General features: G+C 32.4%; 1 protein-coding gene and 1 long non-coding RNA gene across 2 annotated transcripts in view; one reads left to right on the top strand and one right to left on the bottom strand.

Moving 5' to 3' along the window:
- The window catches only part of LOC132952902 (uncharacterized), a 2256-nt gene extending 1032 nt beyond the window's left edge, over window positions 1–1224 (top strand). Inside the window, exon 3 of the long non-coding RNA XR_009665533.1 lies at window positions 1–1224. This exon is cut by the window's left edge and continues 191 nt beyond it. This is a non-coding gene — a long non-coding RNA (uncharacterized LOC132952902).
- A 21893-nt stretch (window positions 1225–23117) lies between these two features.
- On the bottom strand, window positions 23118–68980 carry LOC132952396 (T-cell leukemia homeobox protein 3-like). The gene is given in 4 exon segments (XM_061024689.1): window positions 23118–26159; window positions 26161–26392; window positions 35372–35609; window positions 67813–68980. Coding segments are annotated over 4 exon segments (1233 nt in total). The 5' UTR covers window positions 68447–68980; the 3' UTR covers window positions 23118–26030.
- Between the last annotated feature and the right edge of the window lie 3109 nt (window positions 68981–72089).

Below are 72089 nucleotides of genomic sequence, written 5' to 3'. Positions count from 1 at the left end.
GGGAAGTCAAATTAATATTAATTCAATAACTTCAAATAATAATATTTTGATTGGGGAAATTGACAACTATGAATCCGGCAATGTATTTCAAAATGATATTCCTAATCAATGTTCTGAAGAATTTCAACATTTTGAAAATCATAATAATGATAACATTATTATATTCAACAGTGCAACAAATAATGATGGAGTAACTTCGATAACTAACATTGCTGATCAAACACCTGAGTTTACTAATATTATTGAAAATAATATTCTACATCATAATTCTAATTCTGATCAAATTGAAAATGAAGTTGTACTTCTTAAAAGTAAAAAAAGGAAAAGTTTTGGTTCACTAAAAGAAGCATAAAAAAAAAAGAGAAATATGGGCCAGTCGTATCATACAGCTAATAAAAAAAAATTAATAAATGCTAAAGAAATACAATTAGCTTGTGGAAATATCTGAAGACTAAAATGCTCATTGTCTATAAGTGAAATAAGTAGACAACAACTATTCAATTCTTACTGGCAGTTAGGAAATGTAGATAGACAAAGAGATTTTTTATCTAAATGCATTGAACCTGGCAATGTACCTAAATATAGGTATCCTCATACAGTAACTAGAGACTTAAATTATTCATATAACTTTTGTATAAATAATATTAAACATAGAGTCTGTAAATTATTTTTCAAAAATACACTTGCTATTAGTGATAGACCAATTCGAACAGTTATTTCAAGACTAAACAACTATGGATTTATTAAGGAAGATAAACGTGGAAAACATAAAAACCATAAAAAAAACTTGACTTTGCAATTAAACAAAGTGTTTAAGACCACATAAACTCTATACCTCGTATTGAAAGCCATTATTTAAGAGCACAAACAACTAGTAAGAGTATATTGAAGGTGGAAAATCTTTGGCTGACTTACATAGAGATTATTCATCTCTCAGGAAAGAAGAACAATATCCTCAAGAAAAAATAGCTAATTTAACCATGTACTCAAGAATTTTTAATACAGAGTTTAATATTTCTTTTTTTGTTCCCAAAAAAAAAACCAATGTTCTCATTGTGAATCATACAAAAATGCGGATGACGTTGAAAAAGTACTTTAAGATGAAAATTATCAGCTACATTTGTCAGAAAAAAATCTAAGTAGAACAGAAAAAGAAAATGATAAACAGTTGGCTGGCTTTAAATGATATAATTAGAAGTAACATATTATTAGCATGCTATGACCTTCAGGCTGTACTTCCAACCCCTAGAGGTGAAGTATCTTTATTTTATTATAAATCTAAATTATCCACTTACAATTTTACTATATCTGATATTGCGAGAAAACAATCATTTTGTTATGTTTGGAATGAAGGTGAAGCAAAAAAAGGAGTTAATGAAATTGGAACATCTATAATAAAATTCTTAAAATCTGAATGTAACAATGGAAAAACTGAAGTAATTTTTTACTCGGATAACTGTGCTGGGCAAAACAAAAATAAATTTATAACATCATTATACTTGTACGCCACTACAAATATGGATATTAATTTGATTACTCACAAGTTTTTAGTAGTTGGACATACTCAAAATGAAGGAGACACAGCACATTCTGTCATAGAGAAACAAATTAAAAAATCCTTAAAATCTGGGCCTATTTACTTGCCAACACAATATGTATCATTAATTCAAACTGCCAAAAAATCAGGAAACCCATTTAAGGTTAAAGAATTAGGGTATTCTGATTTTTATGATATAAAAAACATTACAGAATATAATAAGAAAAATTTTTCTATAAATTATGATGGAGAAAAAGTAATTTGGAATGATATCAAAGTGTTGAGAGTAGAAAAAGCACAACCAAATACAATTGTATACAAAACCAGTTATTCGGATACAGAATTCAAAAAAATTAATTTATACCATAGTGGAACTCGTGGCAGAAACCCATCACTTGCTAATTACACATTAAAACAAGCTTATACACAAAAAAACAAAATTTCAGTCAATAAGAAACGGGATCTGATGTCACTGTGTGACGATAACTACATACCAAACATATACCATGATTTTTATAATAGCTTACAGTCTTAACTTTATTTCTTAATAATCATTCTTTAACCAGAAAATTAAATTGTCTTATTGCAAGTTGCCTTCTTTATATTATAATAGGTATGTTATTATTTTTATTTGATTCTATTATGAGTTTATAAATGTTTATTTTATTTAATGATACTGTTTAAATAAAACAATATGTTAACTGTATTACTGTTGTTAATTTATTTTTTAATTACCTAACATAAATGCATGGTTAAGTTTTAAAAATGGCCTTATTGTAATTAATATAATTTCTAATTTTAATTTACATGTTTATGTACTACTCAAAAGAGACATATATGGAAAAAAATGATTATTTCAGTCATAGTGACACAAGTCAAAATGTTTTCAAACATTTGTTGATAACATCAATAATAATACATCCAAACTATCATCCACTAAGTATTATTAAAAACAATGTTGTTAACATTATTCTATAAAAACATCATAAAAAACTAATACAAATATGAATTGTTATGTCTTTTGTAAACCTTAAATAATTGATTACCAACGGTTGTGTTTTTTGAGTTGTGTCACTATTCTTTCAGCAGTGCGAAATGTTCTAATTTCATTTTTCAATTTGTTGATAATATATGAAACGAATTCTTTGCTTGGAAAGCAATGTTTTAGAAAATTCAGAAAATGCAGTTTATATTTAAATATTATAAATAATAATTTCTGATGCATTGATGCTGAAGAGTGAGGGGGTGGACAATCAGCCGAACCGAAATCTAACATCTTAAACACTTAATATAAACAATTTTTCACACACGCGTCATGGTATGAAAATAAAAAAAATATTTATAATTCATATTTATACCGATTTTCTACCGAAAAAATAAATTACTTTAATCTCAATATTATTTATTAGTTAACGATATCTTTGCTCAGAATCGTTTTTCGTTTGTTCGTTTTGTATTTTAATAATTTATACGTGGATATATTATTATTACTAATAATTAAAGTAGTTGTGTTTGTTTTATTTCATTAATTTATTTAGTACTATACCAATAAATTATATATTAATTAATAATTTTTAAAACATTGTGTTCAAAAAAATAAAAAAAAAATGTGATTTTAATTAGAGTCTTGTAATGTACCTACCTATATTTAAAAAATAAATAAATATAATAATAACTGTTGAACTTTTAGGGACATAATAGGTAACACATTCGTGTATATAGTATTACACTATTTATATAGGTATATTTATATACCTATACGAGTATATGAGTAGGTATATTATTCATAAGTGCGCACACGTCAGGATAGGCAGTTGACCATTCCGTGAATATACTTTTATGTGTACATGGTTATACATCCCTAATCCCTATGATATAGAATATAGATATTAGGTGAACAATAGTTACCTATAACTTATAACGTTGTATTTGGAAAAAAAATTACCAGTTATTAATTAAAATTGTATCATATTACTATTATCAGTTATAAGTCATAACATATATTTCTATAAATTAAACCAAAATATTTAAATATTTATATTAAGTACCCTGTATAGAGGTATGCACCTATTAATTATAAATATTCTACAAACAGGGACTGGGAAAACGACAACGACGTTTATGTCTCGCGTATTTTATACATTTCTAGTCCGGAACTAAAATATGCGCCTACAACACTTGGATAGCACATTTTTCGTGAAATTAAATATTTGTTTTAAGTCTTAAAAGTAAATTTAAGCCCCAAAAGAATATAAAAACAAACTTACTTTAATTATCGACTCCTTCGGCGGAATCCGTGACGTGTGTGAACTGCGACGCCCATGAGCAAACGCTCCAGAATACAGCCAGAACTTAGAATATTGTGATTTATGAAAAATAAAATTATACGAAACGCAGTAAGTTTTTTGCTCATATCTTCTTTGCTTATTGAAATTTTAGAATTTTTAATCGACTGTGTCTTCTGCAATGACTTTGAGATTTGCCATAGATTAAATAAATAAATGATAGATATTATACTAGGTACGTCAATATGATGAATCCATGGATATAATATAATTCAACTTTTTATATCAAAGAGTTCTATGTTAAGGTCCAATTTGTTCATTGAAATTTGATATGACAATAAACCAAAATAGTTTATAATTTTGAATTTGAATTATAATAATATGATATAGGTATTATTTAAATTATTATTTTCGTTTATCAATTTAATTAAACGTAATAGTAAATTCATCAAATACTATAATACCAACTATATTTTTACAATGATGTGTGTTTCTTTTTTTAATATTTTTATTTATTTTTACTTGTGGTCTGTGTAAACGATAAGTATTCGTAATAAAGATTCAATTTTCATATATAATATTATATTATAGACACTCAGTTTGTAATCATATGTTTATTTTTAGTTTAATTTAATTGTAGGTATTTAGTAAATAATAATAGGTATACGAAATTGTGTTTTCGAATAGCAATTTATTGTTTGTATTAATACCTACACCATAATAGGGAACTAAAATTTTGTAAATGATGTACAAATGTATTTTTGGTGTTTTAAGGCTGCTGATCAATTTATGAGAATCCTTGCATTAAATTGTTAGGAATATTTGATATGAATAATTATTTTATTACATATAGGTTTATTACATATTGGTAAGTCGATCAGAAACTATATTTACACTGAATGTTAATAGTAAAAAGCTATTAAAAAATCTATTATTTGTATTTATTTGTTAATAATAATTAAGACTTAAATATTAGCAGTAATCTTGTTCCTTTCACAAAATGTTTTTTAATTATTTTTAATTTAATTTACATTTATCCCAAAGTGATCTCTGAATAATCATTCAATTTTGAATTTAATAGTTACATTCTCGGTTACATTAATTGGATTATAAATTAAAATAAACTACAGTTTCCAGCTTCTACTACAACATTATTTTATATTTTATTTTATGTTTTTAATTTTTTAAACGCAGTCTGCACCTTGTGTTGGTGATTTTACACGTAATATAATAAAATTGATACTAGTGATGAGTAGGTAAGCACCTTATTGTTTAATCAAATTATTTACACGATTATTAACTAAAAAAATATCTATGAAGTATAAACATCCGCGTTTCCATTAACTATAAATTCATAATTGTATGAGCTATACATGTTACATATATTTTTCGAAAAAACTATTTAAAAAAACAAGAATAATTCCTATTTGATGTCACACGGGTTGATCTAGCAACTGACTGCTACGACAACTGTGCAATTTTTTTTAAGCATAATACGTTTTGAAGACGTTCAGAAAAGAGTTTGTTTTAAGATTGTCTGTCTTGATAACAACTAATTTAATTTAGAGTGTATTGTTATATTATATTATAATGAAATTGATAATTATAGTAAAATATATAATTGCAAGACATTTAATACCTATATCTATAGCTATCTAGGGTATAAACTACACTAAAAAAGGTGTAAGTATACTAATAAAATATATGAGGTGTATAATGTATTTATGTATATAAAAATATAAAATATAAAGATTAATAACATTATATTGTTTTAAATACTTCGCGCAAACCTAAGGTGATACCCGGCGTATAGTATAACATGCAAAAAGGTGCGTATTAAACTTGGCGTGGTGAAACGAAGACGGTCTCGCGTATTTTATACATTGCGCTATTGGGATTAAACTTATAAATGCTTCTACGTCACGTAGTTAACAGATTGTCCGTGGCAATAAATATTTAATTTAAGTCTAAAAAGTAAATGTAATATAGTAGGTAATAATATGAAAACAAACTTACTCGTAAACATCTACTCTTCCGGTGAAACGTATAGCTAGAGTGCCGCCATCGCCGAAGAAACAGCTATCTTCATCCATCTTTATCTAATCATCTCACTCCGATGAGCTGAAACTTGAAAGTATCGAAATATTTTATGAAAAAAACGAAATTTGCGAGTTTGTGTTACAACTTATCCGGTTTAACGAACTGTCCGTTTATACCTATTTGTGGCCTATTATTTTTTTGTTCACTGAAATCAAAATATACAATATATTATATTTATAATACAATAGTATTGCTGAAATTAATAGAATTGTTAACCGTCGCCGACGAATTTCGACAATTGACGATTGCCATAGATATCATAAAATATATTATTTACTATGATAAATCCAAAGAACTTATATATTATTATATAAGTACTCAGTATACCTATACGGTATATTTATAAATCGTATGTTTTTTTACAGAAATCTTTGTGATCTGCAATGCACCAATTCTGGTTTTCTATTTCAATTATAGTTCGCATGCCAAATTTAACTATACAAACTGGTCCGCAAGTTTATAGACATTCTAATACATTCTCCCGCCAGTGCCAATAGACAAAGTGTTTGAGAAGTTATATTTTTTTGGTACCTAATTAATTTACAATATGAATTATTATAAGTTACCTATGTAGGTACTTGTCCAAAATTCGACTACCTGCAAATCATTGGTTTTATGGTATAGCCTTACGAAGTTCACGATTTTCGGTGTTTTACGCACCCGTACAACGCTTAAAGTTTACCGAGCTTAAGTATTACAAATTAATTTTTTTTTTAATCTGAGTAAATCAACGTTTTAAAATTGATGATGCAAAAATAATTCTGACACCCACCACCATGGTGGTTTTACATAACAAGTCGAGGGATGTTTTTGATTTTAATTGTTCGAGCAAGCGCAGTGTGGTACACCGGGTACATATGAAAATACCAAAAATTTCAATTAGTTATAATATATATAACTTAAAAATAAGACTGACCGCCAAGTTCAGACTTCCCTGTCGTTTTCAGTTAAAAACTAATGATTTCCAGCAATTATTTTTTGCAATATCGTTCTTAATTCGTTGTTACTTGTAATATATACATATGCCTATTTTAAAAATATTATTCGTGGGTAATTGAAACGTCTAAAATATATTATCATATACAAATACGATAATAAACAAGTAATAATAATTCAACTTAAAGGGCTATGGTATTAATAATATATAATAATATCAATATAAATATGTTATACAATATCCTAGGCTGACAAATCGTCTCGACTTAAAATCGTTTTTCATATACTATGATATTATATCATTGAATCAAATTTAACACTATCCATAACAGTCACCCACTTGTAACCTACTGTTCAGCACTCAGCAGAGACACTTCCAATTTTTTTTTTTAGATTCTGAGGGTAGCGATGTATATATCGATTTTACAATGATGTGTGTTTTTTTTTTATTTTTTTTTTTTGTGTCTGTCATCACCTTTTAGGACAGTAAAAGTGCTTGAATTTTCTTTAACAGAAACTTTTCTGATAGGAAAGTGAATTTAGTTGGTACTATGGGGGGTCAAAATTAAAATTTTCCCAGTAGTTTTCAAAAGCGACGTAAAAAACAAAGGAAAAACGGGAACGTTTTCGAGAAAATCGATTTTGGTTTTTGGTGCAACTCTAAAACAAATGACCGTAGGTACATTAAATTTTGACTGAATGCTTATATTATCATTTTCTATACACCATAACATTTTCCAAATATTTTGACTTATTTTGAGCTGTTTACGGACATTTTCAGTTTCCATTTTATTTTAGTTTTTTTTTCTATAAATATCAATAAAATGTTATTTGTTGGTTAAAAAAGCTTGAAAATTTAATAGAAGGTTCCTAGGTTATTGTTTCAAAGCCAGATGAAAAAAATTAAAAATCCTTAGTCACGGTTTTTATTTATAAGCATTTAAAGTTCAAATATTGACAAAATACGGAAAAATCACGAAAATTATCAAATTATTTATTGAGTTGAGAATTCATAAAAATTTTTCTTTTTCAATCTAAGATTCGAAAATGTAATACAAGATTATCCATAAGTTTACCTACCTATATCAAAAAAAAAAATGTCTACAAGAAAGTCAAATTAAATTTTTATGAACGTTTGAAATTCATATTTTTACAACATTTGATATTCACTCGATTTCTCATGTAACGATTTTCTTATTTTGTTGTAATTAAAAAACGTATGACTGTAGATACTTGAAAATTTCACTGAATATTTATAGGTATTAGCATTTTCTATACACGATAAAATTTTGAAAATAATTTGATTCTTTTTGAGCTGTTTCCGGACATAGTCAGTTTTCAATTATTTTAGTTTTTTTTTCTATAAATATCAATAAAATTTTATTTGTTGGGTAAAAAAGCGTGAAAATTTAATATAAGACTGCTGATATATCGTTCTAATAGCAGTTAAAAAATATTAAAAATACATAGGCTCAATTTTTGACAACATTTATCAAATTTATAATTTAATAATTATTTTGTAGTTATATATTTATAAAATGTTCAACTTTTGTAGCTAAGGATTAAAAATTTAAAACAAGGTTCCACGTAAATAGGTTATATATAAATTACTTTATTCACTATAATATCATCAAATATACTTGGTAATATCATAGACTGACGGACCGTTTTCGCTCAGAATCGTTTTTCTTATACAATGATATTAGATCATTGAATTCAAATTTAACACCATCCATTACAGTGACCCACTTGTAACCTACTGTACAGCAGAGTGACATCCACTTACCCACCTTTTTTTAATTGACCTCCCTTTTTATTTAATTCCTGATAAACGAGTTTTGGATAAGTACCTACCTACATAATAGGTACCTGTCCTACCTATATTAATTAAAAACTATTTTTAACACGACGTATTTACTTATTATTTTTGTCTTTTAGTTTATCTAATTTTGTATGATTAAAGTATGTTTCCTTTATACCCAAATAATTTTTAAGTACCTACCTACAAATAATATAGAACTCAATTTTATTTTAACCATAAATACTTTTATTAATACAGTGTTGACTTTGTAGATGGGTAGTAATAAATTAACTGTACATTCAGGATTACATGCATTCAGGCGAATAATTATAAGATTGCAATGATAGATGTAAGATGTATTGTTGGTTCATCAATACGATGCTGGGTGGACTTGAGGACTTCCCATGTTCAGCGACCGGCGTCGACCCGTTTTGTGGCACAGCGGAAACTTCGTACAGCTGACTGTTTGACAAAGACACTGTAATATTATTTATTATTTATTTATTTATATTTATTAATATGACAAATATTTAAAATTTCAAAAAAGGGGGACCATCGTGTTAATATCCCTCACTTTGTTTTTTGGATAGCGCTAGGAGTTTTTGTGCAAAAACTTCGGGACCTGGTGCACATTTCTGCACAAACGATGCACAAACGTTTGGCACCTTAAAAATTTCAATTTTCCAAAAAGAGGGTGTCTCGTTTCAATGCCCCCCCTCTTTGTTTTTTGGATAGCGCTGGGAGTTTATGTGCACAAACGTCGGGACCTGGTGCACATTTCTGCACAAACGATACACAAACGTTTGGCACCTTAAAAATTTCAATTTTCCAAAAAGGGGTTGTATCATTTCAATGCCCCCCCCACTTTATTTTTTGGATAGCGCTGGGAGTTTTTGTGCACAAATGTCGGGACCTGGTGCACATTTCCGCACAAACGATGCACAAACGTTTGGAACATTCAAAAATCCAAATATTCAATGTGGGGGGGCTACCGTTTCAATGGCCCCCCCATTTTGTTTTAGGGATAGAGCTTTCAGTTTTTGTGCACAAAAGATTGGACTTGGTGCACATTTCTACACAAACGATGCACAAACGTTTGATGTGGTCAGAAGTTCAAATTTCGAAAGTGGGGGGGCCATTGAAATGGACCTGTTTTACTGTATACTATAATATAAATGGAGTGATTTGCGATGCATGCCCTCACTCTATTTGTTATCCTTTGGTGCATAAATTGAAATGTCGACTTTTTTAGATATAGACTATATACCTAGGTGGATGAATAGATTTTTAGATTTGTTTATGAGAAATGACTATACTTCTATTTTTCAGGATACGAGCAATTCTGAGTTACTAAACATATTGAACTGAGGATAACACACTTAGGATGTGGAATCTTCACGTTTTGTGCCACGAAACTTACTGTCGTTGAGCTGTTACAGCCGCTAAAATAGTATAAAATATTGAAGTTAGTTTCTTCTGGACATTCTGGATTTTATATTATGACATCATAAAAGATGGCTTAACTTAACTTCTTTTGTTTATTTGATTAAAAAAGGTTCTATTAAGGATGTATTTATAGATTATAAGGAGAAAAATGTACTGTGGTAATCAAAACTATTATATAATGCGGCAAGGCATACAAGAATACTATAAAAAAATAATTGATATAATTGATATACATATTACAAATACTGTCTATTAATTATTATTCTAGTTAAACCCAGTAGGTACTACGACAGGTACCTATCAATTTGATTGAAGAAGTAAAAAGATCAAAATCGATAACGTAATTTTTTTAAGTACCTACCTAATAACAGCTTTGCATGTGAAAATAAATAATCATTGTAAAATAAGTAGTATAAGTATATAATATTATATACAATTTCGTTTATCGTCATTGGCCATCTGTCTGAGGCATTATTGAGATGTTATCGGTCTGTCAACATGTTTATCCTTTATAGCTAAACATTTTCAAATATACATAATTGACTCATTTGAATCATTGACGTTCTATTGTCCATACGTACACTGGCCGAAAAATGAATATTTATTCATATTAATATATGATACAACTACTTCCTATACATCAGTTTTATATTTTATATTTATATATATAGCAGTAGGTTATCAATGTTTGTAAATTTAATAAATATATATTTTATTGATTTACAGGGAAAAGTATACATTTAGTAAATACTTAGGTAGAATTTATTTATCGTGTTAACTTTCGCATGTTTTCTCATTATTTAATTATACATATAATTATACACCTACTCATTTTTGCTTTGTAATTCATTCGGATAGGAGACATTGGAGATGTTTGTGTAGAATTTACATCTTTCATTTTAACTGCCAACGGTCCACCTACCACCAGTAGTCAAGTCCCAATCAGAAGACAAAAAAATGTGGATTTTATTATTGCTAAATGAGCTATGAGCTACTCCATAATATTTTTACATAATATAGCTATTAATTACCTATAAGTATTATGTTCATCCACAATAACACTGTCTTAATGAAAACAAAATTGTTGTAATACATAGCTAATAATATCATGTCTAATAATGAGTGGGTGAGTGATTGAGTGAGGGTTTTCTGTGTGTGCGTGTGAGGAAAAGAGAGAGAGAGAGAGAGTGAGACTGTATGTGTGTGTATTCAAGAAGGCATTCCGATAGCACGCAAACAATTTGGTCGAAATAGTAAATAAAAGCTACGATGTAATTCGAACAGCTTAAAATATATAATACGATGTGCGCAATTGGACGAGTCGTTGATTCGATTATCTATTGCGTCGTTGGTCTGTTCTCTGTAATATGCTTCTAATTGCAGCTTCTGCTGCGGTCGGTTTGCACAATACGGTTTCGCGGATAAAATCGATACAACGCCGCAGAAGATAATATATCGGTCGTCACAAATTCCATCTGAACATATATATAATATATATATTAGCTGTTACGTTTGGCGCGTTAAACTATCGTGACAGAGCCAATTATCAATCGTATATAATATATATTATGTGTGTGTGTGTGTGTGTGTGTGTGTGTGTGTGTGTGTGTGTGTGTGTGTGTGTGTGTGTTATTATGGTATAGCCGAACGTCAGTATGATATTGCCGATTTCCTTTCAACGAAACTCGCGTGGCGATCGCCGCTGTCATTATTGCTATTATATATAATCGAGTTAAAGACGCGCGTTTAATTACATTTAACCAACTGTTCGATTATATCGGATAAAATGTATATTGCGAAGTGATCGCGATTCAAGAACCAAGTCGGAACACTGTTGATTAGGAATTATGCAAGCCGTAGTGGTTTGTAATTTTTATATTATACAAACAGATCATTACACTTAATTTTTCTCGACAACGCGTATTATCATGTCAACACCATTTTATTTAATTATATTATTTATGCAAGCGTATTATAAGAAAGCAGTATAACAATATTTACGGCAAGAATTTTGTCTTTTTATGTTAATATCATCGTAACGACTCACGACTCGCTAGTACATCATAACTCATAAGGCAGTGGCGTCATTTGGTGTGTGTGGGGGGGGGGGGGGAAAGGTGGGCTTCTCTCTGTTTGTAAAAGTAGCTCGGTTGTATTCCGTTCAAACATTTTTTAAGTTACTTATTTGGGCTGGCAAAAGATTGCCCCCCCTCAATTAAAAACTGAAATGACGCCACTGTCATAAGATAAAAGGAACTGATAACTGTTAAGTTAACCGACTGATACCGAAAATGTTAAAATCCGTACAAGTAGAGATCCTAAAGGTCCGTTACCAATTGATACTTAGGATATCCTAAGTATCAACAGTATTATAGATTGCTATAGCGTCACGCGTAGTATACCTATAAGCTACTTACAAATATTTTATATTAAAAACAGCGACTGGTCATTATATTTGGGCCCACTCCAATAAGCCACAAAGTCAGACAATAGGTACGCCCATCAACACAAGTCGATCCTATTATAATATTATATTATTATCATGAAACGTATTGTTTACGCGTGCTCAACACGCGTTTATTATTACTGTTGTCATTTTTTTTCCATACAATTAGAAATATTCCCCCCTGACTTTTAGAGTAAGTATATGATAATATGTACATAATATATAGGCGAGATAACGTCTCTAAAATATCATTTGATAAGTACATAATATTATGGAAATATGTGATGATATTTTATTGTAATAATACGTACCTATACCCATTACCCATAATAATATACGAAAAGTTTAGAGCACCAACATAGTTGACATGAATTAACACTTTTGGTAATTTTGGAATAGAAAGATAAACGGTATTTCAACGAAATTAAAATAATATAGTAATCGTAGCTCGATATCATCCCATATTATTAACGTTAATTAACGTAATTAAATAAACGATTTCATACGAAATGTAAATTTTTACATATTATGTAATAATCTACATAAATTCGTATTTAAGAGTTTCTTCCCAATCCATCACTCTCCACATTATATAATCTTCTGCACCAGGGACCAAAGTATGTATCCAATTCCACACTTCAAAATATCTTTAAAATAGAACTAGTAAATCAATTAGCTACAAAACGTTATAAAAAATGTCACTCTGAATTACAGACTCACTCTAACCCTTTAATTGCTGAACTTGAATCCAACTCCACTACCTAGAAATTCCACACGCCATCTTAAGAGAAAATTATATTAAGATTAATTGAATGATAAATGGTTAACCAACCACTTGTAATTTACACAAAAAAAAAATTAAAAATTAAAAAATAACGATTTATGAATTTAATAGTAAATTAAAATCTGTTAATTTGATGCCTGATAGTTTTATATTAAAATTATTAAAAAGTTTTTTTTCGTCTGTTTCGATCTAGAAATCACGGTTATTATAATATGGTGCACCGTTAAAAAAATGTAATTTAAAACTTAAATACAATATTGTAGTTTAGGAGTGAAACAAAATGATTATGTGATTGCTTGTGTATAATATTATAATCATCACTCATAAGTAGGTAATTGGTATTATTATTATTTTTTATTTATCTTAAGCATCGGAAACTATGGCCATTAGTCTTTCGTAGGGGCTACGGTTGGTTGTGGAACAGGTGTATGTGTGTTGAGGATTTGTCACTAAAAACCCGGGCGGTCACCCATCCGGAAGCTAGTCTCGCCGGACGATTCTTGACCTCAAATTAGTGACTGTGGCCAACCACCGCCCCACATGAGGCCGGGTAGTTATTATAAAACTAAATTAAGATAGCAGACTAAATAACTATACAATAATAAGTAGGTACATAAAGTGTATGACATTGTGTAGGTTTTCCCTGTATAGTGTTTTCCGGTTTTTTTTTTTGCTATTGGCTTACGAGAAAACTGTAAGGTCACTCTGTATAAGTACACCCGCGTGTTTAATCGAATTTTCAAGTCACTCAACTGTTCGCAGCGGCCCTGTGGGGTAGTATTAAACGATGAATAAAACTTAGAATATAGTGTTTTTCAATTAGTGACGTTTTCAACGTACTTTGAAAGTGTCAAACGGTTAATATTGAATCACGACGCGTTGAGTGATTTACCGATATCGTATACATTTATATAATATACTGTACCTAACTAACTAAATTAAATAGTACCCGACATCACACCGATCACCTACTTTATACATAATAATATATTTACGGTTTGTAAAATATATTTTATTATTATTACATAGGTAATGTACACTTATATTAAATATTTCGATGATTCCGTTAATATTTTTTTTTTGGTTGGCGGATGAGAAAAGTGCCCTAGGCTTACAAAAGTCATAACATTTTAAAGGGCGGCAAATGTTTAATATGTATGTTCAATAGGGGTGCAAAATATTATTTCCCTGGGGCTGCCAATGAATTTTGGCATGGCACTAGAACTTGTAGAACTTAAAGTGTTAACTACATCGACTACTATCAAAAAATAGGTTAAATTTGTTTTTACCCCAAAGTTCTTAAGAAGCTTTATTATCAACGCATAGCGCCCACCATAAAAGAATCCTAGATCCACCACTGAGTAGGTATATTATCATCTAGACAAGACGTATAATAATAATCAACAGACTATTGTTTATAACCCAATGCGAGTAGGTTAAATATTTTCCAAACTATATGTACTCGGATGCGGTGTGATAATTTTGTTTCAGTGTTGATGACGACTACCTATATAATATTATAGGTATAACTCGTGCTAAATTGTTTGCACAATGATGGGCGGCATCTGGTACCATAAACATACGATTAAAAAAATATAAATGAAAATAATAATATTACAATATATTTAGGAACAAATCCAGCAGACTCTCCACGAAACTTCTTCGATCAATATATTATAATATATTATATAGGTAGGAATATTATAATACTGTATTATTTATGTGCAAATAATTATAGGTATGCAAATAAACCCATGCTTAGCATGCTAGCAGCGTTGGTGTTTGGTGCCGGATATATTTGCGCAGATTTGAGTACAAGTACACAGTTACCTACAGCAGTTCTGTGGCTCCTGAAATTTCGTTAAAAATCATCTTGAATGACAAATTTCGAGGTAGACGCATTCGTAAAAACTAATCATATTATATGAGTGATAAAAACGTAGACCAGCATATTATTATCGATATAGTCGCTCGGTGTTCGAAAATCGCCCGGCAATAGCCGAACTGCCAAAGTATGCCTATACTATATTATAATATTTCGCACGATTAAATTGTACAATAAAAGCAAAAGGGTACATTTCGAGACACAATACATACATACATGTTCGTGAACTGTGCGCAGTAGGTACATAATACAATATTATTATCGGCGAAGTTAGACGCGTCTCGTATTCCGACTACGTGTACAATGCTGCTGCGGGGGTGTAATTCCATTGAGATAACAAATATACAACAATACGGTTACGTTGTAGTATCGTACATACTATTATGCTACGAAAACAACGGGTGCGGCGACACGACAGCAGCTGTATATATAGGTATAAGGTGGTAAAACGATTTAATAGCGGCCGTGTTCGTACTTAGCTGCTGATCGTATATATTCGTACGCATAGCTGGTATATTATATATTATTTTTTTTTTTGATTCTCTGCGATTCCCGTCCCGCACTCAATTTAATGCTAGCGGTATATAAACGAAAACAACAATACATCAGTAGTAAAATAACTCAATAATTATAATATTATTATAAACGGGTTACCGGCATGTGCAATAATAACCTAATCTATTATGTATTATTACCACCGCTGTTGAGGCCCGTCTGGAGTATTCTACACATAGGTATAATACTGCAGTGTATATCTGCGCGAGGATTTGAATGTTATACATTTTTATTTTCATCGTAAGACTCAGTTTTGAGGTCGATTTTTTGCGTTCAATGTAATTATATTATATTATTGAACAATACGAACAGCCGCAGCTCTAGTAATACTATTATGCATAGTGCATATTATATTATACGTGTATATAAACAATAAATATATTTTAAAATTGTATACCGAAATTGAATTAGGCATAGGTATAATGATTTGACTTCCTAAATATGTATTCTATACATCGGACGAGTTCAGAGAATGTTAAATAAAATATAAATCGCCATAACTATGAATATGAGTAAAATGTGACGATGATGGCGAAAGATTTTGGATTTTTTAAAATGTCTACTTGCATGCAGTTACCACGGAATAGTAAGTAATCACCAGAAAATATACGAAAATACTCCACAGAGTCGTCCATAAAAAAATCTGTGGGGATCGCGCATTTACTGTTAATAATAATAAATAACAATATAATAGGTAGTCACCACTAATAATTTCATAACGAAAAATTTGGTTGTATAAAACTATAAGCTATAAAAGTATATGCACATTGTACACACTCTATCGCTTCGTCCAAAATTTAACACGTAGCATAAAAATCGCAGTGTTCGGCCGAACGCTGTGGTTATATTTTTCATATTATACCGCATAATATAATATGTTACCATGCGTTACCACGTATAGTTTGTCAAATTTGTCGACGTGAGGTTACTGCGTAGTGGTCATCAACCTTTACTACCGATAAAATGTTTAAAATAAGCTCTAACTCGCCAGTTCTAAACGTAACGTCTACTGAAGAGATTTGACCGAACAACACAACAGTCAACCAATCGTAGACGCGACACGATATATACCGCAGACATACCGCAGTGTAAAGGCGCCTCAATAGTGACTCGGGTAATCAACCGCGGCTACAACCTGTGGATAACCGAACTTGGTTACTGATTTGTTTTCCTTTTCATTCCCCTCGAATTCTGATATAGGTGCCGCGCCATCGTAAACGTCGTAACTCGTAAGTACTTATATATATACCGACACCGAGAGTCGCCTGTACGGTTATTTATTTTTTTTTTGTCTTTATTGCCGGTCAATCTCTAATTCGTCGTCGCCCCCTCTCCGAAGTCGCGTGATTTTTTTTTTCTCTCCAATTTTATATTTTTATCATTTTACGACGGCGTAGACGCCACGCAGCGCCGTCGTAAAACTGTCGGCGCGCGCGGCTACCTCTCTTTGGTTTCTCGTCTCTTTCTGTTTCTTCGCCGCTACCTCTATATTATAAGTGTATATCATAATAATATTATGCGCTATATAAACACACTTGTTATATAACAAATAATAATAATAATAATATACACATAGTGATAACGTGATGGTATTGTATCGTTTTATGTACATAATTATACATAATATAATACATACATGTATACGCCGTGTTTGCATTGTCCGGCCGTCTACACGCCCTATTATATGTGCGTGTATATATAGTATAATACTATTGTATTGGCGCAAATGTATACAATGCACTGCACGCGACCACTAAAGTGCCTCTGTCTGGATCGTTCATATAATATTATAATTTGATACCGTCAATGATGGTATTAATATAATATTCGGAAGTTATTAAAAATGGCTAGTCGGTTTGGTGAATGCCGGCTATTATACTATGATGGCAGCCGGCAGACAATGTCACGGCAAACACTTAAATAAAAATAATAATTTTTGCGATTGACCGGCCGTTGTCATATATTACTGTTGACTAAGCCCATGCAGTAGCCAAAGACAAAATTAATATTATGGCTGTAAACGCACTAATTAGGTAGGTGCCTACCTTAAGCAAAAAATATTTCATGATAAATTATAATTTAAAGATAATTAACTACTGTGCCTATACTGCCCATATAAGAAATATACTACTGCAGTAATTCTAGCATTTATATTATTATTATATCGTAATATATTCGAACATAATTTCGCACGGTAGCTGCTATACCTATGGCATTTTGAAGTGCAAAGTCTTAGCCAAGTATATTTTTTTATTAGATTTGCATTTAATTTTTATTTCATTGGAATCTTTGGGACCATAATATAATCCTGTTGCACCCAGCAATATATTATGGGCAATCGTTGTTTTTCTGAAATTACTATATAGGTAGCCCCAACGTATCAAACTACAACATTGTCTGATTAATCAAGCCAACGTTATAAATTTATTATGATAAAAATATATTTATTTTCCTTTAAAATAATATACAAATAATAAGATGTAATAATACCCCTCCAATAAGCGTGGCTTAAAATATATTAATAGATAATGACCATAATCCGCATTCAGGCATTATATTATTTGACTAGCCATTTTCAATAATGTCTAACTTAACGATATATACGGTAACATAATATACAGTATGTTAAATGTTAATAATATGATATACACTTATACATTAGTCATAGTATAATTATCAGCTTTAAGTTTTAACACTACATAGTACAACATATAAAATATAAATGTAGAGCCGGCTCGTTCATAATAATATATAATTTTTATAACAATTTTTAATGGAGATTTTTATATTTTTTAGATCCACTCAATACACCTAATACTAATAAGCAATAACAAATTATCTACAATTAAGTAATATAATTTTTTATCATACGATTAGTTAAAATGATCATAATAAATTACTCAAGTATTCTTTTTATCGTTGAAATATTTATTAAGGTATTTATCACATATTTTACGACTTTGAAAATTAATGTTTAGCAAAAAACTGGTTGTGCGTCAGATTTTAAACTATAATACCGAACACACTTACATTACAATAGGTACATTACAATCTAGCTGAATAGTCGTTAGAAATTGAATTCTCAACATTTTATTTTAATAGGTAGGGATTGAACAACTACAGTAAAATATACTTTTTGTATTGTTAAAGACATTGAGATAAATTACACAGTTTAATAATTGAAGGAATGATAGAAGGAATACGATCGAGAGAAAGACCAAGAACAAAATACATCAGCCAAATAATGCAAGATGCAGGAGTCACTACTTACAGGAAGCTCAGAGACATGGCGAGTGATAGGGAAAGATGCGGAGAAGACATGTGTTGTGAAAATAAAATTTGTTAAAAACCAATCTCCGGATTGAAAAACTAAAAAAAAAAAAAAATTGTTAAGGAAAAATGTATTATACAATATAGTACCTTAGTACAATAAGTAACTTTAATAGTTTAGATTAATAACATTTATGGTCAAAATAATGAGGCTTTCAGCGGCGCCACCTGACAACACAATAATTATTAATATACTTAAAAAAAATAACATGTAGGCCAACCGGCTGAGCACGCCATCAACGATACTGTGTACCTATACTTATATAATAATACGTCATCATGATCTTGTGCTAAGAACTTAAGTATTTCTCGAAGTAGGACGCCGACATCTGCACATAGGTACTCGATAATAATATTGTGAAAGGGGGTAGTATAGATATTATGATCAACCTATAGCATTTATTGTTTTGATATTTTATACTATTAAAGAACCGCGGGATTACGATGAGAATATAGGAATTTAAAACTTTTAACATGCAGTTATATAGGTAGAAAGTTGCATCCGGTTATCAGTTAAAAAAATGGTGAGAAATCACCATGAATGAATTGATTCCAAAATCGGAAAAATAACGAAAATTACACCAAACTTATGAAGACACTGATGGTGAGACAGGTGGAAGGATAGTTGCAATATTATATCAACATTCAACACGTACTCGATTGAAACAGATTTTACGACTAAATAATTGCTGCTTTCATTACACGTATCAAACAAACACAAACTGTGTGTTGGAAAAACAAAAAAAGGTGCTATATAAACGATTGCTGCAGCACGTATACATAGTATACACGTTCGTTTTCGAGTGCAGATGGCCCCGCGCAAGGACCTCGTATAATATTAATGATAAATAATACCGGCTCATAATGGTATTAATTATTATATTCTCGGCCGGAGACCTGTTGAGCGTCAGATCAAGCAAACAGCAGCAGCCTCCACCGCCACCACCGTGGCCGGATGACCGAGTCCACCGGCCGCGCGTAACACCGGCGGCACCGTCGTAGAACCCACGTCATTATAATATATTATAATACCTGCCCACAGTATTATTAATAACAATAATTATAACTAATATAATAATAATACTCGACATGATGATAAAATATTATATCGTACGAAATGAGCTGCAGGTGTACCGAGCCATGCATACAGAGTGTTCGCCGTCCGCGAAGGTTTACTGGAAACGCGCAACAAGTCGTACCACGCATACGCGTACATTGGTCGCGGGTGTATCATCAGCTTCCGAATATTCTTTTGAACGCCCTGTAAACGACTACCGCTTCGCATAATATAATGATAATATGATAATCCTCTCGCACATAATATAATAAATAATATACCTTAGTAATATGACTGGTTATGGGTTAATCCGTCGTATACCTACTCGTATTTATACACACGGCCGCCGCAGATCGCAGCTCCCGTACGCGTGTAATCATTCAAATACCTATACATAATAATATTATTATTATTCACGAGACCGCGGTGTCGAATGTCCCCGTCGTCGAATTAATATCGTGTCAAACGTAGAATAATATTATATTTTAATATTTAATAACACCGCCCGGTGGTGGTGGTCGTCGTCACTCGACGCATTATCCCGCCGCCACGCCTTGCCACGTCGAGCAGAGGATTAACGAATTTCGAAGAATTAAAAAACGTGAAAAAAAAAAACAAAATATAGAGGTACCCGTTTCAAAGTTAAGTCACTGTCCATATGATACATTATAATATTAAGTATATGTATTTACGATATAGTTGGTAACTACTACTGTTTTATATACGTTTCTATACATATATGTTTATATAATGTGTACCTACTTAGTACTATTACTATATACTTATCTCGTGAAGGTTGACGATGATTTATCGATCCATCCACGTCGCGCCTAAGGTCTGACCGAATATCATTCGACTCGTTAATAAGCTACAACTACATCGGACCGTTTTCTATTTTAATTTCTTGTCGTCGTTATTCCGTCTCGACCGTCGATGACACTCCGAGCTGCTTTACGACGAATTTTTAATATATAAATACTTATGCACGCCGCAGTTAACTCGATCGTTTATTATAAATATTATAATATTACGTTAATACGCCGAGCCACCCGTCGTAGTTGCAGGTATTAACGAACAATTTAAGTCTGACTGAACAATTCTGATTTTAAAATATAAACGCTTTTAAAAAGACGTGACCCTGTTCGTATAATCGTGTCATAATATTATATAAAGTATAATATAGAATATCTTCTAAGTGGGCCGAAGGGAAAGGTTGAATTGAACTTATTTCAAGCAGGTAATGGTCGAACTGCACTTGGGATCAAAAAACATGTTTTAACAAAAACGTTATAAATTTGATGTACCTAAATATTAAACCTAATCCATTTCATTTTTTTTATTTTAAACATATCCTTATATTATGTGTCTACAGTTTTATTTATAAAATTATGTCATAATTCACTTTCTTATAATTTTACAAAAAATAATATTTATTTGTATTTCTTTAAATATGATATAATATATTATTATGTATTATATACATACGCCATATATTTAAAATTATAAATTGTATAAAATATTAACTAGTATGCCAATGATTACATTTTAAGCAGGAAGGGAAATTTTATTATTTTCAAAATTATTAAATTAAATTAATTTTTTGAAAATGTTTGTTGAAAACCCTTTTTTCAATCCAAGTGCAATTCCACTTTCTAATTTAGGTAAAAAGTGCAATTCGACTTCCCCGGACCCGAAGTACGCTTATACAGAATTACCCTGTTTTTTTTATCGTGTGCCCTGCAGGTAGCCTGATGCAGCTGTATACAGCTATAGATGTCCTGGGACATGGCGATAATTAAAAAATAGTAAAAACTACCTGTTTTATCATTCATTAATGTCCTTATAACACTTAGTTCAGGGTTACTTTACAATATTAAACTAACGATAAGTTTTACCGTCCTGTTATTAATATTATATTCGTTTTAAAACTATTTAAATTATATGGTCGTGCGTGAATTTCGTGCGTCCAAGAGACTTAAACGTTCGGTTATATACGGGTGGGATCGCATAGTATTATATTCATAAGACAATTAGCTGTCAATGTTTTTTTTTTTTAATACCTATAATCAATTACAATTATTATCGAATTGATAATACATTCAGGATTATAATAATATAAATAAAAGTATTTTTAATTCTTGATTTACCTAAACTCGAATTAATGAGATCATTGAAATGTTTATACTCTCGTAGAATGTAGAATGTTATACTTTTTACCTTGATACATCATTGAAACGTATTCGCAAATATTTTCTGTCGAGATCACAGACTGCCTATGTCGTATATTATAAATTATGACATAAGTTGATTTTTACAATTAATGATCGTCAATAATAAAAGCATATACACTGCAATGGGTAGGTATCTACCTACAATATTGGACATGATACTAACTTATGTCATTATTATTTCGATGTGTGGGTGCTTGATCATGTTTTCAGAAAAATATTCTACTTTGAATGTAAAAAAATCTCAAAAATCATTATTTGCAAGCAAATGGTCGTTTTGTTAACATGGGTCAACATGAAGTCAAATAACAAACCAAAAATCTACCACTCACACACGGAGCACTCGCAGTCGGAATAAGCTTTCTGTAGATGCGTCATATGATTATATTATAGAATAGAATATTACATGTAAGTAGTTACCTACTCGTAATATTAAACCGTAAACGTGCAGCATCCCATACCGAAAGTATACCTACGTTGGCGCATGTATAGTTCATACGCGTGATATCAAAAAACAATCTTTAATGTTATATATGAATATATACATTGTACATATAATATATTATACGTATATATATTATATAGTTTATTAAGCACAATCAATATGGTTATATAATATATAGAATACAATATATTATATAGTATTCCGAGACAATAAAAATGTACAAATCAATATATTATATTATGCGCGACGGTCTTTTACAAAAAAAAAAAAAAAAGTAGTATGTAACATGTACAACAATTATTATATTATATTATAAATATGTAATAATAGTATCAATAATATTATACTAATAAATGACATATTCAGCACGAAATGTATATATAGGTACAGCTCATATACCTATATGTATATATATAAATGATAATAATAATAATATATAATAAAATATGACTAATCCTATATAATATACCTATATATCTACCTACTTAATAACTTTAAAAACGAAACACTGCACCACCTCGAACATAATATTATTATAATATGGCTACATATATAAAATATAATACACTCACGATTCATCGATGACGATTATTATTACAAGTCATTAATATATCTACGTATGTTTAGGTATATAATATTATAATGTATAATATTGTGTACTTAATGAATATTGATCAAGCGATATTACATGATATATAATATAGTACTATATTACTATGACACGATAATATATTATTATTTGGAAACATTTTTTTTTTTATTATTATTTTATGCAAACGAAAAACATACAATGATCTGGTCCAATGGCAAATTAAGAGTAGGTAATTAGTCAAACAATATTTAAATTTTGTTTTATTTCATATGTTTTCGTTCATTCATCGCGTATCTAAACTAATTTATCTATATATATACGCGTTTATCATCTATGTACATGATTTATATTTATATGCACAGCGTGGAAACGCCTTAAAAACGAAAATGAAATCCATTTAATAAATAAAACGAAACATAATATAATATATCTATTAGCGTAATGCCACATTTATTCGCTATAAATAATATAACTCTATAATATAAATTATAATATCTAACATTGCACGAGTACAAATTACAAATAAAAATGTACAATTTACATAAATAATAATATTATTACATATATATATATAATATACAAATACATATAGTGCAATCATTAATATTATAAGTTACCGATAATAATAATAATACAATTATAATAATGAGTGATACGTTTATGCGTCATAATATATTGTGTGTATTATGATGTAATGCGGCTATCTGTACAAAATAAAAATAATTTGATTACAATATATAATATCATATGCATTGCCAATTTCCCGAAAAATTACCCAAACGTGCATACCATTATTATTATTATTATATTATCATTGCACTAGCTATGTGACTGACGCGGCATAAGTATACCTCCTACATTATTCGAATAAAATGTTATCTAAATAACATACAATTTGAATAGTCAAGTAGATAATATTTATTCGCCCATCTCTTGTACACGGACTACGGAGTAGCTCGCGAATGTTTGGAATAACCGTCCATATTATGGGATATATATATATTGGGATCGGCGTTGGTCCCTTAAACGCATATGATAGTTTCGTGTTTTCAATTCAAAATTATTGGTAAATCGGTGGTAGATTGCACGTATTCCCTCCAGCATTCCTTTCCGAAATGTATCAACACTATTACCACTTTGTTATGTATACATAAAGATATGCGCTCTGGCCCGAACGCCTTAAACCCACCCCCCCCCCCCCAACTCTATGACGTAGCGGCCGGAATCACGCACCATACGGTTAGAGGAGATGATGTACAGGTAACAGGATATTTACACGTAAATGTGGATAATATTATTATGTCATTGTTAAATCGATTTTAAATCTTCGCAAGTGGTCTATCATGCCACCCTCCCCCTAATCACGAACACTTTCACTGACAGCATGGCTAATGGAAGGTTACCACACTTTCGAGATGCACATGTAAATTATAACGTCATATTATCACACCTAAATACTACTAATAATACAAATAGTAATAATAATAATAATAATAGTATGTATATTTTGTACAGTATTAGGTATACTCGAGAAACGTCGAAGAGAAATAATAATAATAATAATATGTGATATGAAATGTTATATTTTAACGCGATAAAAGTTTCAGATATGTTCAAATTAAAATTACGTTTACAAATACATAATATGTAATGGCGTGGACAAGGCGTATAATGTACGAAAAGAGAACGATAATAATATATAGTATTACCTATACCTATTATTATACGTCACTATACCTAAATATGAGGACTATAAACTATACACGACGTGCACTACACAATAATAATACGAATAAGAATAAGAATCAACGCGATGTACAATTCAATATATATCTGCAATCACACACTCTGTATAAAATACACATACATATCATACATATAAATAATATGTATGATTAGAACCATTATATTATGATATGAATGTAATATGCATAATATTATATAATATTGTTAAATTTATGGTTTTGCGTCATATGTGCAGACGTGCAGTTGATTATTCGTTCGACGCACAATGATGGCTGTACAGTGTACATACGATCCACACATTAACTCAAAATATAATATAAAAATAATAATATTATGGTATTTTACTTATACAGAGTCATTATTATTTTTATCACATCTCTGGAAATATAAGAATTTTTTTTTTAGGTATATTTAAATTTTAAATATTATGTATTTTTTTTTTTTTTTTGTAGAGATCAAACTATTTTTTCATTTTCTATATCGTATAATAATCAGGGTTCGTTCTGAAAATTAAAAATTCCTTGTATTTCCAAAGATATCGTGATTCGCGATAAAAGCATCTCGTAATAATTATACTATTTTGTATATAGAACACGATACGCATACAATATTATAATCGTCATCAAAAAGTGTCATAAAAATACGAATCTCTGTACAGGATCTTAATAGGTAATATATTATGATAAAATGATAATAAAATGACTAAATTACTATCACACGCTTGTACGTAAAATATTATTCAACATGTAAATATTCGTATTCGTCAAACTCAATATCGGTACGGCCGTTTGGTACACACGCACTATATATGTAGCGCGTCACAATGTAATAGACCTCGTCAAAACATAATAATATTATTATTCAATATTAGTACGGGGAGTGCCGCGAGCACTTAGGAATCTGAGTACACGTGATCGCGACGACGACGACGAAAAACGAAAAACCGCCGCGCGCGGTCCGACGATGGTCCGTTCAGCACATGGGCGAAGCGACCGGAGGCTGCGACAGGGCAAAGTGTCCTGGTGGCGGTTGCGGCGCGACCGGCGAGCCGCCGACGCCTCCGGGCCCGCCGCCGCCGGGCGACATGGCGGCCGGCGACCAGGCCTGCAGGCCCTGCAGCGCGCCCAGACGTACGCCGCCGTCTCGGTCGTCCATCATGGACTGCATCATTTTCGTGGCCATCTGCCTCTGAGCTTCCCGTTCCTCCATCATGTGACGTCTACGAAAAATAAAAAACATTATTATATAATAATATAATATTATTATTGTCATTAATTGCAAATATTATACAATCATTGTATAATATAATAGGTATTCATTCTCAAGGTAAACGTTTTTTTGTGTATCATTATTGACGGTGTAGAAGTTATAAATTAGGTATAATGGTAGGTACTGCTATTGTTGTGAACATAATTAATGATGCAATGGCGCACATTATACGCATATAGGTACATATAGACGCGAGTCTAGAAATGAAAAAAGGAGGGGGTTAGACGAAAAAATTTACTTCATGTCAATCGTTGTAAGTATCTAAATATTATTTTTTAAATTGTACCGTTACTTTCATTTAACTTATATATAAACTATAATGCAAATTTATGTGTACAAAATTAATTTTCCTGTTTTACTATACATCTTAGTTTTAAATTTTTTTACACTTATGAATGTATATCAGTATATGTATTTCATATTGTATTATATAGTGAACATTTTTTTAATATTATATAAATGGTGAACTCAATATTCCCATTACAAGCTAATGCGTACATAGGGGATGTGTAACCATTAAACCATGTAAACATTTTTGTATTTTAACTGTCATGTTTAGTTGGTTACAATAAACAATATTATTATTATTATTATTATTTGAGCACGGCCACAGGTATTATTTATATATAATTTATTAAAGAGTTCTAATCGATGGATACTTTTATCCATGATCCATAAAAAACTAAACGCTTTTCCCTGTTGCTAAATGTTTGATCACTTCCATTACGAAACAAATAAAAAACTTGTATAATGACACTAAAAATGCTTCAACTGAACATAATATATAGGATCGAATTTATCGAAACACGCTCGAACGTCTGATTCCCAATTTAATACGGTGACTACAGACACAGACGAGTGCCTCTTTAATCAGAAACTCAAAACAAATAGTTTATTCAATGTGCAGAATGATTTTTAGAGAATTTTATCACATATATCGTACAAAATATAGATACTGATTAACAGTTAAGTACCTAATAATATTATATACTTAGATCTATAAAGTTTATGATTTTTTTTTTAAACTATGTTTAATAAATACTGTACTTATCAACCCTTTACGGCGTTAAAACTTTAAATAAATAAATATTATTATTACACAATCATATTGTATTTTAAAATATGGTATAGTATAATATTATACAGTGTTCACTCAGCAAACCTAAACTAGAAGTATCGTAGGTATACTACGCTCAAAATAGGTATAAAATCTGTTTTGCATGAATAATAATAAAGCTGCGGTAAAGTGCACCGTGCATGAATAATCGAAAACCTATACGAGCCCCCAAATGTATAGGTCGCGACTTGCCGTATTGCCGTATAGTGAGTGCGGGTCCACCTCGCCGTATGGGGTATATCTACTGCTATTATATGTATTATATATACATAATATACGATGTTTCTATGTTGGCCGTCGCGTCGACAAACAGATGACACAACTGACAGCCGTGGAAATCGCTATCTGCACTATATTGGCCTATAACGCTCCGTGTACATATTATATTATATTTTATATATATATATATATATACACGCAGCGTATAGTGTATATATTATTATATAATATAGTGTTTCCGCGAAAAGGGAGCATATAAACGCGTGTGTGCGGAGAGCGCCGAAAGTTGACAGTTTAAAAGCCGGTCTGAATAATTCAGCCGTTTTTAAAACGCAGTTTAAGCGGATTTCTGCAACGGTCCGCGCGGCGCAGGACATGGCGCCGCCGCCGCCTCGAGTCCGATAAAATATTTAACGCGTTTGGCCGCGACCCATCGGCGTGCAAGATTTCCGCACCCGCAATACTTTTATAATGTGTTATATAATATTATATTTATATTAAACGTATTTAAGTGTTTATTAGACTCGTGAATGAGTTATAATATCGTATAGGTACCATACGGTCTTATACAATATGATACGCGTGTATATAATGCCTACACAGCACAGTCGAAGACTATTGTTACGTTTATCACGGCACGAAATATAATATGATAGGTATATAGGTAGGTAGGTCTATAGGTAACCGGATCTAAAAGTTCACATTCATTAGCGGTTGTTGGAATAAATCCGCAAGACATTATATTAATGATTCTTAAACAATACCAATAACATTTTACACCGCGCATTTACCCCACCAATTGTTAGTATAGTATATTGTAATTTAAGTGTGGTAAGTGCATTTTTTTTTAACCGTTTGGCGACTATACCGAGCTTTTAAAAACTATTTCCAATGATGTAAATATGTCTACATAATATATTATCATAATAATAATGATAATAAGTACGAAAAAACGTAAAAAAAAAACAAATTCAAAATTACATTGTCGATGCGTTTATAATAGAAATATTATAATACAACGACTATTATATTATTATATAAATACAATCGACGCCGAACTGACGTACCTAAGTAAACACATAAATATTAAAATCCTACACTCGTAATCATAATAATATATTATAATAGCTATCGTTTGCGCGTGTCTCTCGCTCGAGTCTCCTCGATATTATAACACGTGTGTATTATACGTGCGGCGTATCATTAAGCGTCTTACGGTATTACAAACGATTTCATTTCCATATACGTTCGCGTGTAGGTACGTTTTTCGCACATCCCGTAAATATTCGATTTACTCATTTTTTTTTTTTTTTTTTTTTTTTATCAAACGACAGACGCCGCCGCCGCCGCCGTGTTAAACGGAGGAAAGACGACGAAAAAAATAAATAATCTTTTGATATTATATTATATACGACACCGGTGCGGCGTGCAGGCGTAGGCGTCGGCGGCATGTTTGTATATTATCGTGTACGAGTACGAACGGAAACGTCCGTTCATACATAAACCTCACGTTTCAAAATGACGATTACTGTATTGAGTATTACGATATTATATTATATTATAGTCGTCGTATAGCAATAAACATCGATCATTTCATGTTATTACGTATATGGGTACGCGCCGCGGAAATCCGGGTTCTCTTTCACACAAACTATACACACAATAATAATAATAATTATTATGTTGCACCGGGCTATGAGTGTATCGATATTGTGACATGAATTCGCTGCAAAAAAATATTTATAAAAACGTTGTATAATATTATACATTTCGAGATAATATAGAGGTGTTCAATGAACAGATTTCGGTAGATTCGCGATAATCGCAGTCATAGCCAAGGTTCGAGTATGGCTAACAAAGACGAAAAAAACTCCAATAATATCGTGAATTTATTGAGAATCGATAAGTACTTAAAAATAATAATGACGTTTTACGTGAATGTTATTACATTATTTTCCAGGCAATACAATATAATGTTATGATGCATTAGCATTAGCTATTGAGATTTAGTCATATAATTATACTGTCTGCTAAAATTGGGTATTGCGTACAATGTACACAAATTTATACTTGCCCCGGGCAAGTTTCCCGTAAGTCGTAACCACTAAATGCACGTGCTTATATAATAATATATAGATTCCTAAATAGGTACCTATATATCGTTTATAAATTCGCTTTTAGCACGCTGTCATTTTCCGTCGAGTAAACTTTTATCTCGGTAAATGTTAAACTGATGTTAAACTTTCAAACGAGACGTGCGTTATTGTTTAATAATATATTATTATGTACATTTTATATACATACATACAGGGTTTGTATATTATAAACTCAGATCAGATGACGGCGATTACACATATTATTATTATTAACTAAGGTCTAAGAGAATTTGCAGTTTCACGGCGAAAACGACATCATTATTATAATAATATATATGCGAGCATACCTATCGTGTTCTAATACCGCGGTATAGAGCGTGGTGGTAATAATTACGGTAAGTACTTTTCAGAAACACTTTATAATACGACCCCGCAAGGCATTATTATTCTTATTAGTAGTTTCAGTAGCAGCAATAACTATCCCTCTTTATACGTGTAGGTGATTTAATTAAACAAATAATCGTACCTACACAAATTATTATTACCTATATTAATATATTCTTTCGTTTTGCGTTTAAGTTAAACCATTATCGTAAAGATTGTATAAGAGAATCTATTATATTATAACTTATAAGACATTAAATTCTTACTTAAAAGTAGCTATTACTTCCAAACTCGCGGTAAGTCTAATATTTAAAACTGATTGAACAACACATGTGTACGCAAATTAATCGTCGAACTACAATAAATTTACCTACCCAATTGTATGGTTATTATATAATATTATAGTACCTACTTAACTTAAAACAGCACACTTACGTTGTACAAATATTGTAATACCTACATATTATATTAAATTATATTATAGTGTTTATCACGAAGATCACTAATTTTTAAACGTAGTTTTAATGTACAATTGTGATATTTTTGAGATGTATTCACCTAAAATATCGAACGGGAAGAATTTAAATGGGAAGAATGAAGATTAACGAATTATGACCAATGAAAATTGTCAATAATATAATTATTATTTAATTTTTTTAATTCTGCAAAGATTTCTATATTTAAAGATACGTATTAAATGAATTGAAGATTGTTCAAAAGGCGAGCGATTGCAATAAAGTGTCAGGTGAATTATTTACCATACTTATTCGCGATTTCTGATTTAATGTTTAAAAAAATGTTTAACTCTCGGTAAATAATGTAGTAACTACAACTCAACTTATATTATAATATTAGCTGATCGACGTTAGCACTAAATAGTCACTGAATTATGCACTATGGTCATTGGAAATACACAACACTGTTTATTGTATACTAACACAATTTGTACATAATAGTTTTCCGTCTCCAAAATTTAATCAGCATTATACTTAACGATAATTCTATTTCGATTACAATACAATAATATTATAATATTACATACGCGCGACCATCGAGAAACTATTATCACGTATCACACAATAATAATATTATAATCACCAGTCGTCGGCTGCAGTTTGTATATTGTATTACTTGCTCTGAAGTCTAAAATATATAGGTCGATAACACGTGTACCTAACTAGGGGCTTATCCCTACGTCATATTATTATCTACTGCTGAACACACTAAATTCCAATATGATATACAAACACGACCACTAATCCGTCACTATTTAGGTTTTATTTATAACATTACACTATCATAATGTATTTCGTTGGAATCTTCGTCGCCGGGTTTTCGTGAAATTATATGGAATATATAGCGTTTTATAAGCGCGCGCCGTGTCGCGTCGTTATATTATTATTACCTATATACGTAGGTACTATATTTTAATACGCGCGTTAATGCCCAATTTTCAGTGTGTGTCCTTATAATCCGTCAGTGCTGGTCTCGCTCTTCGCCCCACGCGATGAGAGGAGACGGGTGTGCGAGTGAGAGAAAACAACGCCGCCGCGACTGTTACTGTACGGTTGCGGACGGATGGTGGCGCGGGAAGCGGTCCGGTGGCGCTACGTCGGATTTCGTCGTCCCGTCGTGTGGCGCCGCCGTCCGCGCTTATCGCACACACGTCTCGCCACTGTCGGCCCTTTTTCTAGCGAGAAAAAAAAAACAGGTTCGACTCCTCCCGAACCGACACCACTGCACGCACAATAAACAGGACCGCGTACAGGTAGGTATATTATAATAACAATTATACACGTGCCGTGTACGGTTATATTATTATACGATTGCGTCGTAAATTATTTGTTTACCTCTTAAATGAATAGCGTTTGTTTGTACTCGGACAATGGGGTATAATAATTATGTAGGCGATGCGCCAGTCGTCGCGTGATGGGTATAACGACAGCGCGCGTTTGCGTCGCACAGTTCCGAATAACGCACAGGAGACGACCGAAAAAAATGTAATTGTTCCCCCGCAAAATAAATCGCAAAAACAAAATGCAGGATTTCAATAAAAAAAAATTCAAAATTAAATAAATCTAATCACTGGCGACGTAAAAGATTAGGTAGGTATTACTTTATAGTAAGAGCCCCAGGTGAAGTGGAGACGTTACAGTATATTCCCAAATCGTAATAATATAACAGTATTCAGTCGAACGCGCGCGGACGAACCGATTTTAAAAAAATAGGAATTTTCTATTCAGATCTGAAGTGCAAATGGAGTTGTCGAATAAAGGGTGGTGGTATTTTACACACCTCAAGATCATACCGCCCACCCCTAATCAAAGACAGAGCGTAGAGTGAAAAAAAATCTGCGAAACAGTTATTAATTAATATTCAAACTGCTTACGATTTTATTATTGTTCGTCAGCAATAATAACAGTAGACAACAATAGTATAGTCTATCGCCTATCACCAGCTACGCATAAAAGATATCTAATATTTAAAAACAATGTCTATAGTTTGCCGTATAGTCATGTTTCGTCGATATGACATATCATGTTGTACATATCAATCATCAGTGATGGTTATCATTAAACAATTATTATTACTTAGAACGACAAATGGACACGTCACGCGTTTTCGTTCTATATAAGTCCGACTTCTTTAAACGGTGCTGCACTACTGCAGCAGCAGCGGCCGAAGACTTGAGCACACAATCGGCTCAATCGACGGAAAAGACAGTGTCCCCGTCGCCCCATCTCCTCTCACCGATGCACCACTGCTGCTGCTGCAGTCGTCGTCCGAGCGTTTGTTTTATTGCGCCGCTGCTGATGACGGCTGCAGTACGATAATAATAATATCTTGGCAGTGGTGGGCGATCGCGCGCGCGCGCGCTTGCTCGAGGGAGGCAAAACAAACAAACACGTCCATTTGTCTGTTTACTCTTGTAGCGCGGCGGCGGTAGTAAAAACGGCGGTAAATGTATACGCACACCGACCGTAATATTATATATTATTATTATCGTACCTAAGTATTTACCTCGAGCGGCGTCCCACAATAATATAATATTATATACATACGAAATGCGTGTACGCAATACGACTGTATATATATATATATATATATATATAGGTGGGTAGGTATATTATATGTATATAATATGTACACGCAGAAGAATAATATAGGTACCTATATATACACGGGCGAGCGCGGGGCAACTGGTTCGCCCGTGATATCCACTGGGGGCGCCACCGATTACACGGAATATGCATTAACCGTGTCGGCTCGGATAACACGTGTAATTAAAAAAAAAAAAAAAGAACACAAACAGAGACGAAGGAAAGAAGAAGAAGAAGAAGAAGTAGAAATGGTATATTAAAACCACTTAATAGTGGCCCGAAAAGGTGACAGGAATTTTAAAAGCTTCTAATGGACTTGGTTGTTGTTTTTTTTTTTTCATTCTCGTTTTACCTCTCCCGTCGTCGTTTTTATCGCGTTTTGTCGCCGACTGAATTATATTATAACGTTTTGTTTGGCGCGACGCCGACCGATTTGTCACAATAATAATATATACATATTACTATATCATATATTGTATTATATTATTATACCGGAACGTAATAATAATATTATACAGTTAATTTCTCCGTCGACATCGAAATCAAACGAACGGCACAATATTATTATAATATATTATGTTAAAAATACATTTAAAACGGCTGTATCGATGATATATACTTAGGTATATCATACGAATTTTTGTTTGGTCTCCCGTCTCATCAAACCCTGCACGTTAGAAAAAATAATCAAAAACCAATATTGTATGCATAGAAAAATCGAGTTTTGTTTTCGCCGTCATCATTGTCCGAGTGCGCGCAACCGTCACGGCAGCGGCGATAGTTGTTATATTATTATATTATTATAAATTAATTTTATATAGGGACACGTCGGGTGCGATAATATAATTTAGTTTATTATTCTTATTACCATTATGTTATGATGTCGTGCGCTATACGCGTGTTGTGTAACATAATGCTCTATACATATATATGTATAACGGTTAGGAGGACTGTCGATCGAACGCGTTTATATATTATAATATCGGAAAAGGGGTCGTTGACAGCGCAAGCAGCAGTGCACGGGGGAGAATTCACATCATAATATCATTATTATTATTATTATTATTATTATTTTACGCTCGTGGACGTGGAAGCGATAAACTGGTCTTGTATTATTTATCAGTGCGAGTAATACGCGCGAACGTGTACTTTTAAGTCGCCCGTGTCTATATATAAATATATTATTATAATATAAAAGTAGGTATGCTTTTCGAAGCCGCCGTCTCGATTTTATAACGATATTATGTACGTTTTACGAGTCGTAATGGACCTATTTATTATTATTATATGTGTATAATGGAGTTGTTAATGAACGACAAATTATTGTTTTATATCGCATACGTACCTGTATAAATCTAGGTATGGTCGGCGTTTAACTACTTTTGATCTCACGGCACCGAAATATTTACCCAGTGAACATAAAATATAATATGTACCTACGTAACAATACCAAAATTTAAAAATGATAAAAAGTCAACGCCCTGCACATGCAGCATCATCGATCGGCGCGGACAATTTATTATTATTCGATTTATTGTTGGCGATTTTTTTTCTTGCACATGCGTATATATTGTGTATTACTGTGTAGGTATGAATATATTGTTGTAAAAACGACACGCGATTCGAAACATGACGTATCATACTGTTTCGGTCAAATCGTTACACTGAATAGTAATAATTAATATTAGCTGGTATATTATTCTACCCCAGTAAACTATGTATTACCTATAATATTGTTACATTAATTGTTTTTTTTGTATACAGGGTGACATTTATTAAAAATGATAAACATTTAGATTTTTGCTGCAAAAAAGATTTAACCATACGAAACACCAAAGTAATGTGTTTTTTAATTTACAAAACTATCTATAAGAATATATTTGTGCGCCCGCGGTAAAACATGAATGTTTCCCAAATGTGATCCACACGTTGGATATACGAACGACCGCGGTGCCATAACATAATAATATGTCTATGTGTTATGGAATAATCAACAAAACTTCTATTCTTACCTCCATTTGGTGCGTCTGTTCTGGAACCACGTTTTGACCTGCGCGTCGGTCATCTTGAGCGCTTTTGCCAGGGCCGCTCGGTCAACGGATGACAGATATCTGTGCTTGTTGAACTTCTCCTCGAGCTGTGAAATCTGACTGCGCGTGAACGACGTGCGTGGCTTTTTCCTCTTGGGTGGCGTCCGGTTCTGGTACGGATGTCCAATGCGTCGGGTGCCCAAAAGTCCGCCAGCACAACCTATATTATGCGACACACAAGTGATATAAGTTCATTATTAATTTTTTTACACGCCCGTCACCTCAACAACATTGTCCTATTTCAGTTTATTTTATTTTAATACAGTAGATGCTAAATAGGCTGAATAACGTACCAACTAAACAATGTAGTGTATGTTAAATATTTAACAATTTGTAAACAACAACATTTTGAAACAATATAGAGAATAAACGAAAAAAGACTGCAGAATAATATAGCGAATGAGATATGGGTCGTGGCTAAAAACTAAATTCAAAGTCAAATCAATATCAAACGTGTATATTATCATACATATTATTATAATAATAATAGTTTATATATTTACATGTTCGCAATGCAATTTTGTTTAATAACACTCTAATATCACTCTAATATAATTATATTTCACATTTTAAAATGCATAAATTTATGAATATGTTTAATTTATACATATTTAATAACTTTCATGGAAAAAACTAATTAGGTACTTACTAATAAGTAATAACTAATTACTCGCAGTAAATTTACTATTTGAAATTTTTAAAACATAGTGAAGGTAGTTACCCTATAAAAATATATATGTATACAACATATAAATATGGAACCAGTCAGCCAGTGATCTGATACTGATAATTTAAAAAAAAAAATTATTAGTGAGAGTTATAATATTACGGTGTATGTATATCTACTATCTAGATCGATATACAACCAGCATTCCAGTAACATTCCAGTAACATAATTCTATCGACATAAGCTGAATAATAATAATTACAGAATAATATAATATTACCTAATAAATCTCTGAGTTATAACGCAATCATTACAACAATAGACCAGAGTGGAATACAAACTATTGTTTAAATAATTAAATTATACGGACAAATGCGTATTGTAACATCATCATGCTGCAGGTCAGCTGCGTCATTATATTTCACATAATATAATATCACTATATTTTTATGCCGTGTGAATGGGTGCAGGTACAAAAACCGATCACTTCGCTTTCCGAAATAAAATGTTTAAAAATAAGTATATAATCCTATTGCAGTGCGCCAGAGCCTCTCAAACCATATATACCTAATGACAGCATACTGAAGATATACGATACCATCGCAAAGGAATGAAATTATGTTCGGAAAGCATTATCGATTTATATTTCTTGTTACAATATGTTTGTATTTTAGGAGAAAAAGAACGGTAAATATATTATTATAATTTGGTGTAGGTATCATGGTATATGGTATAGGTATACAGGTACCGATAATGGCGTAATAACCTATATAGTATACTATTAACATTGATCCGTCTGCATATCCAACAGTATTTGTGTCATACCTACACATGTTATTACGACAACGTTGTCAAAACCGTGTTAAGACAGTATATTATTACAATTCACAATATTATAAAATATATATTGGGTATTTGGGTCTGTAGGGGATGTACGCGATCATATTATTATGATTATCGCAGTTCGTTTTCCTAGTATCGCCGGCGCGCGCCCTTCTGCTGCAGCCCCACCATACATCCGCCGTCATCGTAGAAACTTTGTAAGCTCGTGTGACATTTAATCTCGTAAAATGCTTATTTCTTTCTTCGAGAATTTCGATTTTTTTTTTTTCATTCATTATATTTAAGTTGTGTTCAAAACTTGATAAATTACTCAACTTTACCGTGCTTGTATACACCGCGATGGGGGAAAAACTAAAACGATGGTTGCAATCCCGTGGAGATTTCCGGGTATATTATATCGGGTTTATAAAATGTCCCGGCAAACAAAAAAATAGGGTATAGGTGGGTACATATTATAAACGCATAATATATCGGTAATTATATAAAAAAAGAAAAAGTCTTACACGTACGTCATTATTATTATTAAGTATAGAGAATATATAATATATCTATATACCATAAGTACCTATTACTGCATGTTATGGGTAGGTACTAGAGTATACAAATATTATGGTCATTATTCATTAGTATGCTAAGCACTTGACATAATACAATTATATTATTAATTAATTATCCAATGTATGTTATCAGCTATATTATGTAATTTTAACGGTTAAAATTCTTTTATTTCTATGAATGTATAGTGGTAATAATAATCGTACCTATACCATCGTATTTAGGTATACCAATACTTGACAAATACTAGTATTTTTATGTTATACAATATTATAAAATAATATCTTTTAATTTTGATATAGAACACTCGATTAAACATGTGTTTATTGATGATCAAAATTAAATTTATTTTTATTCGATAAATTATACCAGTTTGCATGATTTCTTAATAATTTTAAATGTACCTTCTACCATAAGTATTAAGTACACGTCATTATAATGTATTTTATGTTTTCAAAATGTGTTAATGGACCATAACAATAATAACGAAAACCCAAATAATGATCCTAAGTCGAACAATGTCTCTAGTGGTGCTTATATACTTTATATTTTCTTAGGCATAGATAGGCGCTAGGATAGTATCCGCATACCACATAGGTACAATGCAATTAAAAAAAAAAATGTTTGTTAACGTAGAAATGCTCAAATATAAATAATAATATACAACTGTCCAAGGTTATTTTCTTAATTAATTAATATTACATATTATTATTATATACGTGAAAGATAATGATATATTATATAGAGTATAAAACGAATTAGGTAAGTAATATTTTATGTATTATATTATTATAATAAGTGTACCTACCTATGTATATGAATAATATAGATACCTATAAGTTTTTGTTATTTGTTATCGAAAAACAGGTTTTTTTTTATAGCATCATTATGTATATAATATAGTTTCAATGACATTAGAAACCAATTATTGTACCAATCGAATTTGAACGATTATTACTTATTAGCCATTAAATATACATATAATATATTATGTTCATTATGTTTTGGGCGAGAAGTTATTTTTATATCATCGATTACCGATGAAATGTTTACGACAAAAACGTTTAGGCACAAAATATATAATTGTTAATAGTCACGATAAAATGTGTCTCGACGGAATAGGAACCAATATAATATAATATTAAATGTGAAACAAAAAAGTTCGATGGTCCAACGAATATATAGCTAGCAAATATAAAAATATAATATAATATGTACTTATATACAAATTCTCACGAGTCACGATTTTATATAATGCATACTATTACAGTCGGAACTGCAAACTCGGATATATCTGATACACTGTGATTAAACTACTGCCAGCTGGGAACCAGTTTGAACATTAAACGCAGCCATTATTTTTTTTTTACTGGACGTACCTAGCTAATATTATAAAATATGACATATAAACTATACATAATATAGACACATAGTGTATGTACACGCAGTATACACCCATAATATTATATAGAAAACAACAATGACCATATGTATTTTTAATACAAAAATAACACATAATAATATATCATAATAAATATTAATAAATTACACTGTTTTTAATGTATGTCGTATGCGATATACCTACATAATAGGATAAACATAAAATTATAGTTATCGTAAGGTAATAACCAATACGTATATGTATAGTACTCACGTAGTATAGTACGTAGAATTATAGGGTTTTAATTAGAAAGTACATAAATCTGATAATGGGTTAAACTTAGAACGGTACAATGAACTAGGGGAACTTTAAAGCTATGGCGTATCCCACGCCGTTGTCTTTACATTTAACAAAACCAAATATTTTATGCTCCTATAAAGACTATTCCTCTCAAATGCTATGAAATTGTTACTTCTCAATTAATGACACTATGAGCATATTTAAGTTTACTTAACGCGGGGTCTATTTAGTTTCATACATATAAGCTATATATAATATTATAAATTATAATAGAAATAGATATCTACTATAAAAAACAATGGTTTATCAATAATGTCATAATATTTTAATAAGTAACAACATTATAAATTAAATCGTTTGATACACACATTTTGAAATGTATTACGACGTGACATTTAAAAACTCCAGAAACCCCATTATGTATTAGGTGTCTTTCTATCAAAAAAACTTGTTCCAAAAATTGAATATTTTAAAACATCGTATACGATATTACACATATTATACTAACCTATACGCGGTGGTATACCTAAATGAACTTCTATATTACACAAAAAAACCAAGTCACCAGCAGTCTGTTAACATCCTATACTCAGACCTCGGTTGCAAAATCAACACACGTACCTATCAATATACCTATATATATTATATAAAAGTTAGATTTAGCGTGGCATTTATACTATTATGTAATCTGAATCCAACCCCACAGCTCGAAGTTATAATAATATATTATATCGTCGCACTGTAGTGCCTACATACTATATAATATATTATGAAGTTCTTAAATATTATATGTATAAGGTATACATAATATACTTGACGCGTATTTACAGATAGGTACCTATATACATGGTGACTTTGTGCCACCTCTGCGTTGACGGTGCTGTATATATGCTAGTGCATTGGTGGCAGGAAAGAGATACACAATATATATAGGGACATGTTATCATATACACACACACATACTATCTAATATATCAATTCCAGCCGCAGGAGCCCTTATGACCATAAAAATGTGTGTACCTCATATAGTCATGTACATAAACCTCACGAATAAGAGTAAAACTTATATAAAGAGTTTATTTTTCGCATATTATATTATGGCATATTGGCGTATACCTACCTATATAGAATACATGTACAATGTACATAAGCAGAAGTGTACATACATGGGATTCCACCCCCCCTCCCAACCGTCACTGCGAAAATAGTGTCGAATAAAATATGTGTGCGTATAATAATCGTAACAACAATAATATATGCACGACGTACCTATATAATGTATAAAATACATATTATATAATCGCGGTGGTATATTTAGACTATAATATTGTATATAGGTATATATAGTCCGGTATATAAAATACAAATATATTTACACGGGTATACGGGTGCAGTATATAATAATATAGACTACTACTCTGACTATATACTGCCACTGCGTGTGTATAATATTATGTAGGTATATATATGTACTACACGTGGGTATTATACGACGTTTGCGCGATATTGGGAGAATCGGTTGCGGTTTTTACGAGCGCCCGTCGCATTTAAATAACTCGCCGTTTGGCCCCTCCTCGCGCAAAAAATCGTAAACCATAGTTTTTACGCGCACGCGGCGCTGCATTATATACGCAGGCGACCGCCTTTGCATGTAATATATATATATATATATAGGTACATAATATATTATACGCGATCCCATTTATACTTAGCTATACATATATATATGTGTGTGTGCACTTAAATATGAATAGTATAAAAAGTATATATGTTATATATGTTATGTAATAGTGTATGTTTGTATGCGTATATATATAAATATAGAAACACGCACACAGTGTAGGGTAGGTATACTGCCCTATACCCTGAGCCGAGCACTGCAGATATATTATATCCTGCAGCATATTCGACCAAATCAAGCTCGAAATCGTCATCGGGGCACTATTAGTATATGACATTTGAGCGCAAAATATTTTGACCAGTGGCAATATTACATATACACGGGGTTGCGTTTTTCTTTATTCGCACGATTTATACATTATATATTTATTTAGTAATACTATAAACGCACCGCACTTGTAGCAGACGTGTGCCTGCAGACAGCCGAGATGCCGAGCTGTTAAATGTTTATATAAATATCTGTAGGTACATATATCATATATGAAATGTAACGACAGATATATATGTATTATTATCAAAAACAGATGATTTATATTATCCATCCCTACATAATATATACATATATACGAGTATAATAGGATTAGAAACGCATATAGAGCGATTCAATTAGCGCATTGTATTTTCTTTTTTTTTTCGAGCTCATTTTTATACATTGTTTTTACAGTAGGTACTTATATAGGTATCTTACACTATATGCGTATATACATTATACATGGATATACCCTATATACCCTCAATGAAGGTCCCCCATACGGTTATTGACAATATTGTCGTTAATTTTTCCCGAACTATACGTTGCAGTACATATAGCCATATATAAGTAGGTAATAGTATCAATATTAAACAAATATCGTTTTCAGGTATATATACCTGCACTTCACAGCAAATGTAATTAAATGCTTATAAAGAAAAACATTTATAAGTATAATTTATATATACAATAGACATCTAATATAATATACATTCTGCGTTTAAGCACATAATATATGTAATATGCACATTAATAAATGTTGATAAAAAATAATTGCTTCGGATGAAAAAAAAATATAAAATCCAGACCAGAAAAAATTACAGCCATAAAACAATTGCGAAAATAAGATATCTATACCTACACGCATATTTGGGTTGACTAAATTGACGCGCGCTTGTTGTTTTATTGAAAAAAAAAACACACAAACACAAACATATTTTATCGATGAGACGACGAAGTTAGACGACTGTCGCAAGCCGGTTAGAGGACTTGGAAGAGTCGCCGTGGCCGTGTGCATGATGGATATAACGGTATGGGCCGTAGGTACCTGCCTATCTATATAATACCTCGCATACAGTGAAGTCGTTGTGTGCTTGTAAAGAACAAAAAAAAAATCGGTCACGTGCACGATCGCACGAACGGTGGGATGGGGGAGGCGGGGCAACGCGACCGTAGGACCACGAACGGCTTTGACGTACCGCGCGAGTGCCCGAGGGGCGGACTCCGCCGACCCCGCCTAGGACGACGGCCGCGACCCACGACACACATAATAATTATTATTACCATGACGTACACACATTATACGTATTATAGTAATAATAATTGTATTATTATGCCGGCGGACATGGCTCCTCGACCGAGGGGTAGGTTGTTGTTGGTGATGATGATGTGGTTGGAGTGGTTGCGACGCGCGAGGGGAGGAGATTGCTATACCATAGTCGTCTTCGCACGGACTTTTATTGGTATATGATACGTAAACACATAGGTATGATGAGTAGAATATTTTATAGTATAGGTATATATTAAGATAGAATATGTATTATAATAATATCATACGAATATTATTATGTAAGTAGCACAAATAATATTATGTAAATCTGGATACAACTATAGCGTTAAATCTGAAACGATAGAGAAACTTATACACTGCGAGCTTCCTCAACTGCATATTATGTAAACATTGGAATTAGTTTAAACACATTTCAAGAGTAAATCATCTTATTTATTTATACATCAACGAATTTCAAAAATAATATATACCTAGATCATGTTTTAGATAAGTTTGCCTACTAAATATCTGTATTATTCGGATATTTTTGTTGGAGTAGGTGGATTATATAATATATAATATAAGCAAGATGTGTTTTTATTCATTGTTTTTTTTTTGTGTCACGCCGGTCAAAAATAATTAATCACAGTTTTTCATTCGACACGCTTCAGATACAAAAAAAGCTCGTCATTCATGTTCCACCTCAGATTTTTTTTTGTGAAAGGCGATGGTTTCCACTCCATAACAATAAAAACTGACTAACTATACCTACAAAATGTGCTTATTATAATTTATAGTATATATTTATATGGGAAATTAACTCGACAGTGACACGAACGACGAGTATCGATACCACAATATACTTACCAATAGGCAATAGTTTTATGTTACATAAAATAAAAGGGTTTTCACACGACCTGGTCTACCTACTGGTCTAACCTAACCTAATATAGACCTCTATAGGAAAAATAGCGCAGAGAGATAAGTAAAGAGAGAGAGAGAGTGAGAACCTGCAGTAAGTCTCTTTCGTGTCTCAATAAATGCACGAAAAGTACTAATTTCGCGAACTTTGGACGTTACAAGACGCGTGGCATCTCCGTGCAGCGTCACGCGCGCAACAATAATTTCCGAACAACCAATTCGTAGAGACAATAATATTATGTCCTCCTCAATGGACAACCACTGCTGCAACGACCTTCGTGTCTACTATTTCGTATCTATTTATGTTTTGATTGTATACATCTCGTCCGACTCGTGTTCTTTTGATCTTTATGTCGCGGCTTGGTTTTATACGCGAGTATAAAATGATTTTTATAATAACACCGTGCGCATGATGGATCATATTAGATTGTGTAAGTACGTGTCCCCTCCCCCTCTAGTCATGAACTGAAATCCATGAAAAAAAACAATGGCGCTGAACTCCCCCTCCCCCCCCGTTCATCACCACTCGACACTCGCACTCCAACACCAATAAACACGCGCGCGCCTCGTACATATAATATTATTATTATAATAACGACATTAATATTGTTCAACTGACAACTATATTATTATAATATAAATAGGTGCTATATTGTAATACGTATTATATACTTATAGACTGAATTATACCTATGCGGAATAATACGGTGACCGCGCAAGTATATTATATAGTGATGACGAGAGAGACTTGGCGAAGGTAATAGAAGAACATAGAAATATACGATACACTATAGTATACTGCAGTATGCGGATATATAAAATGTATAGATGACTGAAGTTAATATGATTTTCCACGTATACAACATAGTAATATACACCATCGTCACATCAATCTTCCTGTATATTCGTCCACGGGACTATTAGAATACTGTTGTAGCTGGATGAGGTCGAGCGGGTCGAGGTTTTTATTATATTATTATATTATTATATATTGTGTTGGGATGAGATAGAGCAGGGTCGTCTCAATCACGATCCGCATTGTTTCCAACTCCGCGTCACGACAATATTATTCATAATCGCCACCACTTGGTTTAATAGACTATTTGTAGCATATATTATAATAATAAATTGATGATAATGTTATATATTTTTATAATATGACGTTATGCATTATTTTTCATTCAATAACATGCGTTAGATATATACTAGGTAAATACGATGTAAATGTCTAAACTTAAAAACAAAGTAGAGAAACTATAATTTTCACACGTTATATATAACCTATACATAGGTGCGGTTTAGGAAGAGTCAGAGTGCGATGGTTAATGGGCAATGGTTATACTATGCTTACATTATATACATAGCGTTACGACGACTAAACTTACGGTGAATGCACAATGCACAATATATTCCACAACAGGCATTTCAAATTTATTTCATCAAAATCGTCGAAAAATTGCTGGAAACAACATGATATTGTAAAATATAGTATAATATAGTCCAAACCAAACCTTTCTTCGTCACTGCAGCACACTGCACAATAATTCCATTACCGTGGTTATGTGATGTCGTGTTCATATCATAAGTTCTGCGGGGCGTTCTTACAAACTATAATAATATATCCCACGGATTTATTCGCTGTTTTTATAATTATTATAAAATATGTATACGTCCATGCAGCTTATCGATGTGTTTAGATACATATTATATAGATACATATAATATGGGTTGATATTTCATTTGACAGTTTATGAAACACTCCCGCGAGCTGAATATTGAATACATTACGAGTTACCTATACGGTTTTACGTACCTACATGGTGACTATCGTATAAATAATATTGTAATCGATCGTGTCGTACTCACCGTGTTGATGAAGTACCTAATACTTGAAATGTTGATAGGTACAATGAAAATCCTTGACTGGTAGTATATAATAATATTTAGATATTACTAGATCAAACATTGAACTCTATCCTTATTTTATTTAGGTAATACTTATTATAATAGGTTTATAGTGTTTATACTGCACACAATATTGTATAATATTATGCTCAGCGTATATATTTCAGACAAAACTCGAATAGTTTTTAATGAATTTCAAACGTGATGAAATTAAAAACCAAGTTAGTCATAATAGCAAATACAATTTGTAATGATCGCTCGAAAAAATAAAAACAAATTTAGCCTTGACGTGTCGTAACCTCAAACACCCACATATTGCATGTGGTACCTATATAGGTACAACATAAATTATAATTTAAAACCCATCAGAAAAATGAAATATAGAGTACAGACGAACGATTATTGATCGATCTGAAGAAACACATTTCGAAATGAAATAATATTTTCTTTGTACCTACTGGTTTTCTACAGAAGAGATATTATAATCAGAATTTCCACGAATATTTACAAATTTGTAACAAGTCAATGAAAAAATATATTATTTATGAGTAGGTACGCGGGGATACATACATTTAAAAAAACAACGTCCTGGTAAGAAGTTACTGATATTAGTAATTGGTGTGATTTGTCACTTGTAATAATATATGTTATCAGTATAACTATCGTATATTATATTATATGTATATAATATATATACAATATACTACATATACATTATACATTATAATATTACCTTTAATATAACTAATAAAGTATACATGTAATTATTGTTAATCTCGATATCCATACAAAGTATTCCGTATGATTCGTAACGAAACGATACATTTTATATACGATAAGTACAAAATATATGATATAGGTAATTACTAATTATGAAAACTCTTCTGAAAAACTATAAGCTCTCATTTCTCAGAAAATTAATACACTGCGGCCGTTATATGTAGGTTTATTTTATAAATGTATTAATATTAGGTAAATGTAGGTATCGTCGTACGCCTGTATTTAATATAAATAATATTACCATCGATTATTAGTGTTCTATCATCAGTTATTAAAATAAGCTATTGCTATATAAAAATAATACAACTTTAATTGAATAACTATAAATGGTTTTTGGCAACGTGCAGTGGCACATATACATATGCCTACACGCGTTGTTTAAGCTGATATAATAATTTGCGATAACACACTAATCAGCTATAATATTATAATATACGTGATAAGCCTATAATATCAATTACTAACATAATTATAATAGATATACATAAAATACGTATTTGATGAGTAAATAATGATAATGTACGACTTCTGCGTCCTGCGTGCGTACTCGTATATAATATTATTAGGTATGTTATTAGTTATTACTAATTATCATATAAACCACAAGCACGTTCACTTTTGTCGGTCGCGCGTAATTTAGCATAAAGAAATGACGTTCAAGAGTTCACCTACCTGCAGGCGCGTGCGTAAATAATGTTACCCATACAATAATAATAATAATAATAATAATAATAATTGTAATATTGACCAATATATGTATAACATACGTGTCCAGTCGAACTCGTATTATCGAAATAATGAAATTCATCTACTGCTCTCGTCGAACGATCGAAGAGAGGAAAAATGTGCGTTTTGTAACTGCATGCCTAATGGTATAATATCGTTTTCGACGCGACGCCGTCCGCAACCATATTACAAAACGAAACGATAAACAGGGTCGGGCGTCAGAGGCGTTTGTGCACAGTATTACAATATTTATATATAGCGATGGCACGAGGGGCGGGAAAGTCATGTAGGGGTGATTTAGGGTGTAGAGGGAGGAGAGGGGCGAGAAACTATACGACGACGGAGGACGAGCTGCTGCAGCGGGAGCAAGACGGGCGGACGTTATAATAATGGAAATCCGAGGCCGTATATTATGCGCCCGCCATGGTGAAACCCATTAAAATTACCAACTAATTATTATTATTATTATATAATATTTTAACACGCAGCTATATTGGTGGGGGGGGGGGGGGGGTGGACAAGGTGAGGGTGAAGTTTTCGGTTAATTTATCCGACGCGGCCAACGAAAAGCCTCTCCGCCGCCGCGCTGACTCCACCGACGTGTATATATATACCACCCACGCCTCGTCATCTCCGTCCTATTTATTTGCTCAAAGTCGTATACAACAATATGCGTATCTTATATACAATATCGGTCATAGATGTTGCGGAAACGACTGCGACGACGATGGCGCGACGGCGACGAGAGCTTAATCGAATTATATATAATATATAATATACAACGCGCGCGCGCTCTCTCTCTCTCTCTCTCTCTCTCCATTTTCGTCTCTAGCACTCGCGTTTTAAATAATGATATATAAACGCGGTGCGACGTGCAACGTCCCGCAAAACCGATGATCTTCCGGCAGAGGTGAGTGGTAAGGTGCGGCGGCGTGACACGTGAGGGGCGGGGAGGGGGGAGGATGGCGGCGGCCGTCAAATCGTTTTGGAAATTCGTCCGGTAACGAATTAACTTCCGGCCGGCGGGGCAACAAAACCCGTCGGGGAGGCCCGCCGGAGCGGCGGCGGCGGTGCGGGCGTTAAGAATTACGCGCTCGTCGTATACAATATATTATATAAATAGGACTTTTTCCGGTACTGAGGCTGCGCGCCGGGTGATTAATTATTCCGGAGCTAAACGGATTAAACACATCCGGCTGTTGCAGCACCGAGTTACCCGCTGCTCGCTGTCTTTTCTCCTCTCTTTCACTCTTTATCTGACCCACACACACGCACCCACACAACTCTGAAAGCAGTTCCTCGCCGCCGAGTCCCTTAATAAAACATCGCGAAAAACGTTGTTAATTGGCTTTGAAAAATTAAATGTTCGCCTTCGTCCGCTGGAATCAAGTTATTCGACGGATTCGCCACCGCCGCCACACTTAATTTATATACGCGTATACTATATATATATATATATATATATATAACTGTTACGTCAGCCTGACACTTCGAATCAAAACCCTTGGCTATCCATCCACGCACTATAAATACATTATAAATTATAATATAATATATAGATGGTATATATATATTTCGATAACCGATTCGTTTCACAAGTCCTATAATGCCGCCTCGTTAATTAATTTTTTTATTGCAAATTTGGTGAAGATATAGCAAATACCTGCAGGCTGATTTGAGGCGACGGAAAAATTGCATGGCGTTAACGAAATAGAACACTATCTATCGTAAAAATGAGTGACTTTCATATCGTTTGAAATAATTTAATCTAGAATAGTTTAACACAATTAATATAATATTATCGCATATATTTTAAAAATAATTATAGCATACGTCGTGCTATTTCATACTTTTGGAATGTGACAGTTTGATATAATGCCCAATTATTTTTAAATAATTTCTGTAATATTAGAGTTATAAGTAGATAGCAGGCAGGTACATTTTAAAAACTTTATAAAGAACTAAAGAAGTTCTTACAAAACTACTCACAAGTTATATGATATAGTGTATTATTCATTACTATAAGTGATTTATTAATTTAAAAAAAACAATTTTAAAGTACCTAAATGTAAAATGTTTAAATGTATTAATAGTACTGAATAATATATACTAAGTATAGTAATAAAATCAATTATTCGCCAATGACATTTAATAGTACGTTTTGTAGCTGTATAAAATTAATTGGAATACATTATAACTATCTCTCTATATAGGTGAATTAAAATATAGAAAATTAAGACTAAGTTATCTTTAATCTTTAGATATATATTTTATATTGTGAACTCGATTTAATTTCTATATTTTTAAACTATTAACATAGTATCGTTCAATGCATACCTATAATATACGCACTATAGACTGACGTGTACATAAATGCATAATCTCGTTGGTACATATAAAAAATTCAAACACACACACACACACACAATATATATATAGGATATACCTGCAGCAGAGTGCGGCTTGTCGATGCATATAAATATATTATTATATATATTCTGAGACATCAAACTATATATTTTGTATCGTTTTACACTTTTTATTCGTTTTCAATCTCAAAAAATCCATACCAAAACGCGCACGCGTCCGTCTTGATTTACCTGATCACATTTACATTTTAAACGAGGAAACAGATTTACAAGCGTATTACACGTTGAACGAACGAATGAAGACATAACTATAGTAAGTACTATACACAATACATTTAAAGGTACGCACGCACACACACATACGCTCATACAATAATGTCTAAAGTAATTATTACAATTGTGTTTGCGTTTAACGTATTTCGTTGTAATTGTAGTTCATGTGTGATTAAAATATACATTAATCACTATGCGTATATTATATACATATAATACTATAATATCTATATACAATTTTAGTAATACCTACATAATAATATGTAATAATAATAGTGTAATATATTATAATAACTAATATATTCAAGGTACATATTATATAATATTTTAAAACAACAAAGATTAAAATAATTGTTGGAACATACAGAAACAGTTATACCGGGACGACTTGGGTTCGAAGAAAAAATATGTCCTTTCTAATTCTATTGATTCCTCTTCTTAACGCAAATTAGCTTCAGAGTCCCTTCACATCCAAACAGAAACACTACTCTTTTTATATTCCTCTATCTTCCTCTGACTATCTGACCAATATTATTATAACTTTATCTGTCAATTGAGATTCGCCTTACTTTTGTTTTTGCTATGTTACCGTTTAATATTGTATACATTGTTGTAAATAAATGTTATAATTAATATAAAAAACTGTCCATATTATAATAAATAAATAATAATTATTAATTGTTGATGAATTTCGGAAAGATGAAAACCTAACCTGCATATTTCATGCAAAATTTAAAATGCCGTTGTAAAAATAAGAGATTAAACGTTTATTTTTTATATTTTCTTGAAAATATACCAAATTAATAAAATATTATGTGCTTAATAGGATGAGTGATGTCTACAGCGTAAACGGTCCTTTTTGAAATTAATTATTCATTTATTCGATAACGGCCGCACGTATATAATGTACGTCGATCAATTAGAGTAGAACATATAGGTTCGCCGGATATTAAAATGCTTATAATATTATGAAATAGGTATACCTTATCCACATAAATATTTATAAAGGTTTTTTTTGTGGCTCTGTTTGTTTAACTTCACAGTTATCACGTGGACGTTATCGTCGTTTATACATTATTTCATACAAGCATGATATATATACAATAAGCATACATATATTATACAGTGGGAATGTTAACACATCTCGTATAATCACGCAACAAACTGATGTCGGTATTTTAGGGAGTTTGGGACCACTTGTAAATCACTTTGTAAATTAACAATCGAGCATTAGAGATATGACGTAATATTAATAAAAAAAAAAAAAACTATTTGTTCAACATTTTATGTATTATTATATTTTATTATATACGTCCATGTCCATCATAAAATCATGGAAAATATTATTGTCATTGAAAAATAAAAAAAAATAAAAAAAAATAACGTTATAATAAATTATACTCAGACTATGCAGTCAAAACTATTATTTTTTTTTTTTGACGACAAAATTAATCACTAATTGACCTCGACAGATAATAAGATAGTAAGTGGTTCATGCTTAAAAAAAATACCTCCATTCGGCATATACTTGTACACAGTACGAGCGTATATTATGCCGCACATAGGTAATTTCTTTACGTCACGATCTATAACTTATATAATGTATATGTATCTGCGTAGATATATTATTATAATTGGTCGTATACGCGGCGCTTGACTAATTAAACGATGTATAGTTAACGAAAACGACTACGACGACGACGACGACAATTCGTTATAAATTAGTATATATTATTATTATTATTGTACCATCGTATTATTATGTGGCGACTGCGTATCGTACCAAAACGTACCTATGTATACATATTATGATGTACAATTTCCGTATAATTATTTCGATAACTTTGAGACGGATGAGTGAGAAAAAAAATTATCTTTGGCGCCACGAAATGAATAATCCGATACGCCCTACACTATAGGTACCCTATATACTATATGTCTATATGTGTGTGTGTGTGTGTGTGTGTGTGTGTGTCTAGGGTATGCGCTCATATTACGCAGGTATACGTAAGGTATCCACCTCGCACGCGTAATGATGTTATTTTATATACACGAATATACGCGATACACCTATATTATAACTTCTGTGTAAGTATAATATGTAGGTAGTGCGCGACGGTAGCCGGAAACGTTATAATTCGACCACGCGGTGACACGAAAAATAATAGGATTTATTATTTTTCGGACGCGTTTTTTTGTTACTATTATATTATTACTTATTATATAGGTATACCCACCATAACTACAAAGTCTTCGTGATTGCGTGCGCACGCGATTCATCCCTATGTCATTATGTAATACCTACCTCTTTAATATACAATATTATATATATATTTCTACTGCTACTACTGCACGTGTGTACACGATGACGAAGATTGTACATATTATAGTCTTACAATTATTTTTAAGCGTAATAAATTACATAAATATATAGACCGGTTAAAAATATAAATGTGATGCACTACCTATAGCAATTGCACCGCGCAGACACACATAGCTATACATAGGATACTACTCACGGAAGGTCGTGCTGGGCATCGGAAACATCAAATGATCATTAGATTATAGTAGATAAGTACCTGTTAAACGATTCGAAAAATGTAATAGGTCTGGGTATAAGACTGAATTAATGTATACCTACTTCTGCCTAGTTCTATAGTATATTAATACAATCCGCAAGGGCGCCCGCAGTGAAATCCGGGGAGGCAATGCCCCCCTCGCTGTTTTAGCTGATATTTTCATCACTGGTAACCCCCCCCCCCCCTTCCCTTTTGGTTTATATTTCTGCTGGAGCTATTGGCTATCCACATTTTACTTTACGCAATCGGCATGGACCGCATAGGTCGTTAGGTACGTATATAGATCTAAATAATATTATTTTATTGTCAACTCCGGGCCTTAAGAGGACGCTCAACGGCATGTATAATATTAGGCGCCTATAGTGTTATAATACGACACAACGTTTGGACGGCCTCGCTCATGCAAATAATACCAAAGCGATGTTTTGAACGTTGTACACATTTAACAGAACAATTCATTACAACAATATATATATATATAGGTAGGTAGGTAACGTAATAAGATTTGCTTACGTCGGATATAAAATAATACAGGCACTATATGTATACCTTTACAGAGGTATAAGTACCGTCTGTGTGGCGTGTAATCTATATATATATATATATACTGAAACAGCGCGACTCGACGTATATTGGTTGGCCCAGTCCATTGATCAAGTTCCGGTCGGTTTTCGCGAATCATTAATTTCCCGCGAGCGTTTGACGTCAAAACCGCTTTCACGTCACGACCATAATAAATCCGCTGATGGATGGTAAAATGATGATACGACCCGCCGCCGCTATATATTATTATTATTAATTATTATACATTATTATATGCGACCGTAAACAATACCACGGCGGCAGCGTAGGTAGGTATTTGTGGACAAGAGTTTTACTATTATTATTATTATTATTATCATCATTATTCGGTTCTCTTAGGTGCGTAATATACGTTTTATTTACGATACGTGAAACTATATAATATCTAAGTAATATAATTTGTTGACTATATACTAATATTATACAGCAGCATTTAATGTTTGCTGCGAAAGGCCCTTTCACGTGCTGAAGGGAAAAAAACAACATAATCCACAGCGTGGTATTAAATGCGTAGGTATATATATATATATACTTTGTATACTTTGCCTACTTAATTTTAATTGGTCATTACACCGTTTCATATTTTTAAGACGTTTCGTATTATTTTTTTTACCGGTTTTAATAAAAACGTTTTTCGCATTTCCCGCAGCCCTCCTTAATGTAATTGCTCGGTTATACTATTATACATGTATATTCGCGCGTGCACCCTATCACCGAACGTAGGGGGGGGCGGATTAACGACGGCCATTACACGAGTTTAAAGAAAGGAGGATAAAAATAATAATAAAAAAACACGAGTAAAATTATTACGTTAATTTAAAAATAAATCGTCTAATTTCAACATCCACCGTGGTAAGACGTCATGGGGTGGGGAGGGGCTGAAGAGCGTTTATATCGTAATATCGCTATACACCATAATAATATTATTATATACTGCACCGGTGCGGTGGCGGTGGTGTATAATATAATACACGCGCCTTAATAATATAATGAGTTCCCGTGTTATAACTTATAATAATAATATGTAAAGCCATTTTGGTGTGTGTCGTCAATATAATATACGTATAAGCGCGTTCTGTTTAATAATATATAATAATAATATTATTACACAAAGTTTCCGGCCATGTTTTTGTGCGCGCGGGATCGATAAACAACGGCGGCGGCTGTGATGGCGGTTGTTGCGGCGGAACGATATTATTATAATTCAAACGGTATATTATATATTATATATATATAATAATTTATATACACCACCGCCACGATAATATTATATATATATACCCACTGCGTACTTACATGCACTGCGTATACGTATAAATATAGTTATCATCTCAGGGGGTGCGTAATAAAAACGGTACGCGTACACAATGCGAAAATCATGACCCGCTCCTATACCCCTCACTACCACCCGACTTTAGCTCACTCGCGGAGTATAGGTATCTGTATATACGATACAACATATAATAATTATATTTGTATATTACAAGCATGCCCTTATTACATATAAATAACACGACCGCGACGGTCCCGCACGGTAAATTCACTACAGCATGCGCAAAATCTGCGTAAAAATTTAATAACTCCAAAACTATACCGCCGCGGTTTGGGCGTTTGTCACTCGCTCTACGGCAGCGAGCGGTGGATAGGGCGAGCTTATTTAGGCAGATCCTTCCAGCTATCGTTATACAAATACATAATATATGCGGGGAAAAAGATTTCTACACATAGCATAATGTGTACACTGTACACGAGGTTTTCAAAACGTTGTTCAAACATTCTGTTTGAGATTATTCTTCAGCACATTGTCTAAAATATATATATATATGGAATACCACACATTTCACTTTCGGATACCCAAAAATAAGATTACATATTTCAATAAGATAAAGGTGTTATATAAGTGTAATAATATTTTATGGCAAATACCGAATGATGATTCATGTACTACGGAAGATTGAACTTTAGATTAGATCACAAAATAAGAGAATAATACTATGTATATGATTTAAGTCTCCATCTATAAAAAGTATGGTACAGCTCACAGTGTAGGCCATAGTCCACTCGACCACCACCCGTGCGTCCACCAATATGATTGACTGATTGCAGAAATAAAAACCAAAATATATTATTATAAAGTTATATGTATAGTTACCTATAAGTTGTTTTTAATTTGAAAGTTGACTAATAACGTTTTAATTGTTACAAATCTCAACATAATAAAGGAAATACATAAAAAACTAAATAAATATATAAATTTAGGTATATTATAAAATAAAATAAATTTTACATTGTAATATATTAGAGAAATAATTTCGAGAGATTTCTAACGCCAAAGATAGCCAAAACCTTTACCTGTGAACGCATTATCTGTTTCAGTGACTGCATTCTGATGCGTATTACATACAAGTCACAGGGTCATCTAAATATATTGAAATCATTGTAAAATTTTGTGACTCAACATTAAATGTACAACACTGTTTTTTGCAATGAAATGTCCAGGAAACTGAGGAAACTACGAGGATACAATATTATAAATTATGATCTACGGTGCAGTGGATATATGAAGTACCTTTATAAAATAATATAGAGTACCTACATCCGAGTGTATCAGGAATATCTGATTATATTACATTGAAATAACATTTAAAATATGTATCAAATTTTCGCGATAAGGTGGATATACGCCCTGTTAGTTAGTCGTATAATATTTGAACAAATATGTACCGTCATAATATGACGCATACACGGTTTTAAATTAAGGGCCTGTTGCGAAATAATATATAATATGCGTACCCATACATACATTTATGCAGCGTATATACGTGCATAGATCGCTTAACCCAACCCTAAGTGAGAATATGGAGGTGAAATCCCCCTGCGACCGACATATACCCTGCCGTGGATAGTGCGGATGAGGGAGAGAAGACGTATCCGTCTTGATCTCGTCGGGCTGCCGGGAAAGTGTCGGTGTGGCGGGATTCGTGTGGTACAGAAGGGAGAGACGCAGCGCCTCTGCTGCAGATGTAATATGACTACGCTGAAGTATATACCGAGAAGAGGGCTCGTGCGCCGAAGGCCATCACTTTGCAGTTTTAATACTTTGCTTAAATTTCGACGTGGTCGTTTGTCGGGCGCGATTATGGGGCCGGGCGGTGCAAGGTGATGGACTACGGACACTCCCTCTACAGCTCGCGTTTCTTCTTCACGTGCACAGTATTCGATAAAGCGTTTCGCATTTATAACGACGACGACGACGACAACGCCAAAAACTTTCATTTTATACCAGCCGCTGCTGCCACCACGTAATTTGTGGAAATGAGTTGCCCGCGCTATATTATAATATGTATAATATAATGTTCATGTATCACCCTCCTCCCCTCCCTACTTCTATACCATTTGCGTCGCGAACAAAAGAGCGTGAGTTTTTCTCCATATTTGTTTGGCCTTTGACTTCAAAATGCTTTTTATCCACCAACCTCGGTTATTAGTTATTACATATTTATATAGGAAATATTATATTATTTAAATCTCATTTCAAGAAATAACCGACCCGGACCGTTAATCACAGCTACCACAGCTATACTATGTGCATCCATGACATTTATATTAAACATGTATTATTGTACAAACAATTCTTATAAAAATATATAATACATGACTAAACCTCGGAATTTGCCGCACTAAAATATCATAAGCAGCTATACTTAATGACAAACGAAGACGTCCGCCTATGTATGCACGATCTTCGAGAACAATCAATATCAAACATATTTTAATCAAATGCCGCACATAATAGGACCTAGGAACGTGTTACCTATGATAACCGTATATATATATAAATATAACCGTGATTGAAAAACATTGAAAAATAACTATATTATATGAATTATAACTACCCAATTACCATACTGTAATTGTATAGGTACAATATATTTAGACATCGATATATCGATTTCAAACAGCTATGGAGTAATATTTAATGATGTATTACAAAATAAAGTAACTACCTTTTCATTTCACAATAAGAATGATTTTATTAGATTATATTTCATCGGCACGTCACATAAATTAAGTTAGTTTTTTTAATCACTATAATACCTAATTACTGTTTTTTTAATCCCCATGTTTACAATATTTAGATTCGCTAATTGATTTTCTTTAAAAGACTTATGTCAATTAGTTAAAAACTAAATTAATAATAAAAAAAAACAGAAACAGGAGTTATGGGTAGGGCCGTCGTGGGGGCAGGGTGGCATTGAATTAAAATAATTAAATTAAACCGGGATCAATGATGAACCAATGCAAATCCTCGATTATAAAATATTTAGGTAACTATTTATTTTTCATTATTTAATTATTTTTATGTTTTCTCGGTGAAAATGAAATAGACATCACCAATGGCTTTTCTCGGTGAAAATGAAATAGACATCACCAATGGCCACGAGGGACCACAATTTAATTATAAACATTATTGTTATCTACCTAGTTCCCATGCTTGAGATTAGGTAATTTAGTTTAACGTTAATAGGTTTTTATAAAAATAAAAATAATAATTTTCCACTAAAAATTTATCCGAAAAATGTATGAATATAATATGAGGGAAATAACATGAATAGATTAAGATCGATTAATATAAATTGATTAATAGCATCATTATTTTTAGTTATATTAAAAATAGCCTTAGCGTTGAGAATTAAATTGATTATATTAGGGTTATTGTTTCATGGATGGTGAGCGGGAACGGTTTTACATCGGTAGGTTTTAATTAGGTTATATATATATTTTAATAAAATATTTCTAGCCTTTGCTCTTGTTCTAAAAAATCATTAAATAATTTCTAGAAGCTCAAGTAATTCTCCGGGATCAAGTAATTAACCCCTTTTTACAACCTTCGGACTAAAAAAAATACAACATATTACTGCGTTTATGAATATTATACGATGGGATTGCAATAATTTGTATATGGAATTTATACTATGATGTTTTTTTTTGTTTTTTTTGTTTTTTTTGTTTTAATTGATCTTGAGCCCGGCAGCTTAGGCTATTAGCTATTTTTAGTTTACTGTAGGTTATTAAGTCGGTAAAGGGAGGAACACGTGTGTGTTTTGTTTGGCAGAATTTTTGATTGGGGGGGGGGGGGGGATTGGCGACACTTGTTCTCTGGACACCGTGACTTGTCTGAAGAAAAAATGCCGCCCATGGCCGAGGAATCGAACTCGGGTCGACTGCGTCGCAGCCGACGCCTTAGTCCGGTCGGCCAACTATGATGTTTATATTGTAGACTATTATAACTAAATGGTTACTACAAATATTTATAAGGTTGGAAGTTAAGGTACCTATATTTTAATTTTTTTCCCTGACTGCGTTTAGTAACAGTCTTCCCTTCCCCCCGGATTATGTTTTTTGTATATAATTTATTTAAGGTACCTCTCTCCTTCCCGACGAATATTATAATTTAATTTTAATACAAACATTTAATGCTTTATTACATTGTCGTATAAAATATAAATGTAAAACATTTTATTCGGTCGAATATCATTTCGAATGAGCATACAAAATACTTTTAACAATTTAAAAAAAAACGTAGATACCTCTATTATGTATATTATATTATAGCAAAGTAATAATACCGAAAGACACGATATAATGTGTACCTATTATAATATTATTTTATATACCTAGGTATAATATTATTATTTATTATAAATATAATACACAATTCTCCTTGAATAAAATTACCGTTGCACGTTTTCTATACAATTTTAAACGTGCTTGTTTTTGCTTTCTCGTCATATTTTTAAACGAAATGAGTACATTTTGTGTTTATATTACGACTATAATAATAATTTCGTGATGTAATAACACATTTTTCAATTCATCGTTCCATAGGTGCACACAATATTATATTTACACGTACCATGATACGCATATATACCGATGAACCCGAGATATATAGGTACAGACATTGTATTAACGGTACCTATAATATAAATGCCTATACGAGTGTATAATATATATGTACTATTATGGTTCATGGCCATTTTATTATGTATTTATCGAGTATTGAAATATTGCCATAATATTAAAATATTTTAGACACGTATTCGAATGTGTACGTATTGTACAATCACGTATTCGTGTCATATTGGTACCTGTTACTCGTAAAAAATCAATCATACTTAAAATATATTTTTTATTGGTTTTTTTGTTTTTTAATTTCATTTATTGATTATATTATACTTAAACGAAATAAACATACCGTCGTTATTTCATTATAATATTATAATACACTCGAATTAAATAGATATCGTGGTTAAGCTTGCGTAAATAATATTGTACCTACCTTTAATATTATACTGTTATAAATACGGATAACGGAACGCCCAAAATCATTATGATGAAATATACCTATACGGGTAAAAGTATAATGCAGTGTATGTTTTACCGACTCCCAAAAATGTTTAGTAAACGTTCGATAAAAGAAGAAAGGGAAAAAGCTTCTCCGCTAGAATAAACGGGCTAGTGTACAGCAGGGTTCATAATATTCTGCGCCGAAAACGCGTTGCTTTTATTTTTTTCACATCACGTACGCTATATATATATTTATATAATATATAGTGTTTGAACTGCAGTTTATGTCCCATCCATCACCTTAAAAGAAATCTTGGCAGTGATTCCCGAGAAAACCGCAGATGAAATATGTTTAAAACGCGTGGGTATAGATAAATCAAAAGTCAAATAAAATTTATTTCAACAGTGATGCCTGAAAGTGTGTATTTTGATCATCGGAAATTGTTTTCATATTATTTTTTATATAGGTATAAAATATATAAATTATAATAACAATAGGTACTGCATATAGATATAATATGTGTGTGTGCAATAATATCATATTTTTCATTTTATTTTGATATACTATATCTACATATAAAATGATCTATTCTACCCTATAAGTCTAAGAGTAATACTAACCTAACTGCGAAATATGTGTACGAATATGTCATCCACCATGACGCTGTTGTCCTGACCAGACAGTCAAATTACAAAAATATGATATTGTTTGATAACGTTTATTATTTCAGCGGTTTTAGTTATTCTTATTTTTCGATGTAGCAAAGTGAATCAAAAATATTACCCTATTATATAATAGTGTTTATTTTATGATTTATAAGTGGCACTTTTCCCTCTACAAATGTGTGTCTTATACAGTTATATTAATAAGGTCATTGTCCGTTATTCGTATGCACTACAACTGTGATGCACTTATTATAATAGTTCAAGTTTAAGGTATGTTTATAATTAGTTTAATTTATTTTATTGAAATATTTGTTAGTTTTTATTTTTAATAAATCCGACCTAAAATATTTTAGGCACTATGAAACCTCAAAATATTCTAAAATAAAAAAATGTATTTAATGTTTTCGTTTTGAAATGTATAATATAATAATGTGGAAATATGGAATCACTGCAGATATTTGGTCAACTATTTACAGGACTTCGATGCACCGTGATGTTTGTATTTTAAAACACGAAAAGGGTTTCGAACATAATATGCGTATACTCGCATAAATATGTTCAATAAGCTGCGTCTATATTTATCGAACGAAATATGAGTGCCATATATAATATTATGATCTATATATTTATATGATTTACATTCTATTACTGAATGTACGAACATATTTATATATAGATAGTTATACATTCCACATTCTGTAGATCGTTTAAACCACAACGTTTAAATTGCCAGTCGGAAAAGGTATATATTTTTGATTTTATACGTGTTTTGGATACGGTAAATATTTATTATGTATATAGTATATAATATATATATATACTGTATGTTTATGAGAAAGGGATGTGGGTAACGAGTAACGACGATATATATAAATTATAAATGCTATACTGCAGCTTCACCGCGTGGTTGCGCTCAAAGTCACACTTCTCGGATTCGCAGGTACGTATAAAACGTCGATAAAATAAAAAATAAAATAAAATACCCCACGTCCTTTTATACATATAAAACGAGTATATAATATATAAACGGCGAAAAGTGCGCATAATACTGAAATATCATTTTTAAACCGTCGTAAACAACGGTTATAAACGGTTATATTCGGGCGAACCGAAGTTGATGGATGCGTTTCGAGTGGCAAACCGGACAGGTTTATACTGTGCCTATACATATATACAAGTATATTATATGTATAGAGACAGATAGAAAGACGCCTCGCCTATAATAATGGAGAGTATAATATTATACACACGGTGTATATATTATAGCCTAAACACACACACACACACGCATAGTCGACACAAAGTTCACCATGAGCTCTGTATAACGCGTCTGCTTGAGTATTCTAAACACGGATTATAGAAAATGTTTAGCCACCACATAAAATGTACAAACTATATGTATACAGTATACACATAAAAACATACAGAGTGATTCTTATAATAGCAAACACTATCATTTTCAAGAGAAGCCTTGATTTTCAACCGAATTTTGTTTTTTGGAAAAGTTTAAGATTTGGACCTAAGAGCAATTTTTTATATCATTACATTGCCCTCGTAATTTTCTTCATTAAATATTTTGGTGAACAATTTTGATTTGGCAATCACCTATCTTTAAAGTTTTTTTTTTAAACTATGATTAGAATATACATATTATAATGTATTCTACACATATAAATACCTAAGTGTTTACTATCTATCCAGCGAGAGAACACGTCGATTCTGCGCATCTCAAATCGAAACCCTGCCATCGAAACCGGTTCCATTATGGTAAAGTGTCATGTGGGGATGCGCAGAATAACATATTTTCATCGGGTCACGGAGAGTTCTCTCGCTGGAACGGATTATTTTTATTGTTATTTTTAAATGGTGCAGCATTAAACATTTTGCGGGTTATATCCCGTTACACTTCACTTCTTTTATCAGCAGTAACAACGAAACATGTCTTTTTATATTTGATGTTTAACGTGTATAAAATAGCAAACCAATAAATGAGTGACCGTAAAAAAAATTAAAAGTGGACTGTTGTCTCGTGAGGGGGAAATAAATATTAAATACATATAACTATAATATACCTACATGTGAATTGTATGAATTGTAATATATCTGGAGCTATCCGAGAAGAAAATTATCCAAAACTTAACATTTTTAAAAATGATAACTGTCAAAAGAACCGCACGGAATTGATAAGTCTGCAGGTTTCTATAGTCGGTTAGGTAACGCATATACAATTTTTATTCGCGGTCATGTCGATAGTCGCGAGTTTACTATATAACTACATATTTTCGCAGATGTTTTTTTTTTTTATATTTCTTCACAAGCTAATTAATAATCGATTAATGTAATAATAATTGACACTGCGTATGCGTGCACGTGTGTGTGTGTGTGTGTGTGTGTGTGTGTGTGTGTAAATCGGAATATTTGGTAACGTGCGAACAAACAACTGACTCGCACGCGTCTTGTTGTGACCGTACATTTTTTTAGGTCGTTCCCCGCGGGGCAGGTGCAGAAACGACGACGAGATCCTACTCGCGGACCGTTGGACGCACGCGAAATACGTTCAATTTACATTATTTTTTTTTCATAAAAAATAGATACAGTCGATGTACCACACACACGCATATGTAAGTAAATGTATATACCATCAGAATACGGATAAATGTGTATGGTAACGGCGGCGTTTCGGTAATCGTCGCTACAGCGACTCGCGCATAAATTATTGGTACGCGTCGGAAAAGAAGAAAAAAAAATAATGCAAAACTATACCAAATAACACGGCAAACCGGGCATGGTGTTAATTGTCGACGGGACATAATAATCGTTGAATTTAAATTTGCACTAATCGATGACTTTAAATGATTGCTATATTATAACATACCTATTATATGCCATTAAATTATAACTGCTGCAGCGCCCGCAAATGAATTATCAATAGGTAACGGTAAATAATAAACATATTTAATGATGGTACGTATATATTATGGACATTTAAATGTAAATCTATATAAATGTGTATACATTTAAATATTTAATATTATATTTTATAATTTATAATATTTCGGTCGTTAGGTTGTTTTTAGATATTGTATGAAATTTATTGCGTCTTATAAGTCACTGCTGATTACCATACCCACGAAACAAAAATGACTAAAACACAAAGTATCCAATGTTAATAAAAAGATCAATAATTGTACGAAAAAAGTATTTTAAAACTCTATAACAAAAAAACAAACTAATGTTTTTTTTTATTAAGATATTTATTTTCTGTCATCTGAAACAATAGACAATTTAGGTCTAAATAAGTAAAAATGTACTCATCAATGTCACTTATAATGTACGATCCCGTTTCAAAAAAAGAATCAAAATTAATCTTAAAAAAACAAACAATTTAAACAATGTCTGCTGTTTATTTTATTAGGCACCTATTTCAATTACGTGGATAATGAATGGCTAAGAGGATTGGTAGTGTTGATTTTCTGTTTTTGTCTAACACACGTGGAACATAGAAATGTAGACGTGTTTTCATTCCAATGTACCAATTGATCTTATGAAATGATTCTAAAAACAGATTTGAATTTATCGTCAAGTTTACTTGAGATCGGCTTTCCTAGATTTTTAATTTTTTGATTTTAACTTCTCCGTAAATTTTAATACACCGTTTTTTTTCAGTACGAATTTTTTTAAGATTTAGGGGGATAAAATCCAAAATGCGGGAAAGTCGATCTCAATTAGTAAAGACAAATAGACGAATATGAATTAAAATGTGTTTTTAGAATTTTTATCGCTTCACTAGCTCAATCGGTACCTTATAATGAAAACACGTCAAATTCCTATGTTCCACGCGGTGACAGACAAAGACATAGAAAATCACCGCTTCCAATCCCCTTGATTTTTTTCCTTTTCGATAAATAATTAATTTAGTATATTATAGGTATAGCCGTACAAATAGTGTGTCAATTACCTGTAGACCGCACATATATATGTATAGGTGCCTAATATGTACATGCAATCGAAATAGATTTACCGACATCTTTGAAACGTATATAATATAACGCGGTTGCAACGAACCCTATATTATACGTCATACATACATACTGGCAGGTATAATAATATTCGTTTGATATGAAATGATTATTTTTAAATGAAATAATATATGTATAGAAACTGCAGAACGATTACACCTTATAATAACCAAAACGATTCAAGGCGATGTATAATTTTTTTCTTTCGTACAAAATGGATATATTTATAAAATTACAAATTTAATATACTAATATATTATAAAATAATGTTTGTATTCTTATATACGCAGCGAGTGTGTCGCTGTACCTACATCATATTATGTGTAAATTATACATTCAGACAGGGAGAATCGTATTTTAGATTTGTTGGCCTGTCTATCAGAGAAAGATTGCCTTGTAATTATTTTCAAACTGTATAGACAGTAGACTATATATAAAATATACACATGCGTTTATACATTTACCGATGTTACTCGGAATTCCGTTTGTCGAGTAATTCGGTAGTCAAACACGCGATCATCCTCGAAGCGTTTTTTGAGCCAGTTTTAAAAAAACTATATATATATATAGGTACCTACTACCTACTTATGATCCAAAACGATTTTATTTATATATATAATATTATATACATATACGCATTTATATAATAAGTACTTGTTAGCTGCAACTCGTAGTTTCGATGTTTGGACATAAATTAATACTTAATAATAACTAATAAAATTCTATTCCCATATGGCTATATTTATATACACATGTAATATATATTATATTATAAGTTAAGTTAAATGATTAATGACTAATGAATAAAATAACATAAAAAATATTTAAAAAACAATATTTCTAGACTTAAATTTATACTAAAATATGAGTTAATAGGTGTGCATAACTACTGACGATTGATCAGAACTCAGAAGCCAAATACGAAAAACTATGGCAGTCGGTATTTCATATACATAAGTACCTATATATTAGTTATTAACGCATATAAGTGAAAAAAATATTATTGACACTTTGTTTCATTCTAAACTCACAGTTTACGTTGATTAACCAGACCACTTCTAGGGAATTATATAAAAAAAAACTAAGAAATTAATATTTAAAACCTACATTAGGTATATTATTTACAAATAGAAGATATTATAGCTGCAGCCGTATATGGTAATTATACGTGGCAGGTTTTTTTTTAGCGTAAATGACTTTTAGCGGCACTGCTAAACGCTGAAAACGTGTTTTATACATATGTACATAGGTATGTGTTGGTATACATACTTATATTATAATATGCCAACGAAAGTAACACGAATGTTAAATAATAGTACAAACATTTCAATAAGTATAGTATACTGCAGCTATATGCAGACGCACAAACATATTATATTGTATATCATTCAACGTACTATATATCAACTCATATACCTACTCTCGATCCGAATATAATAATTTATATTATACGTATGATGGTAAAATTGTGTTTTTACTGTATTTTATTATAACGTATGTATGTATACAGGTGTCAGACAAAACCACGCTATAATGTGTCTAAAGTTTAGGCCAGTTACGACAACGAAAAAATTGTGTTACATTGCAGAGCATGTATCGCTACTGCACCGCAGCTGCAGCACGTGCGCCTGCAGCTAGAGCAATGACGAGAGATTTCAAATGCCTGCAGTAACAGGGTAAATGCTCAAAACAGTATAAATATAATTAAACTAAATATACACGCCCGTATTCAAGTATGGTAAATTTAATTATATATGAATGTAATAGTTGTACCTACGTCGGTACAGTGTTTAAAATGAACATAAAATATGTAGATGCATGCATGTCAACTAAATAGCCAGGCGTTGCCTTAAACAGAAAACAATATTTCGTTTTGGAAATATGCCTGGAATTAAATTATTAACGGCGAAATCGTATTTAAAGGTTTATAATCATTACAGCCTTCACTTAAAAATTGGAGAAAAAAAAGCCAAAGCTTGAGACTATTAAAACTCGTTAATAATTAATATGATAACTTTCAGGGTGCAGTATGAGGGCAGTGGACTATTTTTTTTTCTTAAATAACGTAGTTAAACAATATGCGCGAATAAAGGAAATTAATACAACAGCAGTGATGAAGTTCTAAGGTGTTAATATTTAACTATACCGTAACTGCGATCATTAAAAGAAAATTACGTTTTATAGAACCCACGTCTAGAATAATTAGTCACGGCTTCAAAACTAAGTACACGGCCATTACTCTGATTGGATTATATACAATCAGAACGAAGAGTGGGAAGAAACTTGTGTTTTGTTTTATCGTTTTGAAATGTGTAACGATAAATTGCGTTAAGAAAATCGTAATTTTATATATATAAATTCCTACCTATATAAATGCGTGAATATTTATATACAGGGCGAGCGCTCCTGCATTTATATGTGCGTTTACACGCTGCGGGAGAAAAGAAAACCGCAATGTCTCGCCCTGTATATAATATATAATATATATACCTATACATTACCTATAGGCTAGGTTAGGTTGAGGTATATAAAATTTTAATTAAATTAGTCGATTTTTATAAAAAAAAAACCATGAATTTTTCTACTCATAACAATTATAGGCCAATGACACAATATATAAACACCGAAAAAAGTTACTACCCCGAACTTCAACCGGTAGGAGTTATCATATTAATATTATAATATGTGTGTCACACCGACAATATTTTATACATTCTGTATAATTTATATATATATAGGTACGCACAGTTACCCTGTCGGCCCATACAAAACGGTTGTGAAAAATAATACGCCGGCTGACCGGCTCTAATTAGATTCAGACTATATAATATGATCACGGGCACGCAAAGTATTAAAAATTATTAACAGCGTGTAAACTAATTAAGTCAAATCGAGATGTTTTTGCTACGCTCGTTATGCTCTCGTTTACCTATAACACAGAAACGTGTTGAGAACTAGTAATGAGAGCACGCGTATGAGGTACCTATACCTATATATAAAAGTGTACTGTGCAGAATAATATGTAGGTACATACCTATAATATATTATGCATGTGTATATGTTCGTATAAAAGAGTTTTGTAAGTGTTGCAATTATAATATGCGTTTAACAAGGTTTTATTAAAACAATTTTCATAAAATATTCATACATAACATATTCTACTATAGGTACATAGAATATATAGGTATACAATTATATACCTAACTATTATACGTGGATTGGTATATAGTTATTCATTATGTATTTTAGAAGTACACGATCATTTGATTTTTTCGTTCATTTTAATTATTATTATTGTGAGTCAGAGAAAGTAGATTTATTTTGTAAAATTTAAAAAAACATTCAAATATACACGTGCACCTAGGTATCTATATAGCGTATTACAAAACGTGGGTATACACTATACACGTATATAATATGCGTCGTGAAAGTGGCATAATTATACCTATACTTATATAAAGTTGTCGTAATAAACATAGTATTAATTGATCTTTAGCTGATGTACCTATATATATATATATATATTATAAAAAAATTTAATTCACTAAATATCGAGTTAAAAATTAAAATAAAAAGACCATTTTGATAATGACTAATATTGACAATAAAATATATATATACTATATAGTATATAATATATATAAATAATAAAACTCCAATAAGACTTGAACTCTGCAGTGTTAACGATACATAGGTACCTACCTATATAATAAATATATAATTTATTGTACTATGTATATTTATTGTAACTATAGAAATTCAAATAAAATATATAAATGTGCCTCCTATATACGGTTTGATGTAAAGTTATTAATTCTGTGTGCGAGGCTGACGTAACTACTGCAGTTTATCACTCCGGAATGAAAAAAAATGAATCGAATAGAGATAATACTATAATAGACTTTGGTTACAAGTTATATTTTTCGGATTCAATTGAATCAGGAATGTATACATGTGACTTAAGTTGCGGGTTGGTACTAATACCTTCAGTTAGAAGTAGAAATTTGAAATTCAGGGTACCTGCAAGCTGCCGGACCTATATAGATACCTAAAATAGCTAATCTTACCCCAGCTACCTTGGTTATACCATATTATAATATATACAAATGAAACTTCATACTTATTACTAAGTATAAATACTAGCTATAAATACTATTATAGCTTAGGTGTTTACTGTACACTGTTAAAATGTTTCATACCTAAATAGATGTTATGAGGTTGACATTATGTAAGGAAAATTACGTACCTGCTGCGAGTCGGTTCTTGTCGGCGGCGAACAGGAAAGCGTTGCGCTGCATGAACGACACGGGGTCGATGGCTGCGGCCGCGGCCCAAGGGGACTGCATCGGACCGGGTGCGCCACCGCCGCCGTTGGACGGGTGCGGCCGGTGTGCTGGGACCTTGATGACACCCGCTGCTCCCGAGTACTGCAGGTACGTCTTGTCGTCGGTCGGCTTGTTGGCCGCCGCTGCGGCCGCAGCGGCTGCTTGGTGCGCAGCGGCCGCGGCTGCAGCCATGTGCTGTTGTTGGTGCAGGTGGTGGTGAAGTCCGAACACGGCCGCATGGTGATGCCCGGCCGCGTATAGCGAGGCGAGCGCCTCTGCGGGACCGGACACGGCGGCCGCGGCCATGCCGGTGCAGGACGCCGAACGTTTGGACGCCAGATCGTCTGCGCCGCGTCCACCGCCGGCGGCCAACAGACGAGATATGCCGAACGTCAGGGCGCCGGGCGCCGCCGAGGTTGGGGACGACACATCGTCCTCGTCCTCTTCGTCCATACACAGCTCCTCGTCCGATGCACCGGAATCGACGCGGACGTCCCGATCCTCATCCGTGGTCGTGCCGTCCTCGACCGAACTGCACTTGGTCTCGTCGACCATGTTGACGCCGCGGGCGACGATTTCCGTTTAGACGACCGCCGTTAGCCACGCGAAAAAAAAACTTCGAACACTAAATCTCGACGGATAGTATATATTATATAATATTGTTGTCGCGATGAACGAGCCACGCGAAATCGTTTGTATGGATCCGAAATCGTATAAATTATACAGGCGATCCTGTGATACGTGCAAGCGGCGTTAACAACGCGACCGGCGCATCTCGGGTACTACGGCGACGACTGAAGCGGTTCCGTTTTGTCGCATCTAATCCGCGGACGAGGTGCGCAGTATATGGTGACGGGAATCTCCGCACGAAACGACGACGACGATAATAATATAATATTTTTTCAATCGTTTTTTTTATTTCCGTTGTGTTCCGCGTCCGCACGACGAGTGTATACCGATAATACTAAAAATAATAACAATTATTATTATTATAAAATAATATTAAATCGTTGAAGCGCGCTTGCGTGTGCGTGAGACGATGCGTTGCGGCGCGGTTGGACACTGTGTGCGCGACGGACTGCGAGTGGCAGGCGGCGCACGACGTCGGCAGCGGCGGCAGCGCCGACCACCGTCACCGCCGCCCGCCGAGATGGGCGTCCGCCGGGCACCGCCTCGGCCGCGTTCCGATTGGCGGACGGGCGCGCGCGCGGGAAATCAGTACCCGTCGACGATGGAGTGTGCTGCGGAGGGAGTTTGGTGGTGGGGCGGTGGACGACGACGACGACGACGACGACGACGACGATATTAAAACCCATTTAACAACGCGTCGGGCGCGATCCCCTCGCGTATTCCTCCGCCACTGCCCCTCGGCCACACAAAAACCCACTTCGCCACCCGCTCGTGCAATAGTACCTATACGTGTGCTCACCGCGTGTACGGCTGGTGGCCGTGTCCGTACTTAAGCGCGCGGCCACCGCGGCCCCTCACCCGCCGCCACTTCGGCCCGGTCGAAAAAAATTAATCCGAACCGCGCGCTCCGCACACCGAAGCCGTCCACCCGCGCGCGCCGCGGCGGCATATTATAATATTTTATTATATAGCGACGGTACCCATATAATAATAATATGCGATGCTCGTTCGCATATTCTGTTGCAGCTTATTATTGCTTTCCGCCGCACCTGTACCACTGATTTTTTAACGCTTATTATTCTATCATCGCGTTGCCCGCGCAGCGTTTGATGTGACCGAAAACCCACAGCAATTGCGTATAGGTGCCTATATGTATAGTGTTAGATACGACGAGGATGGTTTGGATTTCACCTATCCGAATTGTATACCTTTATATTTGTAGGGCTATGGAGGTAGAGGTGCATGTCGAATACACGCGGTCCAATATTATATAACATAAAATGTATGCGACGTTAACGAGAGAGCGGGAGAGGTATTTAATATTTATAGTTATTTTTTTTTGAACATTTTTTTAACGTTATATTATGGTACATTAAAGTTTACCATAAGACGTATATGCGAGTGAGGCGCAAAATAAGCTGCACGCGAAAGAGGAATATTAGTAAAGACGAAAATAATAGAAAAGAAATTGGATGAAGATCTGTACGGCGATCAATATATATGTGCATATAATAGGTAACTATGTGACAAAAGAATCTTTGAAATATAAGTTATCCCACGGATTGAGGAGCGATCAACACAATGTGCGGACAGGTTGAAACAAAAAAAAGCTGAGATTAAAAATCAGTCGGACTATAGAATATTATTTAAAATATTGATACTACAGTTTGTTCTTAGTTATAGGTAGGTACCTAGGTACCTATATTAACTTTCCGCGTTAAAACTATTTTCTTGATAATATAGGTAAGTAGCTACCTATCCTACCTATATATATATATATGCCTGTAACAGTAAAATATCCTAACAAAAGATAATACATACATATTTTTAAAAGGAGTATTATACACAACATAGGCATGTCGCATATCTCGTAGGTATAATTATAGCACAGACAATATATTATTGGTACGTATTGCAGGATGCAAGATGGGCTGCAAGATGGGTACTAGTCGGTTATAATTATTAATTTTTGAACAGAGAGCCGAGTACTATAGTCTTTGATAGTAGGTAATTAAGTAATATAGTATATACGATAACCTCTGCGTAAAATAACCGAAATTTCATAAAATACACAAAAAATATAGAATATGTGAAATACATGATGTACATAGGTACATATAATACGCATATTATTATATCATAATATTCCGCGCACTTAATACGAATAAATTATACTCGCAACGGTGGAAATATTATATTTTTACACTTCTCCGCGTGTCTCTTAAAAGTAAGAAAATACATACTCTGAAGGCACATGATTTATTGTATATATTATATATCATGTGTGTGTGTGTGTATAATAATAATACTATAGTCAAAATATTATATACGCTCAAGACTACGATTTCATATAAAATATTATAGCGGTGGGTTACGCGCACGAGTTGTAAATAAACCCAAAGATGATAAACGTAGTTAATAAAAAACTTTTATTATTACTAGATACATAATATAAGAAGTGCCTATATAATGTTTATTACCAGTCCGTCTAATAATATAAAGACTAAGAGGGTTGCCGTATATACGAGCTCGTACATATCATTTGAAAAACCAATTACATATCCGGCCCTACATTATAACTTCTTAGACGAATAATGGTTTTTTAACGTTTGTCATATCATATATGTATATAGTATGGCTGAATATTACACATTATATCCCAAGGTTAAAGCCAACTGTTATTTTATCAAAAACACAGAACTCCAACAATAATTATACTAACTCAACCGTTTATGTACAGTGCATTTGTTCTGTAATTGAATCTCCATCCACTACCCATAGGCTATAATATAATATCATATATATACTTGGTATAGGTGTACCTATAATATACCATGCGTCAGATGGTTGGTAAAACGATAGTTTTATGGGTATACCGCATGCCATAAAAATATTAAGTACAAATCGAAAAGGTTTAATCCGAATTAACATTGTTCTTAAATATGACATTTAACTGCGAAATTTCCATTTATTTTAAGTATACACCACTATATATACATTATATATATAGGTACCTATATATTATATCATATCAAAAAAAAATAATTTAACGTTGGTATAAAAGCAATTTATTTTTATAATATTACAACAGTCGTGTACATAGGTATATATAATATACAGAGGAAGGAATATTTTTTCAGTTTTATACCGTATCGTGTGATTGTAATAGCTGACTATATGTGTAGACCTATATGAAATGGGAAATGAAAACAAAAAGTAATTTCCTAGGTATAAATCTGATACCCGCCTTCAAATGTGTTTCTTTTTGTTTTTTTCATAGATATACCATATATACCATCATCGTGACCATAAATTAGGATATATTATATTATATTAGTGTTCGATGTAATTATATACAGGTATTAGGTATGCATAATAAGCATTATATTATAATCTTATACATTGTTGAGTAAAATAATGTACCTATCCTCTACAAAAAACAATATAACTATACACCCGTATAAAATAATATAATACCTATGTAAAGTATGGATAAGTCTATATATATACATGTAGTATATTTAAATATATAAATTTAGATAGGTCATACTATAATAGGTATTAAATT

This window comes from Metopolophium dirhodum, chromosome 9, assembly GCF_019925205.1.
Source record: "Metopolophium dirhodum isolate CAU chromosome 9, ASM1992520v1, whole genome shotgun sequence".
Classification (NCBI taxonomy): Eukaryota; Metazoa; Arthropoda; class Insecta; order Hemiptera; family Aphididae; genus Metopolophium; species Metopolophium dirhodum.
This window is presented reverse-complemented; position numbering and strand designations above follow the sequence as displayed.